The following is a 72,089-nucleotide window of genomic DNA, read 5'->3' on the forward strand; positions in this document are numbered from 1 at the left end:
ATGAGTCATGTGATATGGAACAGTAAAATAAAATAATCAATTTGTTTTTTTTTTATTTATGCATGATTTTATTCGTCATGGGTTTTCGCAACTTCCAAAATGGCCCGTTGGATGTCCATAATGCGACGGCGTTTTTTTTCCGGAAATGTACGAAACACCCAAATTCCTCCGGATCTGCACTGTCCGGTGTCGCGCTTTCTGGCGATTCACCGGGCATTTGCAGCCGATGGGGGAGGGCTTCACTCTCACTGTTTCCCTCGCGAACAGGGGCAGGAGTTGATGTAATGGGAAGGACCATGTTCCTGATGGGAGAAGAAGGTGTGGAGGAAACGGAAGTGTTGGATGGGGGAATAAAGGAAATTTCCACGAGGGAACGGGGAGTGAAGCCCTCATCTTCGTCACCAAGCTGAAAATAGATAAAAGTCGAATATGTATTTATATCTATATTATGCTTCTCCTCCTTCTCAACTAATATAATTATACATACTACATATAGTTAAAGCTTATTTTACATTCTCTTTTACTTTTTTAGTTACCCTCCACCCAAGAAGAATGGCTGGCAATTTCAAAGAAATTTGAAGAACGTTGGAATTTTCCCCATGCAATAGGTGCTATTGATGGAAAACATGTCAATATTGTTGCTCCCCGAGATAGCGGTTCAGAGTACTTTAACTACAAGCGGTTTTTCAGCATCGTACTCTTGGTAGTAGTCAATGCTGACTATAATTTTATATACGCAGACGCTGGGGGCAAGGGAGGGATATCCGACGGAGGAATATTTAAAAACACACGGCTGTACCAGAGATTGGAAAACAAACAGCTAAACATTCCACCTCCAGAACCGTTGCGGGTACGCTACCGAACCGCAGTTCCGTATTTTCTCCTCGGTGACAAGGCATTTGCCTTTACCGATTTCTGCATACGTCCGTATGGTGGCGTGCATAGTCCAGACTCCATTGAACGAACGTTCAATAAACGACACTCGAGAGCTCGTATGCCAGTGAAGAACTCCCTTGGCATATTAGCTAGTCGCTTCCGGGTGTTAAAAGGACCCATACATCTAGAGCCCGATGTAGCGAAAAATGTTGTTTTAACAACAATTTTTACATAATTTTTTGCGCAAGCGGGCCTCAAAGAATACATATACACCCTCATCTGCTTTCGATAGAGTCGTAGTTGGACGACTAGTGGAAGCCGAATGGAGGAGTGAAGAGCCTATGGACGGTCTCCAGCCTGTTTCGGTGAGAACTGCAAATGGTTTGTTGACCATACGTACGCTCATGGATCACGATTTGAAATTTAATAATGTAATTTGAGCTTATTATTTGAGTTCCAGCCATCCTCGCTAGTTAATGAGTAGTAATCGATAATCCTAAATATAAACATACTATCCAATCCAAATACATTAAATACATACACTTAAATTAACATTATTAGTTCAAAAAAATAACAAAACTCAAACTGACCGTGTCTACATGCTCGGCGTCTTGTGAAGCTTCACCGACGAATGCCATCGCATGATACCCAAACCACTTGGGGGTGTACACTTCGTCATGGGCTGAAAAATATATGGTTTCAACATTTATTCGAAATAAAGTAAAAATTTAATCACCTTAAAACATACCTGCTCCACTATGGAGGCTATTTCTTACTTTTGCCTTGGTGCTTCGATAGCAGCCAAGGAGTTTCTTCCACATTCCTTTTGCTTCCGCCATCGAAATGTTCTCGTTGGCTGCTATCTCAGCCCACGCGTCATTTTTTATAGCCAAATTTTTGTAGGCTTTGTGTTTTTTTGCCACAAAACGGGTCTCTGCTGAACTTCGTCAATTAGACGAAGGCTTTTCTCTACGTCCTGCAATGAAACAAAACATTTGTATATGAAACACACTATTTCAAACACCACGCAGAACTCCCGTATATGCACTGGATTTGGATACGATTTATTCACACGCGTGGCAAACGTTCGGATCCAGCTGTACTTACCAACTTTTCGTAGCTTCGTCGATTTTCGTGGGTCATTTTAAAAAAAAAACGCAACAAAAACACAACAAAATAGCTTGTACACGTTCAACACAATCGAAGCAAATGCTTTGTTTGTTTACGTGTTGATCTTATGTTTACAATCTGTCAAACAGATTACGCATGGTTGAGCGAAGATTGTAGCGAAATTTCGCCCCAACCAAGGTTATTAGTAAACCCTGATATGGCCACCTTTGCTGTTCCAACCTAACTTTTCACTGGTTTGTTTGTTTACGTTTCCGGCTACTAAGTGTGTTTACATTTTCAATTTAACACCGCATGATCCGGAGGACAGTGCGCTTCGCAACACTACTAGTTACACTAATTCTTCGCTAAAACCTACCCTGTGTGTACTTGCCTGTCACGTACTAAACTATCAACAAATCCCTTTAAATTATCAGCTTTCTTAGAATCACATAAAATCACTATTTTGCGCAGTTTTCACGTGCATCAATGACCGTCTTGGCATGCTCTCGACTAATGTTTTACATGTCTCTTTGCTTACAGCCAATTTTATGAATTGGTCTAGGGACTTAAAATTGTTTGGTCGTATAACAACCACAATCTTGCATCTATAGATTTGTGCTTTGGGTAATGTTTTGTATAGAAAATAAATCTATCTTCAAGTCCGAGCTTTGCGATGCTCGGTCTTCGTGGTGTCTTCATATTTATATAATACTAGCTCGAAGCCCCGGCGAAGCTCGGGGAGGAAAAATGTGACTAAAGTTTTTATTCTTGGTTCATTTTCTATGCTATATTCAGTTTGCCTACGTACATATTAGTAGCAGTGATATCACGCGGAAATTTTCTTTCATCAATAGTCTAGGGGGCTAAGTGCATGGGTGTTGTTCCGGAGGATCGGAGTTCGAATCTAGGCTGAGAAAAACTTTTTTGTTGACGGTTGTGAAATATTTTTTCATGATTTTTTTTAGATATTTAATGTAATTTTTCAAATCCGATAATAGTGCATGGGTGTTGTTCCGGAGGATCGGAGTTCAAATCTAGGCTAGGAAAAACTTTTTTGTTGACGGTTGTAAATTTTTTTTTCAGAATTGTTTTTAGATATTTAATGTACTTTTTCAAATCCGATCATATTTTAATACATATTTTTCAAATTATCATAACCATTATTAAATTTAAAGCTTGGTGGTTCAATTTATTCACATAGTCATATATACCTGTATTTTCCCTGTGCTATCCATTCGTACAACTGGTGTACTGGTAGTGGTGCTCGAGCCTTGTATCAGAGGTTTGGTTTTCGAATCTCGATTGGGAAAATCTTTTATAGTACGAAATAAAATTTTTCTTCAAAATCTACGTTTGCCATTCAAGTAGCGATTTTTCCTCGCTATTTCTAACTTGTGCTATGGTTCCTCGGCAAGACTACGGCTTCGCTCTTGGTAAACCCGTGTTCGAGTCCCGTTTCCACTTAGAGTCAGATTGTAAAAAGCATGCTTCACGTGCACTGTAAAAATGTAGGGTTTATTGCCACATCTCATCACGGGACTTTGAAACTGAGATTTATAAAGATAAAGATTCCTTATTCATAATGCCACGTATTATTTGAATTTCAACTCTTTATATTGAAGCGTTTAAATTAATGTAATATATCTGCAGAACATTAGATGGTAAAACAATGCTGAACCCTTCTTATGACTCTGGCAATGAAACTTTAAAAATAAATTGTTGCCAGAACAAACTGCAATACCAATAACAGCAAAAGTTTGGGTAGCAGTTATTTCACACTCTCATACTTCACTATATTGTGACCGTGTGTAAGAAATCAACAATTTTAAATTGTAGTTCTAATGTACATCATTTTGCAACAACGAAACGGCCTTTTGTTTTGATTTTTGGGTATGTCTTGATTATTTGAAATCTAGCTTTAATAATCTGACTCTGTTCAACCAATCTGCCTGCAACATGTTGAACGATTTTTGTACCGGATACGTAAACGTATCCAGTGGCCCTAATCTTTCAACTTCCATGGCTACGTGTTGTAAATTATGTTGATAATTCCAAAATCTCTTTTTATTGTTATTTATCTATTATTTATCAAAGTTAAAAATAGGTCTGGCCCAGTTGGCTTACATAACCAGAGTTTTGAAACTTAAATATAGCCTGAACGAAGTTGGGATAAATTGATTGAAACAGTACGTCGCTAACTGATGAACTTAAAACCAATTAGATCTCCCAAATCATTTTAGGCCCTTGTTAGTTACATGAACGCATCGTGACCTCCAAATACAGTTTCTCGGAAACCAATCCTAAACAAGGCTCTAGGCCTAAGCTCTCGCGTAGCAGCGGACACATATAACGTTCCCAGTAAATCTGGACAATCAATATCACCACACATTAATTTGTGAACAAATAGACCTTGAGTCGTGTAACGCCTGTTTGCCAAGGTCTCCAAACCTAAAAGAAGACATCGCGTCTGGCGAACTCCAGGATCGGACGTACCAGCGCATAATAAACGGATTTGAGATAAAATGGATCTCTCTTTTGTCTTTTGTGTTCTGGAAAGTCTTTTGTAACAAAGAGAACAAAACCTAAGGTACGACGAGCTTTGGCAATGGTTGCATCTAACTACTTTTTTAAATTGAGCTTGCTGTCCAAATTAATACCTAGGTCGCGTACTAATTCGATACGGGGAACAGGAATCTGTGTATTGAAACGAAATTTGACTGCGCTTTCTAGTCTAGGAGATAATACAGTACAACACACAGTAAACTTTATCAATGGGAACATACAGTAGAGTAAAATCCTGGCCCGGATGTGTTGAACAATGTCGTTGATAAAAATGTTAAAAAGTGAAGGGCCCAGAATACTGCCCTGCGGACCTCCAGAGTTGTTGGTAAAGGTAGGAGAAATGGCAGGTCCGATGATCACTTGAATGATCACCATGAAGGTTCATGGTTGATGGGAGTCCACTCGTTGCGCGTTTGTTTCTGACGAATCCCCAAAAGCACTTGGGATTACGCCTCACTCCGAGTTGTATAGGCCAGGCTAGTTGACTAAGTTGTATAGGCCAACCACTGCCGAGGCTTATAAAGAAGATTCATCCGCAAACATTCCAGCATAGTCTCAGATGAGTTCCTTACCGCAGTAAGGCACCGCGGCAAATTTGCCGAAGTGACTCAACTAAACACGCGTGAAATTTTTTGGAACCTCAAATTAACATACTTAATGAATTTTTAAAATTATAAAAGTTATACAATAATTTGGAAAACTCTCTCAAGTTTCTTCACTGAAAATTTCAAATCGATCCGACATCTCAATAAAAAGATACAGTCGACTCTCGATAATTCAAACGTTCGATAATTCGAAACTCTCGATAATTCGAAGTATATCAGTAGTCCCTTGGAAAACTCTCACTATTTCGAATAAAAACAATACGATTTGGTACACTCGATAAAGCGAAATAAAATTCGAAGCTAGGTTGCTCTCTTCACGCGATAATTCGAAGCTGTATCCACTCAACTCGTAACAATTCAAAGTTCTGTGCAAGTTGAAACGTAATAGAACGCGTCACATTGCGGGTGCCCTGTAACACTCTGTTGTACGGGGACGAAGATATTCGTCCGCATTAGATCACATGGTGTAGACGGGCGGACGGACATATTTGGGCCACAACTGCTTTGTAGGAAGATGCACAAAGAAAAGTGTAGAAAAAACAGTTAGCGAAAACGGTTGGTAAAACAATACAAGCATACTTATTTCCAGTTCATAACTCAACAACCGTTGCTGCTTATTTCCTACCACTCTTGATAATTCGAACTCTCGATAAATCGAACTTTTTTCTGGGTCCCTCCAACTTCGAATTATCAAGAGTAGACTGTATTTAGTCTTGAGTACAGGAAAACGGAATCTCCCATACTCCCGGTTAGTCCGGATGAACGTTTGAGGGGTATCAACCGTAAAACGCGAATAAAAATTATTTAAATTCCTTGGAAAACATTTTTTCTTTGGCAAAACGATACAAAATGAGTTTTTTGGGCATTCTAAAAGTTTCATGCCGATACGTCAATCCAATCAAAAGTTATTTGAAAACAAAACTCCAAAAACTACCCGGGTAGGCGGTTGAACGGGTAACGGTTAAACATCCGTAAAAAGAGTAAAACAAAGTATTAGATACAGGGTTTACCATTTGATAGGACAAAATAATCAGATGATACCACAAACGCAGTAGATGATTCCACAAACGTGACAGATGACAAGCCAAGTGAGGCATGTATACAACAATCGTGGAAGATGATATCACAATTGTGGGAGATGATGGCACAAGCCGGTACGATGGTGTCAGTGAAGTACAAAATTGCGCGTATAAACGAAAGTCAACGCGGGTCAACATGTTTGTCGTGAAAGATCAAACAATAACATGATTGAATTAGTTGTACTTAACTAAAATAACCAGAATCAAACAGAAGTCCGTTATTTGTTTTATTTTATTTTAAATTGTGTAATGTAACAGAAAAAAGTAAGCATTTCACTTACACCACTTTCGATGGCGATTAGTTTACACTTAACAGAGGAAACATTAATTTTGAAAATGTTTGACGATAAGTCTACTTTGTTGGCCTCAAAAACAAAGCAAATCTGCAGAGTTTTTGGGATAGCCAAAGTACGATCCATGGCGCGAAAATCTTAACGCATCTATGATAATTGAATTGCCCGAATTAGCTGATGTTACGAATTTACAACTTTCAAATCGTTTTGTTAAAAACCATTCATTATTTCCTCCTTCCTTCATAATAAACCCTGGTGTCATATGTACGATAGGTGATTTATGCTTCAGATTGAGGAGATGGTATATCGGAGGAGAGCGCAAACTATGAACATCAAAATCATTCAATTCCGTTATCCTACATGCTGCCTGCTCCAAGCATTTCCATTCACTGCGTAACATATCCTTCATCTTATGCAGCGAATCTTCAAAAGGATAGGTCGAGGTTTCTGGCAGAGGACCAAACTTACACACTTCTTCGTAAATGTGTTGTAGATTATGTACATTACTGGTAAGATGTTCTCGTCCATAGATTGTAGGGTATTCTACAATAAATTCTTCTATGAGTATGCGTGCATCTTTCCATTGGTTTTTTAAGGCATTGGAAGAAAACAAAGTTATTGCACAGAAATACTTAAGGAAATGCTACGCTTGTTTAACTGTGTTTTTAAAATAACTATTCCTCCATAGTGTAAGAAGGATTTGTACTCTGACCCTTTCGAACAATGAAGGCAAGCTAGAGTACGTGCCTTACGTATAATTTCAAGCAGCGGCATCGCTTCTAAAAATGCTGATATTTCTTTGAGCTGATCGTCATCCCACCTAAGGTCCTTTCCAAAAGTGTTCCAGCTGTCCATTATTACAGCAACTTTCGTGTCACTCCTAAGTCTATAAGATGGAGACGATCGCCCACGATGATATCATCTACAATGTCCAAGCCGACGACATCAAGCAGAGGTGTTCGCTCTCTATGGTGTGAACTGCAAGTCTCTGCGCGGAAAGAAGCATCTGCGCGTTTTGGGGCACGAACACCTTCAAAAATAACTTTTCGTCCACTTGCTATGATATGTTCCCACCTTAGTACACTTTAAACACCCCTCCTTCGCTTTGAAATATTTCACACATAAAAATAAAGATTGTGTTTTATTTTATAAAACTTAAATGTTATACAACAAATTGAGCTTACTACCTTTTGAAAAGACACGAGCTGGGGCGTCAGCCACCAGGTGGAACGGATAGTTCGTCTCGTGCAGCATCAACCCATTGGTAGCCAAATGGTTTAGTTCCATTATACATGGCCTCAAGTATTGTTCAAGATCCTGTGGCTTTGACGGTCCACAAAAAATTGCCACTACTTTTATGGGCATGTGAGGTATTCTTTCAAACTTCATTAATATTGGCCAGAATGTAGTTAGGGAACTTCCATGTAAGGGAAGACTGTCAACCGACAACTTAGCCGATATTTTATTAACGTTAGGCATCACATCTCTAAAAGAAAAGAGTATTTTAAAAAAACTTGTGTCCCGTAGAAGCTCAAGGAGCTCATTGGTGCGTCTGGGTATTATTCAGCACTAACTTTTTCAAACGCCTTGCGAAAGGAAGCGGCTTCTCTACGCCGGGTGCAGTGATATTTTCTACCGGTTCGTACATGTCGTCTATCCCATTGTCTTCAGGAAAAATGTCCCCTTCGTCCATTAATACCTCAATTGAGATATGCTCGATTACTGTTAACGATGTTCCAGCCTTTCGTCATAGTAGCACTGAATTTCCTGATTTACACGAAGACACTTTTCTTCAGCTGCTTTAAAGTCTTGCTTCGCATCGTAGATGGCGATCGAACTGAGAGCAATCTCGATGTAAGGCGAATAACGATAAAGACGACAAACTGATACATAAATCTTCTTCTTCTTCTTGGCGTAAACGACCTCTTGGTCATGCCTGCCCGTTAAGGGCTTACGAGACTTGTTTCCCTGTTGTACGTACGTGGATAGTCAGTCCTCTCGTACAGGGGAGGGTCCGGTCTCGGTTGGGATTCGAACCCACGCCGTCGAGGTGGTGAGCCCCGGCGCTCATGGGCCGCTTTTCTAACCAGCGCTACCGCTCGGCTGTCGCGGACCCCCCTAATACATAATAAATACATATGTTATTTAACATTCATTATTTTTTATTTTTTAGTATGTTTAAGGAAAAACTTTTGTTTCGAAAATTTATTTTTTCATAAGGAGTTGAAAAGTGAAAATGAACTTCTCAAAGCCGGAGCGTCGCTTGGGTAGTAATCCAAAATGATCTACACTGCTTCCCAAAATGATAGCCTCCCATAGTTTTTTCTGTGCAGGTCGAATACCGAGCATATATTTTTTTTCAAAAAATACACAACTATTTGTAAGTATACACTGACTACTATATCAGTGGGTCCTCCATTACGATTTATTGCTTGGAAAATTCTTGATGGAATGCTCTCCAATAATTTTTCTAACGTATTTACTGATAAGGAACGCCAAGCATTTCGGATAGCAAGTTTAAGGTCCTTTATGGTCTCGTAATGTCTCCCATCTACATAATTCTCTTGAACTAGCATTCCTTACACATTTTCTATTGCTGGGGAAACGGCTGGCTAAGACATTGTTTTGATACTCGATCGTGCAAGGTGTTTTGCTGAAAAACTAGTTGTTGAGTGTTGTGATTTTCCAGATAAGGCTTCAAATGATTGTCCACGATGTCAATGTCTGTTTCTCCATTAATTTTTCCATATCATACGTTCTGTAGCAAACTCAAACTTTTTGGTGAAGTTTTAGGGGAGAACTCTCTTAGGGGAATGCACTCTCTTACATTATCATGCATTCAAAGCTCGCTACACAGCATTTTTGTTTACATTTAACCCCAAATCGCTTTTTGTCCTGTGGCAACTTTTGGCTGAATTGAAAGCAACTTAAAAAATTATCCGATTATCAAGCGAGGAAAGATTTTGAAGACGACTAGGAGACTTCTGAAGCTCATATTAATCCCTTGCGCTCGGGAACGTTTTCGCCTGCGCGAACCAGCAACTCGAGCCGAAATTGATCAAATTGGTAAACGCAGTGGTTAATTCGAAAAAATCTTCGCCTTAGATTTTCCCTCTACCCCATCTCCACGCTCGTCTTTGCCCCTTTTCTCCACCAGTTCCTTTCAGTTTTTTGTTTTTGTATTAGTTAAGGTTAGTTAATAAGTCGCGAAGGATTGTTAAGCCTTTCAGGTGGACAATGTGCATTAATAAAAATAAAAAAAAAATTAAAATTGAACGGTGCGTGGACTGAGCGGCCGCGGTGGGTCCCGAGCTCACAAGGGGCCCTGAGCTTTCAAGAGTTTTCTTCATACTTAAACAAAAATTCTATAGACTTCATCAATTTTCTTCAATGATCGAAAAGTAATCATTTGTAACCGATCAATAAAGGATAATTTGACTGCATCCTATAAAAATTGTTGCTAAGAACCATGACGAAATATTCGAATGATGGTCCGGAGTATAATCAGAGTTGAAGAGTATGATATAACTTGTTTCCAAGTTACCATTTGCACACACAAAATTTTGGAATATATCAAGCATAGGCAGTTTCAATGCAAGCAATGCGTTTTTCTAAATGTCCTGTTAGATGTTGCCGTACGTTTGAAAAAGCTGCAAAACATTTTAAATAAAAATGGTTAGTCCTTGTTAAACGAGGTACATGTTTAAACGAATATTTTATGCGGATTTTAATGGGTGAAATAAAATTATATAATTTCTCTACTCTGACAATTGAATGAGAAATGTTGAACAATATTGATAAAATCAAGCTTCGAGACAGTGGCGCATTTAACGGAGCGCGGACTGAGCGACCGCGGGGGGCCCCGAACCTTCTAGGGCCTTATTCGTAAGACTAATACTCAAACAAATATTTTATCAAAACAACAAGATTTTGGATTATAACAAGCTTAAGACTAATATAACGCGTTGCAAAACATAAACAGTTTCATCTAACTGATGTCGAGCAATGCGATTTTGACACATTCTGTTAGATGTTGCCATACATTTGAAAGAGCTGTATATCATTCCTAATAAACTGTTTTTATTTCTTTTAAAACGAGGAACGTTTTCAAACGAAAACTTCAAATTAAAATTGTATAATTTTAAAACTCTATTCATTGATTCAGAGTTTTTAGACAAAATTGATAAAATTAAACTTCGAGGAGTCTTCCAAAAAACTTATTGATTATAGTTTAAAAGTAAAAGCTAACTTTGATTTTGTTGAAAAGCATATACACAAGACGATTACGGTTTTACGTAGGGGCCCCGTTCATATTACCGCTTAGGGCCCACATTAGTGTGAAACAGTCAATGTATAGATGCCTTTCCTGTGCACATTTTATTGTATCCAGGCCGGACCCGGGGTGAGTCTGACTTGTCAAATAAGAATTTAATTCACAGACATTGACTGGCCGCGGATATATTTATCGAGTAGATATTAACCGTCGTTGGTGAAGTAAATTTGGAAGAAATTAAATTAAAAGCTAACTTAAAAATGTCTATGCAGGCACGCTGGACTAGACTGGGCAGTACTGCTGGTGCACACAGTGTAGTATCAATCAAATTAAAAATTTGACAGACTGTTTTAGCGTATGCTAAAACTTACGTCTTTCGTCTCCGGTGGTTTGGTTTAGAAAGAACGTGGGTCCACTTTATTTTCTAAACGGTAGATAGTTACATGTATCGCCTTCTACTGGCAAACCTGGCGCTGACGTTTGAACCCGTTAAATTGTTTAAATTTTAAACACACAGTTTCATTAGAAGGATTTTTTTATTTATTATTTATTGTTATGCTATTGTTCTATTTAGCGTGAAATTACCAGTCAATTTGTAAATCAACATTGAGCATGACATTGTAGATGAGAAGTAGCAATTAAAGATTGCAGGGCAATCAACTCAACATCTTGAGAAAATGCGTTGTCGTGTTTGTATTCTGGTTCTAAGAAACCACGTTATATGGTTCACCTAAGTAGGTATTACTTTTATATAATGTTGAGGAATCCAGTCAAGTGACACTGCTGAAAAATTTATATTTATGAACATTCTCATAGCTAAATTACATATTATCCTAGTACAAACCTCTTCTTTGTTCCATTTGTAAAGATTTGGAACAATCTTCTCAAACAAACTTTTGTTGAGTTTAATCAACAAAATGTTCTCCAGCGTATCATTCATCTTGGTCCGTTTATAGGATAAAACCAACCCAAGTGAACTAAACGCGCGCTCCACTGAAACTTGGTTCGATGGAACTGCAAGAAGTATTGTTGCAACTTCATACAATTTAGGGTGAGTGGATTTTCGCGATATCCAATATTGGCAAAGATCAAATGTTGAATTTTGATGGGCCTCTTAGTCCACTGCGTTCAGCTGTCGAGCGGATCTGGTTGGGGATGTTTGCGCTGTTTCTACATTTGATTCAGGCAACAAACCTCCATACGTTTCTGTCAAAAATATATCAAAATCAGTAGACCTATTATTTGACGTATTAGAGTCAGGTGAAGAAGAAGGTGATGGTGAAGGGGATGCCTGGACCTTATTTTTGATTTGCTGCATACGTTGTGATGTAGCGGTGATGAAGCTCTAGAAATAAACAAAATAAGAATTTTTATAATTATTATTCAACAAGTAGCGTCGATATGGGATATGCATAAAACCCCAAATTTATAAACCCAAAGTGGAATACTCACGGGTATTTCATCCTTTTCATCCAGGCTGAAAAATCTAGAATTTAGGTAATTCAATCTCGGTGTTCTTTCGTCGCTTTCGCACGGGAGCGAGGGTTGCACGCAGCAAATGCAGCACGTACCAGGTTTGTTTCACTAACTGACTAAACTGACTGACTATCACTAAAACTGACAAACTTTCGCGTACTTGCTAAACGGTACTTTATTGATTCGATCGGTTTCGCGATAACAGCCGAAAGGTCCGGGAACGTAAACAGAAAGAGGCCCGTCGATCCGTTGATCGACGGTTTTATAGGCTTCTTCGCTCCCCTCCACTTCCCTATGCGTGGGAGAGTTGCCCGTAGCGAAAGCTCTCCCACGCGCTCTCTCCTGTGACGTACCAGCACGCGGTGATAAGCTGACATTCCAGCACGCGGTCTGGCACGTCACACGATCTTCCGGGTCATGGAAGGGATTTGCATATTGATGGTCGCACGGAGGACGTCATCAATATGCGCTTATCGCATGATCGCGCGGATGACATAATTGATATGCGCTCATCGCATGATCGCGCGGAGGACGTAATTATTGTCGATCAATTATTTCCCACAACCACTCGGGTTAATTAGAAATGCGGCCTTAAATGCGATATTTTTCTTCAGAACTGTTGGCCTTTGTTTAAGAGACTGTGTTAGCGGTTCAACAAATCGATTTCCTTGAACTAGCCTAACTTGCATAATAACCTTCATCCAGTTCAAGTAAAAATCGTTGTGCGAGGTATGTATAGCCTGCATACACTTCGTGGCTATGTAGACAGGTTCAAATGGTGCAACATATTCTTTTATAAACTCCCATAGTTCCGTCTTGTCTAAAAATGAAATTTAATCTTTTAAATGCTTTATCATCAATGCTTTCGAATGGTGTTGGCTTAGCCCGATGAACAGATCCTCGTGGTTATTAAAATGGTTTAGCATTGCATAGATGCCTCCCCACCTCGTTTTTGAGTACAGCGGTGGAAGAGACTCGTAAAATTAGGTCAATGTTTGCGCGAGTTATAGAAGAAAATCCAATGCTGACTGAATATAATTTGTCTTTGCTACATAACGTCCGTAAATACATTTTCCACATTTTACGCAGTTTGTTGACTTATTTTTACAGTTTTTTGTCAGGCAGTGTTTTCTTTTCAACCCTTGTTTGCCCTTGCGAATGAGTAACCGTGGGATTCTGGTTTTCCCTTGTTTATAAAGGTGGTAAACTACTCCTGAAATCAGTTGTGGCAAGTTCTTCTGCAAGTTTGAACATAAATTGTTTTGTAGAACCTGTAGTATTTTTATATAAAATCCAGGAATTGATTGTAGCTAGATTTGGTACATTATAAATAAAACCTTGAAGTTTTCATCTGCTCGATTGCGATTTTACAGAATATTCCTTTGCCACTTTATGTGTTACATCTTAACTATAAGCAATACGGCCAGGCCGTTCTTTCTGAAAAAATAAATAAAATGTGTTACATCAATTCCAGATTTTTTTTCGGTATAAGGCTTAGTTCATTTAGAAATGAGGAACATTGTTTGTATGATGGTCGCGAATCCCGTGGACAAAAAGGGAAACCTTTGACAGCGTTTAGTAACAATAGTTGTTGCAAACGCTACGTGGGTGTGAAATAAACGAATTTCTTAAGTGTTTCAAATGGAAGGAAAAACTAAAAAATTAGTCCTTAATTGGTCTATTTTTTCACACTGAGTGTGCCACGTCGGTAGCCCCCCTTTATATCCTTTTGCCCGTGAGTTCCACGGGCAAAAGTAATCTGTTGGTACTCAGCCCGTTACATTAAGCAGCTACCGTTGCAAGGTTTTTACAAACCATTTGTAACAATAGTAGACACTTAATTTAGTCAAATTTTAACGCAATGTAGTCATTCCTGGTCCAAGACATTCACTATGCCAGAGGAGAAGCAAAAACTGATTATGCACAACTATCTAAAGAATCCATAAGCGTCATGTCGGGTGCTGTCAAAACAATTAAGTTTGCCTAAGTCGACCGTCGCGCGAGTGATTGAAAAGTATAAGGACGAAACAGACGACTGTTCGTACGGTGCAAACCAAGCGACGTTGTGAAACCGTGAATCGTCAACTGCGATTGAGAGTCATTAGGAAAATCAAGGCTAACCCAAACATCTCGGACTATGATTTGACCAAAAATTTTTACGCCGAACGCTCTACTGTACGGCGAATCCGACCCCGAGAAGATTTGAAGTGTTTTCGAGCCAGCAAACCTCCAAATCGAAACTTGAGACAACAAACAATAGCCAGAAACAGGGCTCGGAAGCTGTACGATCAGGTGCTGACCAAATCGCTTGGTTGCATTTTGAAGGACGATGAATCCTACGTGAAAGCCGATTTTAAACAAATCCCGGGTGTAAAATTATATACGGCTTATGCTCGTGGCGACGTCCCCAAAAGGTTTAAATTTGTATTCGCCGATAAATTCGCAAAAAAAATTATGATCAGCAAGCAATCTGCTCATGTGGCCAAAAGACCACCGTGTTTGTGACGAACAAGAACATGAATTCGGACTTGTATAAGAAGGAGTGCCTTGTTTATTTATTTATTTATTTCCTTACAAAGTGTGTGGCCAACAACACGGCCTGGACACTGAGCTTAATACTAAGGACTAACTCTAGCATAAAGTAGCTGCAATTCATTTTTAAAACGTAACATAGAGGAGTTAAAGTCAAAGTATTCATAGTAATTATTAAAGTTTCGCATCATCACTAACAGAGGTTCGTTATGACTGTATAATCGCCTACGTAGTTGAGGTGCTAAAAATTGTCTATTTCTTATAATTCTTGCAGGAGCATATATGTTAATTCTAGCCAGCAAATCAGGGGCGTCAATCTCTCCTATCAAAAGCTTACAAATGAATACGCATTGCGCAACTTTACATATAGTCAAGTCGAAACGATACAGATCGAGAGAAAAGTTGTAACGCGACACAAGTAAGCCGACGCTGAACTGCCTCTATTCTATGTGTCCAGTAATCGGTAGACGGTAACCAAATGACGCTATTGAACTATAAAATTGAACGGACCAGACTGACATATAACGCTTTTACACATGTAGGATCTGTGAATTCCTGACACTGCTTGCAAACAAATCCTAGCATCTTCGTAGCTTTATCTATTATTTTCTTGTAGTGCACATTGAAAGTTAACTTACTGTCTAGGTAAACTCCGAGATCGCGGACCTCGGTTACGCGAGCAATATCGGTACCCATGATTTTGTAATTATGAACGACAGGTTTGTCTATTCTATGATAAGTTAACACACAACACTTTTCAGTTGAAATACTTAGGTCGTTTAGATGGCACCAATCACTAAAGTTATCACAGAATGTTTGCAAAGTATCGCAGTCCATTTCAGTCTCAATTGGCAGATGAATCCGCAGGTCATCCGCATACATTAAGCAAGCCTTTTCGGGAATCACAGAAGCCACGTCGTTAAAAAATATTGAAAACAGAAAAGGGCCAAAATTGCTCCCTTGTGGTACGCCAGAAGTACCTTCAAACACATTGGAGCACACATCACCTTTCTGCACGGAGTAGCGACGATCGTGGAGATATGAGCTGAACCACTCAACCAGCGATGGTGACACACCCAGCCTCTGCACTTTAGCCAGCAGTAATGAATGATTCACACGATAGAAGGCCGCTTTTAGGTCCGTGTATACAGCATCCAGTTGGAGTCCGTACGCGAAAGTTTCATGGCACACGGTGACAAATTCAAGTAGATTTGTTGTTACAGATCTACGCGGATAGAAACCATGTTGGCGCCTGCTGATGACATCCCGGCAGCAATTCAAAAGATCTCGATGGACAATGACCTCGAATACTTTTGAGCGTTATGCCTCTGCAGTTCTCTGAGAGAAGTTATGCCTCTGTAGTTCTCAGCATGTTTTTTGTCGCCTTTCTTGTGAATAGGAACCTTCCAAGAAAATTTCCACGCAAAAGGGGAACGTACCCTGTTCAAGCGACATGGAAAATATCTTGGACAGAGGCATTGCGAGAGAGTCACTACATTTTTTTTAATATCTTTGACGGTACACCATCAGGTCCTGGCCTCAATGATTGCTTTATCGTATTAATCGCTTTTTAACCGATTCGACCGACACATCAATATCAGATGGAGTAAAGTTGACTAATTCACACGGAACATTTGCAATTGCGGCATTCAAGCGTGGCATGTCGTAACTAACTCCACTTGAGAACTGATTTCTAAAACGGTCTGCAAAGTGATTACAGGACTCTTGGTCGTTAGCGGAAACTGAGCCATTGTACGTTATGAGCTGAGGTATTCGCGTATTAACGCGCCTCGAGTTTACGTAGCTCCAGAATTGGCGTGGGTTACTTCTCAGGTTCTCCTGAATCCTTCTCACATACTGATCATGCAATATTTTGTTCAGTCGTCGATACAGGTTATGTGCCATACAGCCGTTGCCACCTACAGCTCTAAAGGATAAAAATAAGGAAAAACCAAAGTAATTGTGGTTATGATACATTGTAAGACTCCAAGAACAATAAACATTATTATTTTGGTATACTTTAAAGCTATTCTTATGTATTTTTGAATAATTTTGCGTTTAATTTTTATACGTGCATGCATACGTATGACAACTAAGAAGCCGGCATTGTGGTGTTCAACTCGACGGCATAATACGATAGAAGTCGCACTAATTGTAACGTTGTTATAAGTAAACAAACTCTAGGTTTCCATGGTAATTTGACAGACGGAGAAACTACTCGATAGGTATTTTTATGGGTTGTTATAATTTTACCGACTGCTCAGTTGAATACATTCGCGATACCAATTCGAGTAGATAAATTTATCGGTCGATATAATCAAACGGGTTGGTAAATTTTATCGACTGCTTTCGCGATAGGTACCAATGTGTCTCATTTTTGCATAGTGGGTCATTTTTTTTCGATAGCTACGAAAGCAAGAAGCTTTCACACGCTTCAGTTCGTGAAGCTGGCGCGTAGACCACGGGGAACCACGCCTCCTGATTCTTTGGGGACATCAGCAAGTGAGATAACCCATCAATATGTTATTAAATTTATCAACAGCCAGGTTTACATCAGGTTCAGACTCAATTATAGTCCAGTCAGTACTCTCGAGAAGCTCCTTTAGTCGTGCGAAGTTGGTCTTTTTAAAATCAAATCGATGAGCATAGTCACGTGTGTCGTGGGGGAACTGGCGGCTCAGCTTCAGGCGAGGGGTAGTGTAGCAGTAGTTCAAGCGGTGGATGGTAGGTATCGGCGTCTACTACAGGAAAAGGTGATTCGGTCAATGACTAACCAAAGTTAACCACGTTATTGCATACAAAAGCAAGATCCAGCATGCTGTTGCTACTATTGCGGAGTTGATTTACACCTTTTACCACTGTTTAGCGCGATGGCCAAGGCGTTTAGTGACACCGTCCAAAACATTTATACGATCGCCAGAGCTATTAAGACAGCGCGAGCGCCGTTTAGCAATTCCATTCAAAGCATTAAGAAGATGACAGACCCTTCTAAGATAATGGGAGCACCCTTTGCGCGTTGACCGCACCTATTAGACCGTTCGCCGCACCTTTTAGCGGCAGTCATTTTTCCGAGCGTTTTGTGAGCGCTTTTGTTCAAAGAGTCGATTGTAGAGGTGGATGCTTCATTTCGTGGTTTGAATTTTCCGTTACGTATCAATTTTTTCGAATATTTTTTGTTTAGCTGGAAAGTTCTTTAAAATGTCTCGGGATTTTTTTTTCTAAAAATTGTAAATGGAAATATAAATTTCCATAAAGAGCTTTAATATTTATTTTCATAAAGGTCGCCTTTTCAAAAACATTCTTATTTACATTTGTGCATTGTGTTTGGTGCATATTTACTTCATAATTGCTTTCTTTCTGAGGCATTTTGTGATGTATGACCACATATTGCACATATAGCCTGCACAATCAGATGGAGTAATTAACGAAGCTGCTCCTGCGATAGCTCATCAGCTCCGCTTCGTTCTGTGGATTGGACCGTCGAGTAATTTGCTTACACTGACTGAACAAATTCTCAATCGGGTTGTGGAATGGCGAGTACGGAAAAGGGAATAACAGCTCATGTCCGCCTTGCTCTATGGCATTCTGCACGGCTTCACCCTTGTGGAATCTTACGTTGTCCATAATGATCACACTGTGGTTCAAGTTGTGGCTGCTCAGCTTTTTGTTCAGTTCTTCGATGAATTCGAGAAACAATTCTCGAACACAATGTACAAATGTAACATGCCGTTTCTCCTTCGGATAGCACCAATATGCCATCTGAACCACAAGAGCATCAAGGAGAGGGATCCATTCATTCCGAAGATCCAATATTAACGGATTATTTAGTATCGAGTCCTTTTAGTATGACAGGATGTCCTCTTATTATCTTTTATATGCACTCTGGCTGCAGAATGTTGCAGTTTCTTCATCAAAAAGTTAGCAACATGTTTGTCAGCTACTATTTTAATGCTCGTTACTGGCTATTTCCTTAAAAATACTCACCACCTCTTCAAAATTAATCAAACCTGTTGTTGCTTGCCCAGGTGTCCTACTTATACCTGACCAATTAAAACTGGCAAAAAATGGATTAGCAAAAATAATATCCATAGAATCGTGCATACGATTCGATGGTTCTGCGCGCGTGACTTGACTTTGCAACCAAGGCAACAGTTTTCTTTAGTATTGAACGGTGTTTAGGTCATCTTCAAGCTTCAAAAGTTCTTCTGTGCCAGATACAGGAGAAAATTCAAAATCCGTCTCCTTACGGATGAGGCCTTCTCTAGGCCGACTTACTGCCACCATCGTGTCCAAAGTGACATTCGTAGTCGCAGTGTTGCGCAGGACTAAATCCAGTTTGGCTTCGAGTCTCTCATTTCGAAGTCGAAGTTCTCTATTCTGATTTTCTACTTTAGTGAACTTCTCTTCAAATTTTTCAGACATACATTTGACAAGATTTATTAGAGTTTGCATTGTTGTATTGTTGTCCATTCTAATTGGATTTTGTGTAGGGCACAAGGTGTAGGTAGCTAAAGCAAATGAATTGTAATTCTGCTTAACAATAACATTCTGCTCATTAATTTACACGGCTGTAAAACAAACAAATATTAAAAAGAAACACAAATAACTCCATTGCTTTTGGATCCATTGCTTCAGGATAGCTTGATCGTGATGATGATGGAAATGAAGAGCAACGTTTGAATCTTTATTTTTATAAATCTCAGTTTCAATGTCCCGTTATGAGATGAGGCAATAAACCTTACATTTTAACAGTGCACGTGAAGCACGCTTTTTACAATTTTACTCGGAAACGGGACTCGAACACGGGTTTACCAAGAGCGAAGCCGTAGTCTTGCCGAGGAACCATAGCACAAATTAGAAATAGTGAGGAAATATCGCTATATGAATGGCAAACGTTGATTTTGAAGAACAATTTTATTTCGTACTCGAAAAAACTATCCCAACCTGAAATCGAACACCAAACCTCTGAGACAAGATTCGAGCACCACTACCAGTACACCAGTTGTACGAGTTGATGGCAAAGGGAAAATACAGGTACAAATGGCTATGTAAATAAATTGAACCACCAGCTTTTAATTTAATAATGGTTATGATAATTTGAAATCTATGTATCAAAATATGATCAGATTTGAAAAATTACATTAAACATCTAAAAAAATCATGAAAAATTTTTTTTACAACCGTCAACAAAAAAGTTTTTCCCAGCCCAGATCCGAATTCCGATCCTCCGGAACAACACCCATGCACTGCCCCCTAGACTATTGATGAAAGAATATTGCCGCGTGATATCACACCTACTGATATGTCTGTAGGCAAACTGAATATAGCATAGAAAATGAACCAAAAATAAAAACTTTAGTCGCAATTTCCCTCCCCGAGCTTCGCCGGGGCTTCGAGCTAGTAAATAAATAATAATGAAAACCTAATAATGTAACTTAATCGATCTTGGATGCTGCTTGATCGATCACGAACGGTTCGATGACAATTGACCAGTCGAACAAATTGCCGAGGGATACTCCTGATAAGGATGAGAGAGTTAGGAGCAGTCGTTCTCACTCTACTATCTGGTATCTATGCACTGGTAGGATTCACTGGTATCAGCTGATGCAAGTCAACGACCTGTGACAAATCCGAAATGATTGGTGGATTTGAGAACGACCGTTCTTTCGTTCTGTATAGCGAAAATTTTTAAACTTTGGCTCTAGTAAAATTATTGTCAATTTAAATGCGGAAAACTTTTTACACAAAGCGGAAAAGAAAGCACGAGTCGATGTAATAGCACTAGATTCAAAAAATTATTCGATATTAGATTGCATAGCACTTGAAGGTGTAAACTGAATTATGCTTACATTCAAACATTTCGTTATTTTTATTGAATCGCCAACTGGTCATGCAGAAGAGCAGCCGATAGCACAACTGGAAAACACTTCGTTCCATGGGTATAATGTAAACCATCAAATAACAACAATCAATTCTACTTGCCTTCTTTCAGGAACAATTTCACCGTAAAAAGTTGTTTCGTCTTCGTCGCACAGAAAACAAACTCGAGTTATCACTTTGCACTTTGCACATCAATTAGAGTAATATGGATATGACGCTTCCTTTCACGCCACCGCCACAGGACACAGGCCCACAGGCGCGACATACCCGCGCGTGTGAGAGCAAACGAGAAGCAGACTGCTGTCTAGACTCTCTGAGTCAGCACGGGGCACGGAGCTAAAGTACAAAGCAGGAGAAATAATCGAAGAGAGAGAGAACACGAGCAGAACAAATACGACATAGATTTTTTTTTTTATGCAACGCGTTTGTGACGTCATCAATCCGGCATCACCCTAAACAGACCGCAACACCGCAAAAATCGGGTGATGGCAACCCGACAAACAAAATTGCTCTGATCAGAGCTCTGATCATGGTATGAACAGATATCTGATGGAACCCATGACGAAGCATTTTCATAGCCCAGAACATACATAGTATTGGTGAACAGAGTGAACCGGCGATAATTCCCATACACGCACACTCTACACTCGCAGGTAGCAGCGCAACGTAGACCTTTTGCACGCGATTTTATGCACTGTTCATAGGTTCCATCAGATTGATGATCAGAGCTCTGTTCATAGAATTTCTGTTCGTAGGAAAGTGCTCATGTGTGTGTATAACGCGGCGCGCTTCAACCGCGACACCCAAAAATCTTGATTTAGGCGATTGTTTTGGGGCTCAATCGGATATCCAATTTTTCTATGTGTAATATCCTATTTAGTATCCAAAACCCGCGTGTTCAAGTGATTGGGATGTGTGTGTATAACGCGGCGCGCTTCAACCGCGACACCCAAAAATCTTGATTTTGGCGATTGTTTTGGGGCTCAATCGGATATCCAATTATTCTATGTATAATATCCAATTTAGTATCCAAAACCCGCGTGTTCAAGTGATTGGGTTGACGCTTCTCACTGTGATGGCCAATCATGACGCTGCCGCTGCTGCAGGGTGGCATTACATTACGGTGGCAACTCCTGGTGTTTAAACTTGCCGTTCCGGGTCAGAATTCTCCACAACTGAGCGATACACAATGTTACGTCTATATGACCCATTATCGTTCTTGTGCTGAGGATCGAGGACGAGGAGCTTGACGTTGCTGCGTCATTTAACACGCGACAGAGCTACATAAAGCTGGCCTTGAACAAAGACGGGTCGCGGAAGATAAGTACTGGGGTGGTTCAAGGATTGCCCCTGGGACTTGTTGATAGTCATCCCGAAGCAAAGCTGCACTGGGAATTGCTTCCGTCGGACCTGGAACGGCAAGGACCTATTGTTACTGTCACAATAAATGCGTAGCAAAACGACATGATCTCCTCGCTGCCGGCCGGTCATGATCCGCGCCAAAATGCAGTGCTCCTTCACAGAGAGAATTTGTAACCTTGTCCCATTGCACAATCCTCGCTCGGTATGTAGGTTTCGCATAAGAAGAATTGGTGCATTTTCCATCAGTCGCAGCGGGTGCATCGGAATACCGCTTAAATTCATTGAGTGTAGAAACTCTGGTGGTAACTCATGGTTGGTCAAATCGTCATCCTTCACCTTATCCACCGATAGATACTCGCGAACAGTAAGCGGCATTCGGTCCAGGATCATGTTTTTGATGGCATCAACATCAATGTTGAGCGGTGCCGAAATTGCTCGATCGCTGAAATAGCCTGCTTCCTGGTGGCAGCGATTAAGGTCCGCGTAAACCGTGTCACACAGTAGGCGCAGACTTTCGCGTCACCGTCCACTTCTAACAGCAAATCTCGTGGTATCCTTAAACAATAAACAGCGGCCCTCGGGTAGCGCGTCGAACGAGGTTCCAGCCTCCAACTCGGAGAAGGAAATCGTCAAAGTGGTGCAGTTCGTCAGCTACCTGTACTACACATACAGAGTATACTACACCTGGCTACATTACAGGGTTTACCATTTGATAGGACAAGATCAGATCAGATCAGATGATACCACAAACGTGACAGATGACAAGCCAAGTGAGGCATGTATACAACAATCGTGGCAGATTGGAACGGAAAGGACCACGCAGAAGCGGGAAACTTATTGAATCTTCTAAAGTTCCGTCCGAGCCGTGACTTGCCGACGTCGGAGAGAAGCCTTCAGAATTTTTGCTAAGTTCGGGAAGGGTCTTACGTGAATCCGGTCTGCAGTGTGACGTGCCGCTGAAAAGAGAAAATTCAAGCGTAAGGTGGAAAGGTAGTTCGAGAACTAGTTTCGGATGAACTGGAGCAAAAGAATTTTGGGTATTTTTACTCACTAGTGTCCTGGTGAAAATATCTAGTTTATTCAAGGTTTAGATTGCTTATATACTGAATTGATTACATGTAATTAACGAACGCAAGCAAGATAGAAGATCTCGCTCTAATTCCAGATCGCCCCCTGCTGCTGGAGAACGTTACACGGTTTTCGTTCTCGTCACTCGTTCTATTTCCCTAAACACCCCGTCGATCACATTGATCGCGCTAAGATTAACCCTATATGGCGTGGGGCGTCTGGTTATCGTCACGCTGACGTGGCGAACCGGGGTATAAAATTTTCCATCGATGGAAACAATTGAGGGTATTTTAATTGGGAGGACGGAAACGATAAGAACTGTCAGATTTTTCGTCGCGGTCCCATACAAAAGGTAAACATCATCTTTGAAAAAAGCGAAAAAATGGCTTGCCGCGTCGTTTCGTTTCCGCGCATCGTCTCGACACGTAGGTTTGGATTCGTTGTTTGGATTCGTCGTTTTGGATCGTCGAGACGGCCAGCCATTTTTTTCGCTATATAACACATTTTGTACTGCTGTAATAGTCAACGAGAGAAGCTGGGATGCTACACATTCTTCATCCCTCGGACAACTTTTGTTCCTCAATGATTCCATGTCCTATTTTGTTCCTCAATGATTCTGCTGTAATTCAATAAAAATTAAGTATACTAGTCGAAAAAAAACGCTATAGTAAGGTATATAAATTTGGCAAGGTAAGTTACATATAACAGATGTTAAACACTAGACATACATACAATTTCAATCACCGACAGCATTTCAGTCACTCTAACTTGCAAACCAAATGGATTTATTTTATTTGTTTTATTCATTGATTCGACAGACTGTGTAGCCCCATCGAATTTTGGTCCTCGGTTGATAACAATTACAGTATATTTAATTATACGTTTCACGTCAGAGATAAGGAATTATTAATGGCTGCGGAAGTTGCGGAGACGGTTGACAAACTGAACACGTGTGATGCCCGGCTCGAAGAGATCACATATATAGTTAAATTGGCGACACATAGTGATAAGCGGGGACAAACCTCCAAAACGTGTACGATGATCAGCTAAGGAGATCATTTCGCGTGAACGAAGTGCTCTGGTGGGGGCGTATAAGTTGATAGCAGAAAGTAAATCGAAGAAAAAGTTAGCTTTTAATGAACTAGAAACTTATGGTTCGACGTTAAGCTGCGGATAGACGGATGCAATATTTCACTGCAATGAAATAAAATTTGACATTTCTACCAAAAATGACAGTGAATGCAATATTTCGATGCTTAACCTCCCCGTTTGGATCTATGCAATGTTGCAATGAAATACGCATAGAAATATTGCAATGACTGTCATTTTGGGTAGAAATGTCAAATTTTATTTCATTGCATTGAAATATTGCATCCGTCTATCCGCAGCTTTAGATTGATATCGTTTCAACATACGATGGAAGGTCCAGAACATATGCATGACTATTGTGCAAAAATGTTTGTAAATCTCCAAAAACGCTTCTTTTGACGGTTTTACTAAAAATAGAGCATCGATGATTCAACTCCGCGTCATCATCGCCAAGGAAATCAAACTGTGGTCTACTGCCACTTTCGGGAAGGAATGAATGTAGTCTTTTTTACGAATTTCTTTCGCGCCAAAAGAAGTCATTTGAAATGCTTAATTGTAGCTTCTAACGCTGTTTAAAAATGTTTGGATTCATCTGAAGCCCCACTCATAAGTGACTGTAACGGTTCTGGTGGCGCTGTCAATGGCAAAAGTTTCACTTTGCCGTTATAACAGCACATACCTGGTGTTTCTCCTGACCACTTCAATGCGTTACAAAAACGGCAAACTACATCCATTTTTGCGAGCAACACTTTTGGATAGGCATTATATCCAACCGTCGGAACGTAATTAAAAGCAGCAAGATTTAACACTGGCATGCTACGCACTTCTGCATTCGATGCTCGCCATTTTCTATTTGCTGTCGTATGAGAAGCTGCAAAAAACAATGTTTATGTAAGTTTCATAGCCTTATTTCAACATTAATATTGTGCGCCGTATGGCATAATACCTACCCATTCTAAGCAGTATCGTTAGACAGAAGGTGTAAGTTAAGTTCGCTTAGCCAACTAATGGAATTTGGTGCTAAAACACAAAGATACAACTACATTCTAACAGTTTGCACTTTTTGACGTTATGTTTTGACACTGAAGGCATAGCTATGGCATCTTCATAGAGAGTTTAGGAAATGGGATAAATTTGGTCGCTAATAACTCTTACCTAAATGACGTACAGTATGTCCCATAAAAAATGCGAAAATTTTCAATGCTTATTTTTGGGTAGCTTTAAACGTTATTTTTACCGTGATCATGTGTGTGTGTAATCATCTGGTAGTACACTATGAGACGATGTAATCAAAAGAGTTATTCTCGAGTAATAAAGTTGAGAAAAATGTGTGTTAATATATTGTGACTAGTTCATTGCTCGCCCAAAAGCTCGTAAAACAAATTGTATCGATCGCGGGATGCCACCTGGCTACTGTTTACCGTATCCAATGATCACTCCTTGATGGATCACATCCCATGAAGCCAGGAAGTGGCCATCCACGGTCCACTCACACGCCGAAGGTCATCAGATCAATGAGAGGTTGAGTGAGACAAAATCGTAGCAGATCGATCCTGAAATTGGCTAAGAAAGCCGATATTTCAAAATCTACCATGCATTGGTTGATCAAACATGACTTGAAATGTTCGACCAGGGTCAGAGTAAATAGTCATCTTGCACCAGACCGAATCACACAACTACGGCTGGAATTCTCGACACATTTGGTGTCACCATAAAATAAAAGAATACCGTCATCTTCTTCTTCTTCTTCTTGGCGTACGACCTCTTGGTCATGCCTGCCAGTTAAGGGCTTACGAGACTTGTTTCCCTGTTGTACGTGGATAGTCAGTCCTCTCGTACAAGGGAGGGTCCAGTCTCGGTTGGGATTCGAACCCACGCCGTCGAGGTGGTGAGCCCCGGCGCTCATGGGCCGATTTTCTAACCGGCGCTGAAAATTTATTTTACAACCAAACATAGCTGGAGTCACATATTTGGGACAGTTGGGGCCAATAGCTTTAAAAAGCCTCCAGCATTGATCAGAGCTGAATTAAAATTTTATACCGAGGTTAGTATGAACATTTTGAAGGACCACGTCCTGCCATGAATAAAAGCCAGCTTTGAAGCACAAAAACATGTCATTTTTCCATAGGACAGAGCCCCGTGATGTACCTCAAAAGGACTCAAGCGTGGCTGAAGAAAAATATGGAATTTTGAGCAATTACATTTGACCTCCCACCAGCCCGAACTTGAATCCTTTGGATTAAACAACATGGGCACCTGTTCAGGTTAAGGCCTGTGAACGTTCTAGCACCATTGTTGGATCCCTGACAGCCTTAATTGCCAAGGCATGGATCTCAAAAACTGACTCATACATCGAGGTGCTCTAAGGTATGCTCTCGGATCTATCTACGTCTGGAGAAGGTGATCGAGAAAAATGGTATAGCTATTAATTAAGGTAATAATTAAATGCTTAAAAAACGTTTCGCTAACTAAAATGACAATTTGTTTTATTATTTTGTTTTAAAAAAAATATTTGAATCTTGAGTTTTTATTAACTGGATTTTCAGCGAAGAACCTCAGGTACAGAACAAATAGAAAAAATATCAGCTCTCCGTTTTGCACTCCTCGAGCATCATTGATCATTGCAAAATGGTCTTTTAATAATTCATACAGAGAAAAATACCCAAATTAAACCATAATTTTCTTTTCAAATTAACACGCATGATTACATTAGATACTGAAGAAATATTTACCTTTCCGACAACTGAAATGATACCTTTTTTATCGGCAACACCGCCATCTTAGAAGCAACAACATCATGCTTTCGCTTTAGAATCGATTTCGGCTGCTTTCTTTCAGCCGGAATCAGTGGCGGAGTTTCACCCTCTGGCGAAAGTGGATCTCCTGAGGCCGAGAAGGCGAGGTCTTCTTCAGCGGTAATTTTATTTGCAATGAGTGCGTGGTCCACGAAATCTTCATGAGGTGATGGTGATGCTTCTTCTTGAATCAGTGTAGCTCCATCAGTCCTAAAATTATTTAAAATTAAAACGATTATGAGAATTTTTAAATTGTTTTTCTATCGAATTTGATAATGAAAATAGAAAACAGTAAAGACCAATTTACAAACCTTTTGTTCATGAAACCTTTCACTGAGCAAAACTGTCGGTCAGCTTCAGGTTTTTCAGTTTGAAACTCAATTGGCTCCTTAGCCTTTAGCTTCAGGTATCGTAGGTACACCTTCACCTTCTGCTTTGGGAGAATATCCAAAAAAAATTTAAGTTCGGCGAAATAATGTTGTTGGATTTCCTTCGTTTTCTTTCGGATCGGTACGACTTACGAAGACTGATAGCGTTCCCAGTGTAAATGAATCTGGCGTAAAATTCAAGCGATGTTTTGTTGAAATACAATTTTGAGAATGATTAAGTCTCGCACTTGTCGACAAATCAGAGTAAACTTTGTTGTTTGCATTCTTACCTTGGTGGAAGGGTGGGTTCCCGCAAACTTGCGCTGTCTAGAGTTCTTCTGCCCATAAAAGTCGCGCCAGTCCTGTCCAGAATGAGTAAGTAAAAAGAAGTGTTTTTTTTCAAATCAAATATTTCATATATTCACGTCTTGAATGATATGGAAGGCTGTCCATGAATTGCTCCACCTCCTGCAGGAATATCTTTTGGGCATAATCCTTTACTGTCTGTTGCGCTTACTTCTGATCGACAGCATCTCAAAGGTGGTTTCGCAGTCAACTGAATTACCAAAAAATAAGAACTGGTAGTAAAACTGAAGCGAATTGCTGTTGGGAATAGGCAGAAACAGTAAAGTATCGTGTAACAGACCATTTTTGACGCAAAATAGGGTTTTTTAAAGAAATACCTTGGTGGTGGCTCAAGCCAATTTGATGGGATTATCTTGTGTGCTGAACCGGTAGCCCTAAAAATATTTTTAAAAAAATGTTTTCGCTGAACGCCTGCATTGTTTTCATTGTAGAACCATTTCTATCTTTAGTGATCCAACTTGGCTTTGAATGAGAAAACACATAGCAAAGAAAGCCTCACATGTATAAAATGAAAAACTTACGTTTCTGCTTGCCTGTCACTTTGCAGTTTGTTGGACATCGCTACTGGCGCTAGCCAGAGTTTGACCAATCGAATGTGTGATACCAAGCAAGCATTTGTTGGTGGCCAGGCTTTTCCTTTAACGGCAGCAAGTCGATGTACGCAGCAAATTTCGATACAAACGCAGCTTGTTTTTCGCCGAGTTCCTTTTCCAACGCTTGTTTTTGCGCGATCGTCAATGTTTTATATTGCTTCATTGCTGCCTTGTGCCAAGCAACCGCCGGAATTGTTACATTATTTTTTGGCATACTCGTGCAAATAATATTCGCTAAATAGAAGAGGCACGTATGCAGGCTTTTCTGCCACCTTGTTTTAAATTTTTTTATTAGTTCAGGTCTCGTCTGTCGTCGTTCTGAAAAAAAAAAAAAAACAATTATACTACAAAACAAAACCACATCATATTTAATATAAATAGCCTATACAGTCAGTATCCGACTTACGCGGATAATGGGGACCAGAGAAATCCGCGTATCTCGAATATTGCTTGACACATAGTTTATACTAGGAGTTAAGAGATCGAGCTCTTGTGTACATGTATCATAGAATATTCTAAATTTTTCTTTGTCCATTATTATGAATGCAATGCAAGCGTATTCAAACAACATAAATTGCAACAAACGAAATAAAAGGGTAAGTTATGCAAATGTGTAATTTACATATTTATTCGTGTGGTTGTACATCTCAGGAATTTAAATCGGTGTAGTAAACCCAATCTACTGTCAAATTTTGAAAACCGCTTAAGTCTTTCGTAAGACTTTCTCGAGCAGTCGCTGTGTTGGTTGGGTGAGTCGATCCGGAAAAACCCTAAGTGTTAAAAGTTTTTTACTCGCCACACTTGTGTATTTCTCTGCGATCTACCTTAAAAAGGCATGAAATTTTTTTCCCACTTTTTCTATAAACTCTTCCCTTAGCGTGTAGCGTGTGTTCATTTTCAAAAATTTAGCTAAGCTATCATCACCGACTACACACAGGGGTGTCGATCCTATTGCTTTGAATAAATTAAGTACGTTACAAAATGTAGTTAGGGTACTTTAGGATGTGGCCTTCCACCTCAGCTGCATTCAGAAAAAAATGCTGGTTCAAATAACAAATCTTGCGCTTGATGCATCCTATTGTTGCAGTCTGCTGCACTAACTGCTCCACACAGCCACTTTCATACGTCGTTTGCATAACTTTGTTCTGTCAGCCCTATATTGAAGTTACACAGGCCGTTTGCATTGGAGAGACGGTCAAATTCAAAGGAATAGCGCCTTTTTCCATATGTCATGCAGACCGTCTCTCCAATACGTGCAACCTAAACTTCAATAACAGCCAGCCTTTTCCTCGTATCGTTGAAGCCACGGTCGATAATGTGTTTTAATTCGTCCTCGCTGGCCTCAGAAATGACCCCTGTGGCTATTATACTTGGGATTATAGTGTCCTCGCTGGCCTCAGAAATTGCACTAGTAATCGGGATTATAGTGCCCTGGCTTGCCGATCTTGTCCACTGGCGATATAGTCACGTAAGGGAACTCTTTCCTGATCTTTTTTGATTTACTTCGGGTGTCACGATGATGGTTATTTTCCAATTTGATTCTTTTCCATGTGTTTCAAGTGTTTCTATTATCTTCACAATTAAAAATGTATCTGGCTGGCTGGCAAAAACTGGCTGGGTATTTTGAAACTGAACTTCACTGAACCACTGTGAACAACGTAAGCTTGAAGAATCTGACTCTGGCACTAAACCAGTATCGACCACCAACTGACTAATTCTAATAATTATCACACGTACATGCAGGTAATGCATACACTGGGCCCAAAGTTAATCCGGACGCTCAAAAAATGAGCATGCGTCCGACTTTGTGGTCGATTTTAGAGTACTTAGAATTGATAACAATGATTTTTGTTCATTGCATCTTCTTGGTGCACCATCCTAAGAAGTACGTGCAAAAAGAACGGTGAAAAAAAATCACACCCAAGCGGCGCAATAAACAATAGAGTGGAAAAAGTCAGAATTTTGACGGCCTAACGCAAAGTCAGACAGTTATATTTCATCGTATTTTTGTTAGCTAAAGTGGTGTGCAAGTTAGTTTCGACACTTGATATTTGTTATTACCGATGCAGACGACTCTTGGGCATCGTTAGAAGCACTCCGATGATTCGATTTATTATATTATTGATGTTTTTATTGCAATATTCCTCACACTACTTTGTTGGAACGAAACATCATCATTTATCCATCATAATGATGGAAAAAGATTTCAAAACACATGAAATTAGACTTATATTAGAAAACTAACAAATTCAGACATCATTAAAAAGTATAAAACTTCAAAAAGTATTGTAAAATCACCAAAGAACTGCTCTTTGCAGCAAACAATTCTGGAAAGGGGAGGAAGAACCAATCGATTCAACCCTTTTACTACTGCCGTAGATCTAAAAGAAACTTTACTAAAAGTGTTTGTTAAGTGCTATTTACACTAGAATGGGCTGCATGCCAGAACCCCGGGAAATTGCCTGTTTCATGTTCTACAGACAAATCGCATTCGGCGTTGGCCCGCAGCGTAAGCCAAAAACACAAAAAAACCATTGCAGCCGGTGCGAACTAACGCTTACGGCAAAGCGAAAGCCTATGTATATTAAATCAAATCAAAGGGGTGTGCGACGGAAGGCATGTGTGTGGTCAACGAAAGTATGAATGAAGTGGACGATAAAACTGACCAGCGTTTGATTGGAGATACTGTACGAACAAAATACGGTCTGGTTGTGCTGTGCCCGATAACGTTCATGATTACTCTAACTGTTCATCTCCACATAGCGAACTCATAGGAAACTCTGGTGAAACTCCTGTCAAACTTGTATGGAGTTTCGAGTTTCCCGAGTTCGCTAAGTGGACACGCATTTGTTTCGGTCTTCTTCTCTTCTTTTTCGCATTGTCTTAATTCGTCGGTTGTTAAACGTCAAAACGAGTGGCGAATAAACGCGCGATAATATCGTGAACAGTGTTTAAATAAAGTTTACGATATAAAGTTAAATACACTGGAGGAAACAAGAATAGCACCACCCTATTTTTTGCCAATATTTTTTATATTTCCATAAAATTGGAGCTTTTTCGAGTTTGGCACGTTATTACAATCAGTTTCACAACTTTCCAGTGGATTACGGTGGCTTTAATGTGGGCTAATAACGTTAAAACCGAATAATTCATCAAAACGGGGAGGAAATAAAAATAGCACCACTTTGGTTTTCTGTTCAGCAATTGAAGATATTTAAAAACTATTAATTTTAAATGGGTTTTTTAAGATATTAGTAGTTAGTATGGAACCCAAACTATAGAAATTAAATATTATTAGTCGTGTGTTATTTGATTTTCCAAGCCATTTATGAGACATGGGTCAGGAACAGCATCGCTTCGTTAAAACCGAGCTAAACATCAAAACTGATCATGGTAGCAGAGGGCTGTTCCCTGAAAATCGGTCTAAAAACCTTCAGATTACACATAATAGCAGTAGGGTTGTTGTAACATTCCGGTAACGACGGCCACAAGGACCAACGCGAGAATTAAACCCAAGTTACGGAGAAGGAAATGCGAATAATTTATAAATAAGGAGGAAACCAGCTACGAATAATGATTCTAAATCATGCAGAATTCAACTTAAGATGCCAATAAGACATTTAGAGCGAATTACGTTGAGCGGGGAAAACTACAAGTAGCCACAAAGATTCCGCTAGCTCAACATGACAGAGCGTAATGCATTGAAACGGTTGAAATTTGCTGTTAATTATATTTATTGTTGCGAAGCATAAAAAAAAGTTTTTTTCAGGCGAAATAAAGTTCATTCTTTGTTTTCTACATGTTTGGCAATACTTTCAGCTAGATTTTCAACAAGAACCTGGTGTTAAAATGAGCCGCAACGTTAGTGGTGTTAAACCATCGATATGGGGAGCTCTCTCACTGCAGCGAAAGCTTACCTTGCCATGCATCTGACTGAGAATGAAGTTTGATGTACTAGAAACAAGATTAATTGAACAAAATTAATCTTGGATGAGCTTAGACTTCGTTTACCAATAAAAATATACCGGATTACATGAGTTGGTGTTGACTACAGGTTGGATTGCTGACATAAGAATGGAGCTATCAAGGTGGACAGCAGGCTCTCTGTATCCTAATCTCATAAAAAACCTTTGGCCTATTCATGGTCATCGTGGTTGACTTCAAATGTCAAACAATGAAGCAACAATTATGTGCTAATTCGTATTCGTGCATGCTGGGAGCGCCATGAGCAGAACTCTCTAAAAAAATGTGTTTTGTACCTCTAAATCACCGCGTATTGAAGGGATTAGATACATATACTCTTTAAATTACTAATAAAATCATTAAACTATATTTTAATTGAGGTTCTGTTAGAATATTTTCAATTGCTGAACAGAAAACCAAAATGGTGCTATTTTTATTTCCTCCCCGTTTTCATGAATTATTCGGTTTTAACGTTATTAGCCCACATTCATGCGACCGTAATCCACTGGAAAGTTGTGAAACTGATTGTAATAACGTATCGAACTCGAAAAAGCTCCAATTTTATGGAAATATAAAAAATATTGGCAAAAAATAGGGTGGTGCTATTCTTGTTTCCTCCAGTGTATATTGGTAAAACAAGGAGGTTAGACCTTATTATAAATCATAATCAATAAGACATATGTGACACACATATTTGCAGTGGATAATAAATATTTTTTTCTTAACTGACTATAAATGGAACTACAGCTCTTGTGCCGAGCAAGAATAGCTTTGCTGCAACTGCACTGCTTGACCCGAAATTCGCGACAGTTTTGGGTACGGCCAATGCTGTACAAAAGGGCTGAGGATGGTAACCGGTTGTTGGCGGACATTGCAGAAGAGGCTGCAGACGAAACAATAACGAAATTTTTGCGCATGACGGTGGAAGAATTTGAACTACTTCTCAAAATTCTAACGCCGCACATAGTTAAAAAAGATACTTTAGCAGAATACGTAAAAGTAAGTAAATATTCAAACTATTTTTAAGCTTATTCGTTTATTTGTCTATTTAATAGAAAATAATTGATTACACAAACACTTCATGCACAATATATTGCATTACATACAATTATAAATTGATGTAAATATTTTTTATTAGAGTTTTATCGGCCAGGTTGTTTTCAAAGCCTTCAAAGTATTTTTGGATTATCAAATTACAACTCTTTGAATTGTATCCATGTCACAACCAACTGGATTGTATACTTTTTGTTAGTAACAGTACAAGGTTACTGTATTATCACAAACTGTTAAGCCCTACAAACCTATTGCAGTATTACACTACTATACAAGTGCTTGATCTTTTGGTTTCAATGTGGTTTGGTTGCTATCACAGTGCATGGCTACTTTACTATCACAAACTGTTTTAATTCTAAGCCCTACAAACCTATTGCAGTATTACCGTATCCCGGCTTTATTGGCGGCTTCGTCTACGCCATCCTTCCACCTCAATTTAGGCCTACCACGCCTCCTCTGTCCTTGTGGACAGCCTAAAAGGACTTTACGGGCTGGGTCGTCCGGTGCCATTCGCATGACATGACCAGCCCACCGGAGCCTGGCGAGTCTAATTCGCTGTACGACAGTGAGGTCACCGTACAGCTCGTAGAGCTCGTCGTTATAACGGCTCCTCCATTGTCCCTCCTCACATACGGAGCCAAAAATCCTCCTGAGCATCTTCCTCTCGAACACGGCTAAGAGGGTTTCGTCAGATTTGGACAGAGTCCATGTCTCGGATGCGTATGTGAGCACTGGTACTATGTATGTTCGGTATAGTCCCAGCTTTGACTGTCTTGACAGGTATCGTAAGTGGAACAGATTTCTCAGACTGTAATATGACCGGTTGGCTGCCTGCACCCTAGCGCGAATTTCATGTTGTTGTCGGTGCTGACCTTCCACCCAAGATTAGTGAAAGGCTGTTCTAGCCAACATAAAAAAATAGTGGGACTGAATTATTGCGACTCTTCCAATTCCTCAGCATCTTCGAAGCTGTCAACAACCGTTTCTATTACATTTTGGATTTGTAACAGTTGCTCCGGCTTCTATTTTTGCAAGCGGTATGCCAGCGATTCTAAAAACCCAGAAATTGGAAGGCACTGCTCGATTTTAAGGCACACATTCTCCATTGTGTCGAGCACATTCATTATCCGGTTTTCCAACCGAGTTTGCCGAGTTTGCCTTGACTGCTGGCAATTACAATTTCCTCGCCGTAGCAAGCCCGATGAGCCTGGGACAGGAGATTGCTCGGCCGATGCAGGTAGGGCTGGGGATCGTCGTTCGCCCGATGCGGCTAGTGATGGAGATTGCCGTGCACCTGATCGTCGATCGCCCGATGTGGCTAGGGCTGGGGATTGCCGTGCCCTCGATGGGCCTGCGACCGGGGATGTGATGCCTGATGCAGCTAGAGTCGGAGAATGTTGCTCAACCGATGAGCCTGGAACCGGTAATCGTCGCTCGGCTCGGGAAGCACTCTGGTGGATTGGTGACCGCCGTGGTATTAAAGATTGCTTCCGGCCCTGGCTTGGTCTCATCTACAAAAGAGAATGACATGTAACATTATAAAATAAACTTGATTTAGAATGATAAGCATAATAGTATTTTAATATGGATTTTTTATTTATGTTTAAAATAGTTTGTAGTACACCATAGCTGCAGTTATTAATAAAAATTATTTTTTCCTTTTCTGTTACCGGATACCCAAAATAGATAGAAACAAGTATCGGATCGATTTGACGAAAAGTGGCAATTTCCCCATGCTATTGGTGCTATCGATGGAAAGCATGTCAGAATTAAAAAACCGAAAAAATCCAGTAGCGTTTATTACAATTATAAATTTTTTTTTAGTATTGTTCTGCTCGGTATTGTAGATGCAGACTATAACTTTTTATACGTTGATATTGGAGGCAAAGGAGGGAACTCAGGAATTTTTCGGAACAGTAAAATTCCTCAAAAATTCGAAAGGAACGAATTAAACATTCCAGAACCAACGCCTTTACGCGAGCAAGACTCAATCAATGTGCCGTACATGTTGTTGGGAGACAAGGCGTTTGCGTTCACTAAATATTGCATACGACCATATGGAGGTAGTCATTCTGCAGGATCTCCGGAAACTGTATTTAATTACTGACTGTCACGAGCACGAATGACTTCTGAAGTTGCTTTCGGAATTTTAAGTAACCGCTTCAGAGTACTCCATACACCTTTTTACCTAGAGCCAGACGTGGCCAGAAAAATTGTTATGGCGACAGTGCACCTTCACAACTTTCTGCGAAAAAGAAACCCACACCGGGTACCAGATCATACCGAAGAAAACGGCGACCAAGTTAACGCAAATCACACAACTTTTGTAAATTTGCAACGCGTACCAATCAGACCATCAGCTGAGTTGATGCAGATGCTAAATTATTTAAGCGAATTTTTTGTAAGTAATCCATTGTGAATTCTTTTTTGTCAATTTTGTTAATTTCAACATAATAATAAGAAATAATAAAAAATCTATGCACAACACACCTTGACGCACATTCTTTCACCATTGTAACAAAGAAACCTTTACTGTTGCCTAAAGGTCAAGATGAACGAAAAATGTTCAGTCGTCTGCCGAGAATCAAACTAGAAACAAGTGTTTTCTTATTGTTTTACGCTACAGAAGAATTCATAGCAACACAACGACCGTCCCACCAACCAACGATCCGGTCACTTGCAGGAACATCATTCCATAGAAACTCTCAGCATATCACACAACAACACCACGAGAAAAATAAAACAAATCAGCTTACCGAATCGATCGTTTCTCCAGCATCTATTGACTCTGCCACAAAACTCATTGCATCAAATGCAAACCAAGATGGCTTATATATTTGGCTTGCGGCTAAACATAATGTTTTGAAAACAACGGTCCGATCGGGCAGTTAAAAGTTTACCGGTTGGGTAGTAGTAGTGGTGATAAGCCGCGTTCGCTAGCTGGTCAAGGACCGTAGGGTCGATCCAAGAAAGAGACGACCAGCTGACGCACGCGGCTGAAAAGAAGATAAAAGGGACTCCAGCTCGGGAAAACGGGACTCTTTTTCGGTTCAGAACAGAAGCAAACACATGTAAATTTTTTAACATTCATTGTCACCACTCATTTTCGCTTGAAATAAAATAAATTAGAGTAGAGAATAAGTGTTTAAAAAACGTGTGAGAGAAAGAAAGTAGGAATCGAACCGAAAACTGTTGCAGGACGCAACACATACAAATTCAAATAAACGTAAGCAAAGTAATACTAACATTTTAAGAATGTATTATATCACAATCGTTTTCCTACCTGCTCCAGTTTGGCGAGATTCAATAACCTTCTTTCTGTTATTGCGATATTGGGCACGTAGATGTTTCTATTTGGTTTTAAGCATGGAAACATCTAGTCCCATATCCTCGCCAATCGAGCGCCAAGCATGGTCCTGTTTTGTACTATTTTTATAGTTTTCGTCCTGTTTACTCCATAGTACAGGACGCCTATGGATCTGCTCAATAAGATTAAGCGTCCCTTCTTCGGAGAAAACATTCTAAAAAGAAACATAATTTAGAAAAAGTTTCAATGATACCACAAACGACCAGCAAGTTGTATCGAGTACAATTATCCAGCTAAACTGCAAACTACAACTAGCCGAACAACACCTTCGAGTTGAGCGAAGGTCCACACTTGTTCTTTCTCTGGTTTTATAAAAAAAAAACTTGTCCGACCCGTGCAACGCCGAGCACCTTCGTTTCCTGGGGAAGCGCCTTCAGCGATAAAAAAAGAACTAATCTTGGATATCCAGGAAAAAGCCTGTCCGATCCGAGTTAATCTGAAGACGCAGCACCAAGTTTAAGTTTGGCGGAAGTTTCTGGGTTGACCAATCTTTGCGTGGTCAAATCAACCAACGGCGGATCCCACATCCCATTTGTTCCACAACAGTTGGGTTTGTAAATATGATACTCACGCTCAGGGTTGGCTCCTTCTTCCGCGGAGTAAGCATTCGGTTGTTTTCCATCTGAACACATTGTAAAGTAAAATGTTAGTATTTTATTTTCATATTTCATAGGTGAAACTTACTTTTAATAATAATCGACACAATCTGTTAATCACCTAAACACGAATAAACAAAAACATGCCGATGTCAACAGTCGATTTGACATTAGTGCTTGTCAAGAGTTTCCTACCACCCACTAGTCAATTTAGCCGTTACCATATAAGTTTTCCCACCCCCGATCCCTCTTGGCCCATACTTCGGTCTTTGCACACAAGATGTCGAGTATGCCATCTCTTTTCAGTATGTAGCTTGTCATCGTCTGTCTCGCTCATCTGCATAAATCAACGTTCTGTTCGATCCAACCCGGGGGGTATAAACGTAACTTCCCGTGTCTGGATACAGCGATTCAAAAATTTGTCTGTATTAGTGGAACCGTGCGTGGAAAGAAAGGCAGTGAGCAAATGACAAGTTCGAGAAGCCGGATCAGTATCACAACAAGAAGTGAGTTGAACACACGCGAAAGCAAAGCTAATCGTGGTATTTGTTTTAGTTTCTGCGGATCTGTAATTTCTTTTAGTGATTCCAGAACATTGTTATCTTCAGTTCGATGGAGACACTCAACTGTAAAATGTAAGGAAAGCAGCATCTCAGGAAGCCGACAAAGTGACCGGGGAATCTACATCCGAGGCAGCTAAGTCGGAGTCGGAAGTTCCGACGCAATCAGTGTCGCCAATCCTGAACCTTGTTAAAAAGGGTAAGCAGTAGCATTTCTGTGAGTGCATCCGCTAGTCTTTGAGATTTTTTTCAATGTAACGGTTTTAATTTTTTCGGCGATTTTGTGAGATGGCCAAGTGGAACTGAGGCCAACCTCGTTCTGGGCGCCCCCCAACTTCAAAAACGGACGAAAATGTTCCAAAAATCAACAATATTCTGCCTGAATGTTATTATCCCTTGCGAAATTTTTCACTGTCTCAGTTTTATGGAATGCAACATTGTCCATTATGATCAAAGGTTGCGTGATGTCATTCAATGGAAATCCTGCTTCTAGCCTTTCTAGAAATTCTAAGAAGATTGATTCATTGAATGCACCATCAGTAGCTCCAAATGCAACGATGCCATTCCTTGTCTACCCACAACATGCGGATATGTTTCGCGTTCTTAATCCAGCAATTACATGAGTAGCCGGTTTTCCGACTACGGCACGTCCCCGTTTGGCACGCATGGAAACGTTAAACCCAACTTCATCTAGGAACATGAAGTTGGATTCGTTCAGTTCCTCTTGCCATTCGCAAAACCTATGTGTAAAATCTTTTCTTCCTTCGATATTTGTAGGAACATTTCGTCGTGCTGCTCTGCATTCAGTTTCTTTGGGTGGTCCCCTCCTCGTTTTGCTATGTTGTCTATTACCTCACCTTGTTTAAGGTACTGGTGCACAATTCTACTAACGGTTTGTGCATTCAGAGACATGATATTGCCTATCTCGGTGACTCTGTATTGCTCGTTGTAAAGTTTAACTAGATGTTTTTTTTTCCTCCAAAGAAATTACTCTCCGTCCGAGCATGTTTATTTTATGTTATTTGTTCCTAGAATGCTGAAAGTAATAGTGAAAGATTTAGCAATAACTAAAGTTGCAAAGAGACACCCGCATGCTGTTGTTGTTTTGAAGGTATTTGTGAAAGTTTCTTACACTTCGAAAATAATCCTCTGATCCACCGCTGTTGCTGGCTTCTGGTCCACTGGTACTGCTGACTATAAATTATTTAAAAATGCAATTTGTTGACTTCTGGTAAACTGATGTTGCTGACTCCAAATGTTTTAAACATGTAATATTCTAACCGTCGCTCCAGAATGTTCGAGTAAACAAAATAGATTGTCATTTGACATCATAGTTTTGGCAAGGTTGCCAGACGTCAATAAATTTGCGTGCCATTGACGGTTGATACAAAGTGCTCGCGCGATTCCCCTCAGCTACCGCGGTTTGCAATTATATGCCCGCGGATATCCCTCTACCGGTTCAGGCAATCCCCCTAGCACGTTCATGAATCCCTGTACCGATTGGGTCCTGCCATTGTATGGCTGCAGACCCTGTAAATTGTTTATGGATTTGCTCGGGTTTTGGCCACTGTATCATGGCAAATAATTTTTGATTGACGAAAATTAGAATAAGCTTTTCGAAGTAAATACATTAAGTTAGTAAATACAATACGCTCCATCCTTTCTTTCCTTTCTATCCATACATATTTTTGAGCCCTTTAAATGTTACCGTTGCCCATTACCCAAATAAAAAATGTTGTTGTAGTTTACTATAATTAAATTAAATTGTATTTCGTTGAAATTTCACTAGAATGTTTAATTTGGTTTGTTTTTAACTTATTTGTTTTTGCTTGCATCTTTTCTTCTCTTTTTGCAAGTTTTTTCGCTTCCCTGAGTACTTTTGCTTTTTGGCGTTTCCAGCCTTTAGCCAGCCGACAATACTGGGAAATTCCGCATTTTAAAATGTATATGCTTATTGCTTCTGCTAGGTGCGGGAGGCAATATAACATCTTTCAGAGAAATATTTTCCTTGTTTTGCTCCGTTAAAAAATCCTCGCCGATCCGTTCAACCCGTAGCTGATCCTCTTCCCAAGCTCTTCGTAAGCTGGGGCTGGTCACTGCATTGCTGAATCACCTCTTTGATTCGACCAATTACATAAAAGTCCTCTTCTGGATCTTCTGTCCCAGGATTCCTCGATTTTTCAATAAACCTGGTTGTATTCCTGGCATAGTTAATTGAAGCATTTACATATGGTTCAATCAATTCCTTGTAGAAAAACTTGATGCACCTTTCATTAAGCGATAACGTGGTAACATCTCCTTTGATTTTCCGCAGAGTTTCTTCTCCAATTATGTCCAACGTGTGTACCAGTTTTGAAAATGGGATGGAAATGGTATCAACAGGTATGTTATTTTAAGAATCCGACATCAAATTATGAGAAAGTGAATGTTGGGACCTTCCAGTGAGTGGGTCACACAAGTGTTACAACGGAGGCTGGCTTGATCGTATGCCGTTTTTAATAGCTTCCTTTAAACTTGCAACAAAATATTTGAGGGTAAAATTTACACTAGGGTGGTAGTAATGCCAGTTTTCTAAAGCAGTTCGCCAAGCATCTTTCAAAGGTTTGAAAACGGCTGCGTCAGCAGGTTGTGTAATGTGGGTAGTATTTGGATACAAGGATATTAATATTATGCCCAACGATTAGCAAAGAACAGCAACTTCTACAGACTTGTGGGAGACGTGACCATCAACAAACAAAATTATCGGAAATTTCACACTTCGCTTAACTATAGAAGGGTAGAACACTTTTTTAATGTATTCTCGAAAATTAGGCGAGTCCATCCAGCCACGTTCACTTTGGCCAATACACCATGAGGACGGAAATCCTTGAATTACGTCTTTCCGTGTTTCCGGATGGCAGAATTACACGGGGATCTACAACAAATCCACCAGCAGCAAAGGAAAACAAACGAAACACTGCGTGATCCTTTCATAGCAAGCACTTCTTTCGTTTTCGGATGTATGAAAAAGGAAGTTTCGTCACCATTGAAAACTCTTGTTGGATCATTCAAAATATATACTAAATTACTATCGGTCAACCATTTCTTCAATTATATAAACCATCCTCTGCTTCTCTCACACGGGCACTTGTAGATGAAACCGCTTCTGGTTTTCGAAATGAAATCTTGGGGTTACTTCTCAAAAACGCTGGCAGCCATGCTCATCCTAAAAACTAAATAATAGTTGCTGTTGCAATATGAACATTGTATACAAAATATCCATGTACCCACCTGGACGATCATTTTAAAATGGAGTCGCCCTCGTATTTGCGCCTTAATATTCGGCAACCTTATTTAAAAGAAGGCTCCGTATGGCCGGAAACCGTCACTGCTGCATCTGGACTATCCAGTTTGCTATGTTGTTCTCTTCTTCTTGGGTCAGTATAGATTTCGGTCCCTGAATTCTTCCTAACTGCCACTGAGAACTCAAACGATACCGACAAGTCGACCGCGGTATTTTGAAACGCTGGCAGGCGTCGCGCAAACTAATTTCTTTACTTTCTACGACCTTAATACAGGCCATTAAGGCTTTCTCGTCGTAGCGTTTTCTTTTGGAATAGTTCATTGCAATTGTTTTCAAAATAACGATCAGGTGTTTCAATAACGTTCTCTTTCGCTTCTCGATTTGCTACTGCCTGCATTTGGCAATTTGACCATAGTCAGTTTATATATTGTGGTTTGTTACCAGGATTACTTAACACTAGACAGGTTGCGACAAGTAGAACATTTTTACCGGTTGACGATAAAAAAATGAAAGAAAAATTTGACAAACAAGTTGGAATGGTTTGTTGCGCTGCTATTTTCAATGAAAGAAGGCTTTAACCAGGTTATTAAAGTTAGCAGAACTCGAAATCTATTGAACACTATCTTTGAGTACCGGTGTGCCTGTAGCCGGGCTAAATCCTCGATAAACTTCGTAAACGATTTTTAATGGGGACGTAGAAATGGATGAAGTTCATATCATTCTTCAAGATCAACTCATTGTACATATTGGGTCCTTCCTCCGATTCTACGATTTAGAGCAATGTTGTTTCTCACATCTTACGCTTATCACAACCTATATTTCGGTCTGAAACTGCCTCATGATGGATGGCTTAAGTGATATTATCTTTAATATTGTTTCAGTTAACCTGAATGCAATATCAAATCAAACCAAACTTGACGCACTGACCAACTTTACTCGGACAGCCGACGTGGATATTATATTTCTACAAGAAGTATATAATCCTGACATGACAATCCCTGGTTTCAACGTACTGACAAACGTTGATGAAGCCAGGAGGGGGACAGCGATCGCTTTGCGCGAGCGCCTAAAATTTTCTCACGTCGAACGCAGTTTAGACTCACGTTTGATCTGCGTTCGGCTTGAGAATACCGCCACCCTATGCAATGTTTACGCTCCATCCGGAAGCCAGCGCAGGGCAGAGCGGGAGGATTTTTTCACTCGAACATTGCCTTTCTATCTGCGGAATGCACGGGAACCCGTCATTCTAGCAGGAGATTTCAACTGTGTGCTGAAATCGAAAGATGCGACGGGCGTTGGAAACTTCAGCCCCGCGCTTCAAAATGCCGTAGATACCATAGGTTTGTGTGATAGTTGGGAAGCTCTCAAAGGCAACAATGTTGAGTTTTCATACATCACATGTGGTTCGGGCTCGCGCATCGATCGCTGCTACGTGTCTGCGTCTGTACAGACACAACTCAAGACAACAGCGATGCACGTACTCTCCTTCTCAGACCACAAGGCATTGACGGTGAGGATTATTCTTCCGTCTCTCCCGGTGCCGCGAGGAAATGGATACTGTCAAATACGGCCACACATTTTATCTGATGAGGTTATGGCCGAGTTTGAATGTAGATGGACTCGTGGGTTCCTCAGCGCAGGGGCTACGACTCCTGGATGACCTGGTGGATGGAGTGGGTCAAACCCAGGATCGTTTCGTTTTTTCGTTGGAAGACCAACGAGAAGTACAAGGACTTCCGTCTGCACCACTCCATTCTATATGCTCAGCTTAAAACCTCATATGATCGATACCTAAGCGCCCTGACGAGCTGGCAACCATTAAGCTGGTGAAGGGAAGAATGCTCTCCTTGCAGAGGCGTTTTTCCCAACACTTCACCAAAATAAATGAGACCCTCGTCGATGGTGAACGAGTTTCCACCTTCCAATTGGGAGAACGGAAGAAGAAACAAACCGTCATTGACAAATTACAGACTGACAACGGAACCACACTCACCGTGAAGGAAGAGATCGCCGAGTATTTGTACACACAGTACAAAGACTTATACTCGGCCGACAGTACAAGTAACAGACAAATGGACGACTTAAATCCCTCCTTTTCTCCACAACGGACGATCCCGGAAGACTGTGACGCCAACAATGACTGCATGGCTGCACGCTCAGTGAAATCTTCGATGCAGTCAAAAAATCGGCACCTCGGAAGTCGCCAGGCCCGGACGGAATTCCCAGGGAGTTCTATCTCCGCGCGTTTCACATAGTGGGATGGGAGCTAGGGTACGTCCTCAACGAGGCCCTTCACGGGGAATTTCCTCGAAGCTTCGTCGACGGCGTCATAGTGCTTGGGAGAAAGAAGGAAACTGGGAGAGCAATGCCCTCTTTTCGTCCGCTTTCTCTCTTTAACACAGATTACAAGCTGCTGGCGAGAATTTTGAAGTTACGGGTCGGTGGAATCATCGACAAGTGGCAGATAATTTCCCCAGCTCAAAAATGCAGCAACAAGCCGCAAAACATATTTCAAGCTGTTCTCTCGGTTAAGGAGAGAATTATGGATCTGAAGAGGAGGAAGAAAAGTGGCAAGCTCGTTTCCTTTGACCTCTCGCAGGCGTTTGATCGCGTCGACCGAGGCTTCCTGTGGACGACCATGACCTCCCTGGGATTCAATCCCCGGCTGGTTGGACTTCTCAGGTCTATTGGAGAGCGGTCTTTTTCCCGTCTGCTGGTAAATGGCCAGCTGTCCTCTTCCTTCCCCATCCAACGTTCCGTCAGACCGGTCGACCCTCTTTCCATGCATCTGTTTGTCCTCTACCTTCATCCCCTTATCACTGAGCTCGAAAGCATTTGCTGCGATCAGGATGACCTGATCAATGCATATGCTGACGATGTCTCAGTGATCACTTCTTCCTCATCCAACATCGAGCGGGTCAGAGACGCGTTCGAGGGGTTCGGACTATGCTCAGGGGCCAGACTGAACGTGGGGAAGACCATCGCGATCGACATCGGACACGTGACGCCAGCAACCAGGATCCACGTCCCATGGTTACACACCGTGGAGCGTCTCCGACTCCTAGGGATCCTGTTCTCGAACAACATCCGCGAGGCCATGGCGCACAACTGGGACGTGGTGATCCAAAAGTTCCGGCAGTTGGTCTGGCTTCATCGTGTGAGAGACCTGAACCTGGCCCAAAAGGTGCTACTGCTCAACACCTTTCTGCTCCCCAGGCTGTGGTTTGTCGCGTCGGTATGTGGCGCTCGGCAGCAAGACGTGGCAAAGGTCTCTCACATGATTGGATCACTGCTGTGGAACGGCTCTGGAGGCATCCGCGTACCTCTTCACCAGCTGGCATTACCACGAGACCGCGGTGGTCTAAACCTCCACATCCCCTCAATCACTACACAAGCACTACTTACAAACCGGTACCTTGCGGAGCAGGGTTGCTTGGTGATCGGGTCCGAGCACATCGCCAATGCTGGGAACCCACCCGACACCAACTCCGTCCCGTCGTCCTACCCTTGCCTCCGCAAGGTTATCCAGCATCTGGCGTACGTACCAGAAACTCTGCGACGAGCGCCAACAACACGTGGTCTGCGACGCGCAGCAACAAACGCCCTTCCGGACCCAAGGGTGGCTGGAGCTTCCCCACATACGCTGTGGAGAAGAGTGTGGGGAAACATAAGCTCGATGAGGCTGACGTCAGCACAACGCTCCGCCCTATATCTGCTGTCAAACGGGAAGTTGCGACACCGGGAGCATCTATTCCGTACCGGCAGAGCCGACACACCATCATGCCCGTTTTGTCCTGCTGTTGAGACCCTGGAACACAAGTTTGCAGCATGGCCTCGCGTTGCTTTTGCGTGGGACATCCTGCAGACGCGACTGCAACAAGTTGCTCCAGGGTACCAGTTTAGTTTCGTTGATTTGCACTGGCCCGCTCTAAACAGAATAAGAGCGGGTACACGTAGTGCAATACTCTCTGTCTTTGCAAACTACATCATCCACATCACTGGAAACAATGATGCTGCGATTGATGTAGATGTCCTTACATGTTCCCTGTAAAAGCTTTCTGTATGTAAAATCATGCTTTTGTTTCTCATCATGCTGCTTGTCCAACAAGTAAAATTGTTAAACAGTACGTAAGGAAAAACTGTTGTACTAGCGTAAATAAATACCATTTTATAAAAAAAAAAAAAGTGATCCGAGCAAACCAAAAGAATATTAAAAGACAAGCATTTTTATGCGAGCCACTAAATAATCTCCATCGTTCGTGCAAACCACAACAACACCACCGTTATTTTGACAGACAAATTGTAAACAAGATATTCAAAATGGGTCCGAGCAAAACTGCTCTGTCGGAACCTATCTAGTGTTTAGTAACCTTGTTTGTTACAATGACACTTTCTGTCCGCCATTTTGTTCACCTACCCCTTTAACTATAAAGCAAGCCGTAGACGTTGCGAACTTGTACGCGCGAACAATTTGACAACCAGGCATTGCCTATGATAAGGAAAGGAAAGGAAGATGTAAGAGGATATCTTCCTTTCCTTTCCTTATCATAGGCAATGCCTGGTTGTCAAATTGTTCGCGCGTACAAGTTCGCAACGTCTACGGCTTGCTTTAACATAGGCAATGCCTGCTTGCCAAATTGTTCGCGCGTACAAGTTCGCAACGTCTACGGCTTGCTTAACTCGGGGTCCACACTACAGCGCGACGTCGCCTGACAGGAGCTGAACTCCATATAAAAAAAAACCTTACGCGATGTCGCGCGAATCGCGCTAGATTCTTTTTGCACGGAGTTCAGCGCCTGTCAGGCGACGTCGCCTTACGCGACGGTGCAGTCTGGAAAGCGTGTAACACGTGGTCCACACTACTGCGCGACGTCGCCTGACAGGAGCTGAACTCCATATAAAAAAAACCTTGCGCTATGTCGCGCGAATCGCGCTAGATTTTTTTTGCATGGAGTTCAGCGCCTGTCAGGCGACGCGACGGTGCAGTCTGGAAAGCGTGTAAGACAAAAAATAAAAGCATAGAAACTTGTTTTATAACTTTTCCTATAGACAGGCGTTAAAAGATAAAATATCCTTAATTTTGTGCGTGAAAAAAATGTCCTACAAGTATAAATCACCTGCTTGTATAGTTTTTTAAAGTGAGATATTCGTCACGGGACACTGTTCTTGGTCTACATGGTGTCTGACAATCATCTGTCAAAATAATAAGTCACAGCAATTTCCTGTCAGTTTGAAACCAGATTTCCTTGCATCTATTTTGGCCCACTTTTGTATCGAAATTAAAATTATTTCTCGTGCTCAAAAAGTTCAAGTAACGATTTGATAATTCCTAAAAACACTCAAAGCATTGAAGCGATAGCTTCGTAGTATTAAGCGATTTTCTCGAAAAATATTGACCCTCAAATTTAACAAGAATAAATTGACCTAAACACTAAAAAATATGTTAGGCCGCAATTTTATTTGAAATCATTGTAATAATTGATCCGGGCACGACCGGTTCCGATTTTCTTTCGACTAGTATTTTTAAAGTGAGGATTTGAATTTTTGTTTGTTTTTGATCAGCTAGTATAAAATATTTTTAAAATATGGAATTAGAAGATGATTTGTTGCTAATGACAGTGGCGGCTTTGTTTGCAACTGAGCCGCAAAGAAAAAGACGATCGATGTGGTCGAAAAGTATGTTTATAAAGCACAGTGTGCTTTCGCATACAAATATGATGGAGGAGCTTAGATTGGAACCAAATGATTGGTTGAATTTTGCCCGTATGGACCAAGATTCATACCTTTGGCTGCAGCAGGAGGTTACACCGTATATTGTTAAACTAGATACGGTAATGAGGTCAGCGGTAACACCTCACGAGCGGCTCAGTGCAACATTGCGATACTTAATAAGCGGTAGTTCGTATCAATGTTTAAGATTTCAAACGGCGATTTCGCAACCACTATTATTATCAATTATTCCGGAAACATACACGATGATAGCCGTGAGCCAAGGTTTTGAAAGGTTATATGAAGGTAATTTGTAATGGTTTGCGGTTTTTTATTGCATTTCAAAGCTCAAACAATATAATTTTTCAGCTTCCGTCGAACCAAACTGAATGGAAACGTATTGGGCAGGCGTTCAACGATAAGTGGCAGTTTCCAAATTGTCTTGGGGCTGTAGATGGTAAACATGTAAGAATAATTCCTCCAGCAGGAAGTGGGTCGAATTATTTTAACTATAAGAAATACCATAGTGTTGTGTTGAAGGCTGTGGCAGATGCCGAATACAATATTGCTATGTGTGACGTAGGAGTCCCAGGAAGCAATCCGGACGCCGGTTGCATGCAACAGACAAAATTTTATCAACTGTTGCTGTCGCATAAGTTAAATTTGCCTGATGACGAAAACCCTCCCAATAGTGCAACATCACTTCCTTTTGTTTTTATTGGCGATGAAGCATTCAGTTTAAGAAATAATAGGTGGAATCGCATACGAATTTGTTTAATTTTTAACCATGGCTTAAATCAAGCGATGGTCTATTTTAGCCGCTCGAATTTGGTATCGCGTACTGTTTCAATTGACCATGGTTAAATGTTAAATTGTTTGTAATCAAAGCGCAAAGTAGGCTTTGTATCAAAATTGCATCCAATGGTTTAAAATGTTATTCTGAACGTTTTCAAATCAATTTTTAATAAAAAAACAACTTCTTTGTTTTTCTTTATTGTTTAAAATTTTCTCTAGTTGTTTTCTTGGCATTGGTACATTTTAATTAACTACAAATGAAAAAATAACAACACGATATGGAATACCTGTGAAATCTTTTACCTTGTGTAATTCGAATAAACATTGGCCATTCTGCCATTTGCTTCGGTTTGTGTACAAGTGGTGGGAAATTTTACAACGGGAATTAATGCAAAATAAATCATCTGCCACTAATTCATGCCACAGAAACTATTCTAGTGGATTTCCATATCGTAGAAAATTATATCGACTGATTCGTATCGAAGCAAGGCATTTGGCTCAACTGAAAACTGCATTCAAATTATAAGAAAATGCTAAAATATATTACGTACATATCTCTCAAATTTCCGTTTCCTCTTTTTTTCAGAAAAATTAGATGGAATACGCCATTTTTTGCCTTCGTTCATACAACCGGATATGGTCCGGTTCGCTGAAGACTGGGAATACCCAATTTGGTTTAGCCCCATAATCCATCCAACTGTTTAAAAAAAAAACTCACGTGCTTTCGATTAGCTAATAAATATGTAAAAGATGCACGTTGACTAGTCCTAACCATAGTAACTTAGGTGTTAAATTGCCGAATGTTCTTTAAACACTCGTTTGTAACCGGTATTTATTTGTATTTTTACTTTTTTATTAAACCTTTTTCATCCATTCCAATGTTAAGAATGTATATTATTGTGCCTAGTTTCACAAAAATATCGACTTCCTTATTGATATTTTGCAATAAAATATCTTGCGCGGAAGATTTGTTTATTGAACAACTACCCTAGACACATCGTATAATAAACCATCGTCAACGCTGAAGTCAGAGCGTATGCGATGCCAGAAACCATGGTTTATTATACTGCTCGAAACTTTTACCCGCAGAACCCTAGGGTGCGTGACAATCGTTTGTTTAGTTTTAAACCATGGTTTAATTTGACACAAATGAATGACAAATGAACGCGTTTCATCCAAAATGAACGCTAGACGGCAGATTAAACCATGGTTAAATAAACAAATCCGTATGCGATTCCACCTAATGTTTTAAAGCCATTTAACCGTAAACAACTAGACAGTGATAAAAAAGTGTTTAACAACCGGCTGCCTCGAGACCGTAGGGTTGTAGAAAATGTTTTTGGAATCCTTTGTTTGCGATTCCAATTATTTCAATCTCCAATTCAAATTAAAAAAGTAGAAAATATCAATATAGTAATTATAACATGTTGTTATAGGGGGTCTGCGACAGCCGAGCGGTAGCGCCGGTTAGAAAATCGGCCCATGAGCGCCGTGGCTCACCATCTCGACGGCGTGGGTTCGAATCCCAACCGAGACCGGACCCCTCCCCTGTACGAGAGGACTGACTATCCACGTACAACAGGGAAATAAGTCTCGTAAGCCCTTAACGGGCAGGTATGACCAAGAGGTCGTTACGCCAAGAAGAAGAAGAAGAACATGTTGTTATTTACATAATTTTCTTAGAAGTAGGTCTAATTATTATGTACAGTTGGTCTCCGCAGTACGCGAATGTTTGGGACCGAACGCAATGGCATATATCGAATTTTCGCATATTGCGGATTTCCTCTGCCATATCGTGTATACCTCATATTGAAGAGTTGACACTGAGGGGAACCGCTTATTTAACATATCTTCTATCCAAGTCACTATTAATTGTTCCATTTCTCCTATTGTTTCATTATATCTCTGTTAGAAAGTGCATATTAAAAACTTCATTCTACCAAAACAAAGTAAAATCGACTAATCAGAACTCAAGCAATGCTATCAGCTGTCAGTTGTAAAAAATCGCGTTTTGCGAATTCGCGTATATCGAGTATAGCGTACTGCTGGGACCAACAGTAGGGCAGTAGAGGTTAGAAAGCCACGAGTAGTTAGGAACTTCTGATGCTACAACAGCAACAGATTTAGGAAGATTGCAAAATAGCAATAGTACCAATTCACTATCAGAAGCGAAGGCAGTTCGCATGAAATATGTACAATATTTCAACACTGATGGTCAAGTAGAATGGCTGGACGAAGCCGTTCAAAGGGTTTTCTACGGATGAGTGTTTTGTATGATTAGTTAATTATAAGTGTTAAGTTAAGTGTTATGTTAAGTTCAGTCATGTTAGTTAAGTACATTATATTTACCTTTTCTTATGTTATGCAAATGGTTTACTAATTACAGTTACTCTTCTTCCAACATAAGCTCCATAAATAAAATGAATTAAATTGGTTGAAAACTTGAATTCTAATAGACATCATTTTTACCGACGAACGTCCATTAGCAGTTTCTTTGCATACGGGAGCATGTTCGTTGGAACTAGTGTTGGGTCAAGTATAGCTTTTCAGTGAGCGGAGCGAAGGCTCACGCTCACCGTGGTGAGCGATGAGCGAGGGGTAGCTCCATAGTGAGCGAATTGCGATTCGACGAGCGCGCGAGCGTAAGGAGCCCGCGAGCCTCTTGCACACCTGAGCAATGCCTGCCAAGGTAATACCAAAGCAATACTTGACAACCTCTGTTTTTCTGTCAGAATAGCTTGCCTTGGCATTGCTCATGTGTGAAGTATCACCGCAAGCTGTCGACAAGTTGGCGACGACAACATTGTTTACAACAAGCAATAAACTTGGAAAGTGTTTTGATATTACTAACGCTAATTCGTCGTGTACAGTATGATGGAAGCAAAAAACTTGGAAAGTATTACTAACGCTAATTCGTCGTGTACGAAATCAACGAAAACCTCGACGTGTGTGGGTACGAAACTATTTCCTCGAGCGCCGAGAGTTTGGAAACCGTATGCTCGAGGAAATGTTCCAAGAGGGTCTGCAACATGATATGCGTGCCAATTTTTTGCGCATGAATGAAATTGATTTCGAATATTTTTGCTCGATAATTGAACCGCGAATTGAAAGACAAAATACATTTATGCGCCAAGCGATCACCAGCAAAGAAAGATTGGCCATAACGATGAGATTTCTTGCCACTGGGGAATCCTACACAAGCCTAGCAGCATTATTCAGGGTATGTAATGAATCAAAGGAATTATTGAGTGCAGTATTAAGCGTGTATCAAACAGTACATGTTCGCAAATTGATTCCAGTTTTCGTTACAAACATGTGCATCTTTCACATGAATGCTTGTTTTGTTTTCATCACGTATGCATATATTTTTCAATCGCTTAATATACTGATGTTCATTCGGCCAATGTTCGTTTTATTGAGCACGCTAGAAGAACAGCCACATTCAATACGTTTTCACACTCAATTGGCCAGCGTGTACTGTAGTGATATATGGAGAAAAGATATTAATGGACTTAAACGTGCAGGTGGCGCCGTCGACAATATCAGGAATTGTGCCGGAAGTCTGCGATAACATAATAAAAATGTTGAAAAATTATATTAAGGTATGTTTGCATTAACTAAGTAAAAGAAACCCAACACTCGTTTCGAACGGAAATTTAATTCATCTTTTATTTGGTGGCATATAGTTCATTTTTTAGCCCCCTGGATAAATAACATTGAGATCAAAAAGTAATATATATTGCTGTTTTATCACATGCTATCACATGGAAGTTGGAAGTTATAAAAAATGTAAAAAAAAGGTATTAGAATTATGATTATAATAAATATGTACATTTTATCACGGTTCAGAAGCTTCAGCTTCTTCTTCGATCACTTCGAAAATTCTTCTTATAAAAAATTTAAAAACGACACCCGTCCTCCTTATAGAAAATGTAAAAAATAGGTATTAGGATTATAATGATATGTACATATTATCACGGATCGCAAGCTTCGGCCTCTTCTTCGATCACTTCAAAAATTCTTCTTATTACCCTCGTCCGGTGACGACCGCTGAACTGCTCCAATTCTTTTGCGATATGCCTGCCAATGTTGCTGCAGGAACTTTCCTCCTCTTTATTGCTTGCATCAATTTTTTTTCCAATTTGTCTAGTAACGTCACAAGCAGATTGTCTACTTCGGACACAATGGAAGCTTTTCTTCTTTTTGGTGGGCGTTGCGTTTGGGGTTCTGGCTCAATAATCGGTGTGCTAGGTGATTCAGTTATGACTGAATCACAAGCCATAAAAGATTCACCTTCGATTATTTCTGCCACCGGTTCCATGTAGTGGAGATCATTTTCTGGAAGCTAAAAAATGAACAAACATTATTTTTTTGGTTTTTAATAAGTGATTTAACTAATATGTCTACTATTTCCAGTTTCCCAACACTGCAACAGAGTGGCGTGAAATTGCACGAGGTTTCGAAACCATATGGAACTTTCCACATGCCATCGGAGCCATAGACGGAAAACATGTACAAATAATAGCTCCGCGAAACAGTGGCACCGAATACTACAATTATAAAGGAACATACAGCATAGTGCTGCTAGCAATAGTGGATGCAAATTATAATTTTTTATTTGCTGATGTTGGCTGCCAAGGAAAAGTGTCTGATGGTGGCGTTTTTGCAAACAGCATTATCAAAAGGAAATTCGAAGCTCGTTCTTTGAATGTTCCGGAAGCAGAAGTATTACGACCACCGTATTCCATGAGAGTTCCATACTTCCTTCTTGGAGACAAGGCATTCGCTCTCACGGAGTATTGTCTCCGGCCATTCGGTGGATTTCCACCAGAAGGATCTCCTGAACGGACTTTTAATTATAGACATTCCAGAGCTCGTCGCACCGTGGAGAACGTATTTGGAATTCTCAGCAATCGATTCAGAGTGCTGAGAAAACCGATGGAACTAGCCCCAGAAAAGGCTGAAAAAGTGGTACTGGCAGCTGTTTGTTTACACAACTTTCTAAGGGCACGATCTTCGCGTTCCATATACTCCCCTGCAAGCCTGACGGACCGCATAGCAAATGAAGATGTTATACCGGGCTCGTGGCGATCAGATAATACCTCATCTACTATACTTCCACTTCAAGACGTTCGAATTAGGCCCACAAGATACATGCAAGATGTGAGGCTACATCTGGCAAGAGATTTCTCAATGAACAATCATTTGAGATAGCGAAATTTTTATGAATATAATACTCACCGTGTTTACTGTCCTTCGCGGTTTATTTATAGACTTCATAAATTGCATTGCCTCGAATGCAAACCATGTTGGCTGCAGGACATCATAAGTAGCTATAAATGGATACCCAAAAATACATACAATATAATACGTTGTAGAATGTTTTTACAATCGCCAAGAAGAATGAACTATTACCTGATCCGGTTACCATTGTTTTATCCACGTCGTCTCGTAATTTTCTGTAATATGTTTTCAATGATTTCCATTTTTTCATTGCTACGTCAGCAGTGGTATCGAATTCCCTGGCAATTTGGTCCCAACGATCCTTTTTCATCAAAGTATTTTTGAAAGAGGTGTGCCTTTCGTTCCACAGGCATTGGTTCTCACAAACAAGGCTTATGAACAATAATACTTGCTCGTCATCATCAATCGGCTGAAATTAGATAGTAGTATTGTAAAAAAATGTCGATGCAACGCATAAGTAGTCAAAAAACCGGAATTTTTCTTATACCTCGTACAAGACCGAAATTAATAATACTTACTTTATTCCTATTCTGTTGGGTACTCATTTTTTCACTAAAAACAAACAACACATACAGAAATATAAACTTGAGAATATATTATACTGTTACTAATCGCTCACCGTTTATTTTGATCCGCACACGTAAAATTGTGGTTTGAATATGAACGGTAGACTGGTTTGTTTACCTTTTTCGTACTAGATGGTCATGAAATGTCAAATGTTGGCGAGGTTGCAACCAAAATTTTTTGGTTGAGCAAGATTTGGTTCCAAATTTTTCCGACAGGTGGCGATACCATAGAATCTGCATATTGGCAGTGAAAGTTGGCGCCAACATTGGCAATATGTGCAAGAACTTTTACAAACTGGCGAAGTATGCGTGTATTGAGTTACTCAAGTCTTTTGTCCACCGTGTGCGCATGTATCGATCTACGCTTGGTTGTTTTTTTCGTGTAACGGTAACGACGAAACAATCGAGAAAAGGAAATGCTAAAATAATGCAATGGTATTCGTGGTGATCGGTGATGAAAATGTATTTGCCCATCGCTTCGTGTACTTCATGTGCTCGTGCGCTCTTTACGCTCGCGGGCTCCTTGGGCTCGCGGGCTCGCGGGCTCCTTGCGCTCGCGGGCTCGTTTCGCTAGCGCGAATCGCTCGCTGCGGAGCTGCCTGATTTTAAGTAAGGAGCGCACTGAGCGTGCTCAGTAAGGTGAGCGGAACGATTAAGGTAGCTCTTTCGCTCGCGACCCAACACTAGTTGGAACCATGTTTAACTCCGTATGCAAAGCTTGGATAAAACCTGATGTGTCTGTTCTGAGCGTTTGTGTTGGCGGATTTTCAAGACGGTCAGCGACTAGCTTCAACACTTTTCATCTCAATGATCTATCATCCTCTACCGACTTTCGCTTCCGCGATGGTCCTGGTTTGTTATTGGTCAATTCAACACTGTTGTCGAGGTTCTCGTCGAGGTTCTCGTCGAGATACTCCTCGAGGTACTCTTCTTCAGTTGCTTCTATACCGGCTAGCCAAAATCAAACAAAGACATGTTCGTTTATCAAAAATCGTTCAACTTCAAGCAATCTTACTAAGTACCAATGGTACCAATAGTACTAAAAGCAACAATTACCAATATATTTCATAAATACTAAAATTTGTGCTCACCTCCACTTCGTCATCACTTTCAATATTAGATACACGAGGGGCGTCGCAGCTATCTCCTAGAAAAACCATTTGGTCATAGTACCAAAGTTTTGGTACATGCACCTCGCTGCTCCCTGCCCCACTGCGTTTGCTTTGCAAAACCTTTGCATGGGCTGTTGAAAATGCTTTGCGAAGAGTTGTTATTTTGTTTTTGACTGACTCTATTGTGCAATCAGTTTTATATTGTTTCAATACAACTAGGGTAAGTGCACCCATAGTGGAGCTAGTACCAATAGTGGTTGTAGTGGAATAAAATCCTAGCTCTACGCCGATATATATACAATGGAGTTATTTGTTCTTCTATGAAATGTTCTTTGATCTTCTGTGGAGTGTTTAAAAGATGAACCATCTCATTCCGTAATATAGAAGCTCCAAAATTCATATTTTCAAAACAGGTTGTCCCAACATGCTGCATTCCTTAAGAATCTATAACGAATATCATGATTTCCTTAAGGCTATAAATCACTGTAAAATCATTAAAACCATATGATTTCGCTACTGACATACCCCAATATAATTGATTTATACGAACTTAGTGCATTTTAGCATAATTTTATTATATTTTCATAGTTTTTACCATAGTGCCACTATAGGCACAAAAACCAGAGCTGTTCCTATAGTAGCCATAGATTTTTAGTATAAGTATATTTTAGTTTTATTCCGGTTTTGGCCAATATAATCAGGTAAATTTAGTGATTTTATTCTGTTTCTACAAAATAAACAAAGCGGAACTGGAGAGAAGGCTCAGCAGAAGAAGCAGAGGAAAGAAAAAAGAAAGCGGACGAAGGATACGCTATAAAGCATATATGTACTATAGTTTGAGCTGTAATATTCAGAGCATTTTTTTTGAATTAAAATTGGACATATTTCGGTAAAACAATACAGTCTTTTCAATGACAACGCATTGGTCAAGGAGTATTTTACCGTTCTGTTTGAAATATGCTTCAAAAATAAGTAATAGTCAAAATATATTCAAGTTTTTCGTACTACAACCACTATAGGAACACGATACCACAACTATAGGAACCATACCACCATAATAGGAGCAATCGACTAGGAAGAAAAATACGCTTTTTTTCGTGTATTTTGAATAGTTTACGGTGAAAATAGATGTTTTTCAGAAGAAAAGGCATGTTTCGATCATAATTGATTCAAATATGTAGAATATTGTGTTCTTAACACTCGTAAATTACACCTAATTGGTATTTACATTACTAAGTGCACCACTATTGGTACAGTTACCCTAGTAGGTCTTCATAAGCCGCCTGCTTAATATGTGTATTTTTATAGGGTAAGTGCACCCATAGTGGAGCTAGTACCAATAGTGGTGTTAGTGGAATAAAATCCTAGCTCTACGCCGATATATATACAATGGAGTTATTTGTTCTTCTATGAAATGTTCTTTGATCTTCTGCGGATTGTTCAAAAGGTGAACCATTTCATTCCGTAATATAGAAGCTCCAAAATTCATATTTTCAAAACAGGTTTTCCCAACATGCTGCATTCCTTAAGAATCTATAACGAATATCATGATTTCCCTAAGGCTATAAATCACTGCAAAATCATCAAAACTATATGATTTCGCTACTTACATACTCCAATATAATTGATTTACACGAACTTAGTGCATTTTAGCATAATTTTATTATATTTTCATAGTTTTTACCATAGTGCCACTATAGGCAAAAAAACCAGAGTTGTTCCTATAGTAGCCATAGATTTTTTCACAAGTATATTTTAGTTTTATTCCGGTTTTTGACCAATATAATCAGGTAAATTTAGTGATTTTATTCTGTTTCTACAAAATAAACAATGAGGAACTGGAGAGAAGGCTCAGCAGAAGAAGCAGAGGAAAGAAAAAAGAAAGCGGATGAAGGATACGCTATAAAGCATATACTATAGTTTTAGCTGTAATATTCTGAGCATTTTTTAATGAATTCAAATTGGACATATTTCGGTAAAACAATACAGTCCTTTCAATGACAACGCATTGATCAAGGAGTATTTTACCGTTCTGTTTGAAATATGCTTCAAAAATAAGTAATAGTCAAAATATATTCAAGTTTTTCGTACTACCACCACTATAGGAACACAATACCACAACTATAGGAACCATACCATCATAATAGGAACAACCGACTAGGAAGAAAAATACGCTTTTTTTTCGTGTATTTTGTATGTTTTACGGTGAAAATAGATGTTTATCAGAAGAAAAGTCATGTTTCGATCATAATTGATTTAAATATGTAGAACTAGCTTGACGCCCCGGCGTTGCTCGGTGACGAAGGGATTGAGAAAAGAATTATGGTTTTACTCTTTACTTGAAAGTTTGAATTAATTTATTAGTTACAATAACGGCAAATTTAAATGTATGAAATCTCATGAATTTCCCCGTGATGTATAAACCTTAGGGTAACTATGTTAGATACACCTTGACATTTGTTTACATGCTTGTTTTGTTAGTGTTAGTAAAACTGAGTTTAAATTGTAAAATTTAGATAATTTTATCAAAAAATAGTGATCAAGCAAACCTTCAACAACATCTGCAGTACTTAAACTTAATGTGTGAAAAGATTCAGAAGCGACTGTTCAGTATTGGTCGAGTTTTTAGTGTACACAGAACTCCATACATAAAAAAAAGCTAAAATATGTAGTAGATATTGTGTTCTTAACACTCATTAATAACACCTAATTGGTATTTACATTACTAAGTGCACCACTATTGGTACAGTTACCCTAGTTAGCTAAATTTCAAAGTTTCAAAAAAAGTTAAAAGTTAAATCATAATCTTTCGGCGTTATTGATTTTCAGATACGATTTTACAGAGATACACAGAATTGATACGTTTATGTGTTAACATAAACACGTTAAGCACTGCTTGCCTTCTGCCGGCGATTCGTAGCAGACCATCGACGGCGAGCTAGCAGTGCTTGCACGTTCAATCATGTCCGAAAAAACCGTTGAAAAGAGGCAAGTTTTAAACATGGAACAGATCAAATGACAGAAAGCAAGGACACTTTGAACTGCCTGGAACTGGAAGGCAGTTTGAACTGCCGTCCCTGGTCCATGGTGATGAATGCCGGTACTCCGAAGCGGGCTGAAGAGGCCGGAGGCGGCAATTGATGCCGTTATGTCCGCCTACGGGATGGCTTCATGCCGACAGGTGTAGCGGTTGATGACGGTGAGTTTTATAAGGCACGAGAGCATCGCCATCGGCCTATATGACTTGTGGTTTGATGCCGGTTTACCAGACTTCTCCCCCCCCCTCCCCCCCCCCCCCCCCCCACCCCCCGGGTCTGGCAAGTTACGAAGCAGCTTGCTTCCAACCTTGTCCAAACCGGGTGAGGAATTTTTGCTCGAAAAGAGAGCCATCGGGTCTTCTGCCAGCACAGTATAAATGTTTGCAGTACACCGGGCACACTGCAACCTCATGCCACTCGTCGTTGCAATGCGAGCATTTTTGAGTTTGAGCTATGCAATCCGTGGGCCGGTGCGCAAACAGAAAAAGTATACACCAATTGCCACGTCAAATAACAAAATACCGCCACAGATAACAGATCAATGTGCAAGATTGTCCCAAGGAGCTTTGACCTCGACCGTCCACTACTAGAAAAGACGCTCTCAAATGAGACACGTCTGCTCTCGTCCGAGGCTTGTGGCAGACTGAGAATCCATTAATATGTTAATGTTGGCAAGTAAACACATGCTGACAAGTAAACAGCATACATGCTGACACACAAGGTGGGTTCTAAGGGAGGTAAGCTCAAAGGCCTGGTCGTGGCAGCCATTTTGAAATTAATTTTTGACGATCGTTTCTGGTTTAACGGATAACGACACGTTAGCGAGCTGCCAGTTGATACGGTTTTCGGAAGACTCTGCCCTCATTAGCCACAGCTTTACTGAGGCACAGTTCCATCTACGATATATTGCAAAGTCATCTAGTAAATGAGGTTGAACGAGATGGGAAAAGCGGTTTGCTTGTCTAAAGGCACATATGTTAACACTTTGTTGCTACATTTTTATACGAAACGTGTTTGTTTGGGGGTCCGCGACAGCCGAGCGGTAGCGCCGGTTAGAAAAATCGGCCCATGAGCGCCGAGGCTCAGCACCTCGACAGCGTGGGTTCGAATCCCACCCGAGACCGGACCCTCCCCTGTACGAGAGGACTGACTATCCACGTACAACAGGGAAACAAGTCTCGTAAGCCCTTAACGGGCAGGCATGACCAAGAGGTCGTTACGCCAAGAAGAAGAAGAAGAAGTGTTTGTTAAAACGACAGTATCTTCTTCATATCGCATTTTTCTCATTCCATAAGTTATTTTTGCAAAACACAGCTGAACAGGATAAATACGGCATTTTTACGCTTTCGGAAAGAACTTTAGAAACAAAAACTGGCAAATTGTAAACATAAACAAAACCCGGAACGATTGTCAAATTTTTCCTTTATTTTTCTAAAAAAATCAAGGCGATTTGTTCGGGATGAACCCACCTGGATACGGGTTCAAAGTACTAACGGTCACGGGGTCAGCCCTGCGATGAGTACTGAACCTGTGGTCACAGCTTTCCGCATGCGGTTGCGTTTTAGATCTGTCAAACGAGCACAGCTTTTGTGCCAAAAATAATACTTTAATGTTTGTGGTTGGTGTACCACTTATATGAGCATACAATCTCATTAAAGTCTACTAGGAACAATATTTACTGTTGACATATAAAAACGCATACCCACGCTCCACCACACAGACATCCTGGCATTTAAAATTAAATTCGCTTGGATGTTTGTTTATTTATTTAATATTGTTTTCCTCAAGGGCTTTACAATAGATTGCTTACACGGAACGGATAGGGATAGGTGAGAGGATAACGTAAGGAGGAAGAGTCACAGGCACAGGTGAGGGACGGTCACATGGGATGGGACAAGAGGCGAGAACGGAAACTGGCGATGGACATGCTATGGTCGAACAGATCACTTACAGCATTGAAGGCACGCAGGGCTCGCAACCATGGGTCGCACTGAGCGAACAATGAACGTCGGGTGGGGATGAACAGGGGAGGGCGCTCGCGAAGTTGGTAATAAGGAGCATAGAGAGGGATTTCCGCAAGCAGGGAAGGGGAGTCGATAAAAGGATATTGGCAATAAACAAAGCGCGGGCCCTACGATGACGGTCTCCAAGCAAATCTAGCCCCAGAAGTAGGCACCGCACTGGGTAGGGAGGAATGGCAGCACTGGGGTCATTCAAAAGACGCCTCACGGCGAGCCGAGTGAACTTCCTCTGCACCCTCTCCAACCTATCCAGCGCCGAGACACCAGCGGGAGACCAGATGACAACCGTAATCCAGGATGGGACGCACCCAGCAGCAATATAGTGCCCGTAGGCACAGGGGATCACGGATCTCGGAGGCCATACGACTAATCAGGCCTAGAATCCTGTTCGCGCGCTCTATCACCGAGTCGAGGTGTGGCGCAAAAGACAAGCGGTAAGCAAGCCACACCCCCAGATCTTTAACAACCGATACAGGCGGAAGCGACGAGCCATTCAGGGAATAGTTGTGTATCAGAGTGTTCTGTGAGCAGCTGAACGAGATTACACAACATTTCGGGACACAGAGAACAAGGCCAGTGGAAATGCACCAAGTTGAAAAATCATCAGCGAAACGTTGCAAGGAGAGGAGATCATTTGACGAGGATACAGGAAGATATAGCTTGATATCATCCGCATACATGAGGCAACCACCAGGTGGAAGAACTCTAGCACAGTCGGCGATGAAAAGCGAGAAAAGGAGAGGGCTCAGGACGCTTCCCTCAGGTACACCCGACAGCCCAATGAATGGATCGGAGAGGGCTCCTAACTCTGTAGGTCCTATTTGCTAAAAAGGATCGGAGCCAGAGAAGGAGAGACCCCCCAAAACCCATCCGTTCGAGCTTGGCAAGGAGCAGCCTGTGCCACAAGCAGTCAAAGGCTGCCTTGAAGTCGGTGTAAATAACATCAACCTGTTTCCCGGCAGCAACGTGCGGATACAGGTCGAGCATAAGGAACATAAGGTTCGAAACAGTGGAGCGTTTGGGCATGAAACCATGCTGGGCCGGAGGGATCAGAGAGTAAACAGAGGGGAGAACGGAGGAATGGACGATAGATTCGAGGTCTTTAGAGACAGCACAAATGAGGGAGATGCCTCGATAATTGGAAGGAGTGGAAAGGCAGTTACTCTTGTGAATCGGAGTCATCCAGGCAGACTGCCACATGGTGGGAAAAACCCCGTCCCTGATCGACCTAGAGTATAGGCGAGTAAGAACCGGGGCCAAGGCCCGACCACCATGGATGAGAACCAAAGAGGGAATACCGTCAGGACCGGGAGAGAAGGAGCATTTCAGCTGGTTGATGGCAGTGAGAACCGAGGCCTCGCTGATCTCAATAGTGCACAAGTTGACTGCGTCACAAGGAGTGAAAGCTAGTCCATCGGTGAGAGACGCGGAAGAGCTGGCGGTGACAACAAAGAGTCCGGCAAAATGTCTAGATATACCTACCCCCCGATGGCAACTGTCAAAAATTGACAGCTGGCGAGACAAGTGGCAGTAGAGGTTAGAAAGCCACGAGGAACGCACGCGCCATCAAGACGAAGTACAATAAAGTTTTGCATTCATTATTAAAACCGCCCTTATCCCATTTCTTACATGGGGGATCGTCCGGGATAGGGCAAAACAATACAGTGAACGCGGAATAACTAGTGAAAAGAAAATAAATGACGACAATCGAAGAATTGTGTGAGGACTTCAGTAAGGTCGGGCTCATGCGTAAGTGTGAGCAGCTAGGAGTGCCGACGACTGGTGGAAAACGTGAGATGGCTCAGCGGATCCTGATTCATCAATCGGAAGCTGAAATTCTTGCAAATGACGGCGAACAGAATCAGATGCGGCATCACGACGACGGTGTGAGCGAGAACGACGCCTCGCACACACATAACGACGACGGTGCGAATGAGAACGACGCCTCATACACTCATGGCGACGATGGCGGTGCACGCGCGAAGCGGTCACGCAAGCGCAACGACCAAAAAAGCGAACATGCGGATGATGGTAGTGACCACGACGACGACGATGATGACGACGATGATGACGACGATGACGACGACTATGAGGATGACGATGAGGACGAAGAACTGTTCCAGACGGCGATTCGAGTTTCAACCCCAAAGGCGACGAAGAAACGGAATGTCCAACGAACATCGATGGTGTATTCTTTTCGCGATATGGAAGAAAGTATCGACAATTTTGGTGCTGATGACGGTGAAGACGTACGGTCATGGCTTCATCGGGCATGGAGTTCATCGGGCCAAGTCGCAGACCAACCTCTTCCCGCCCTGCAGTAAAATTTGCAAGGTGCCCCTAGAGTTTTAATTTTGATTTTTCTTGGGAAAAGAACAGCGAAAGGCCGGGACAGGTGCATCAACAAGCAAGCTACATACAGACACAAAATTTTCTAGGGGCCCCGATTGAATTTTGATTCGAATTTTCGCGTGAAAACAGCACCGTAAGTCGATAAATGGACCCCCGCTTAAAACTTCACTTTTGGTTTCAAAGCACAGGTAAGCCCTGCTGTCGGGAGCCCCGAGTGTGAAAAATATTTTTTCGCATGAAAACAGTACAGCTGTATGAGAACAAGCTGCGCAAACCGATAGAGCCAGGCTGATAGTTTTGAGGAAATGGTCGGTGCCTACAGTGGCTGGTGGGCCAGCTTTATGAGAAATTCATGCTTAGCACCACCAGGTGCGAGACAGGTTCACAGCAATAAGTACAGACCATGTGCACGAAGTCGGAAGGTGTTGCCCACCAGACAAACAGTTACGGAGAAAATGTTTGACAAATAACTTGTACAGTCTGTGGCAAATTTTTCCGGAAAATCAAAATTTTTGGGGGACAAACGAACAATTGAAGAAACTTGGTATATAAAGGGGGCTTCTGAGCGAGCTGGTGTTTAGTATACTACCAAAGTCCGAGCGTGGATGATCATTTTCTTATCAGCTTCCTAATACCCTTGGGAGACCAAAACTCGCGCAATACTACGATTAATTGTGAACTTATGAAACGTTCAAGTGCAGTGGATAATTAGTGCGTGAAAGCTAAAAGATCTTATGAAAATAGAAGAAAATGAGGAAATAAGATTAAAAAATTGTGTTTATAGAGGATTGTTTATATAAACTTTCAAGTGCAGTGGAAGATTAGTAGCAGCTTCAATACCAAGACAACACTTTTCGGAGAGACTTAAGTTGTGAACCCGCAACAAAAATTAAAATAAAAGGTAAGAGAAATTTGCCAATATTTATCGATTTAGTGAATGTTTATTTGCTTTGAAAAAATAAATAAACGTGAAACAGTGCATAAATATTACTTTTGCTTATGCTTTTTCTGTAGATCAGCGTACCCAACCTCACAATGTCACAAACAACAAGCGACATATGGCAACATTTTACAAAAACCGAAAGTGGAGTAAAGTGCCGTTACAGCCACCAAATCCTGTCGCACAACAGAGGTTCCACTTCAAACATGAAGAGACATCTGGAACGGAAGCACCCTACAGTACCGCTGTATAGAAATATGCCATCTACAATCGGTACTCAACCAAATCCAGATACGCCAATTGTTGCAGATAGTGACCAAGCAGCCAACAGTCAAGGTAAAATAGGACACTATTTTTCTTCAAATAAGCCCTTATCATCAGAAGCAAAAAAACAAATCGATTCGTTATTACTTTTAATGATATGTAAGGAATATCGTCCGTTCTCAATAGTAGAAGATGAATACTTTGCGCGCTTTGTAAAGTCATTAAACCCTAAATACGTACTACCCACTAGGAAAACTTTATCAAACGCATCATTGCCAGCACTGTATAATGAAACATTCGAATTTGTGTAATCTAATTTAAAAAATCAGTTTCTCTAACTGCAGATTGCTGGACAAATATTAACCAACTTAGTTTTTGTGCAGTTACTGCTCACTTTATGAATTATAACAACGAATTATGCTCACACTTACTAGAATGTTCGGAGTTTTCCGTTAGCCACACAGGAAAGAATATTGCAGATTGTCTAAACATAATCATAAACATCACTAATAAGTTTAATATTACTGATAAAATATTTGCATTGGTTACTGATAATGCTTCTAATATGAAGGCAGCTGCGTCAGAGTTATACATTGTGCATCTATCTTGTGGGGCACATACATTGAATTTAGTCGTACAACAGGCACTCGAAAAATCTATTAAAAGTACTGTAGATAATGCTAAAAATGTGGTAATGCTTTTCAAAAAAAGTTCTAAAGCAGCTCAGATGCTGCTTGAAATACAAACTTATTTAAATTGTCCTATTTTGAAATTAAAACAAGATTGTCCCACGCGCTGGAATTCTACATTTGACATGCTTGACCGTTTAAATAAAAATAGAGTTCCACTAGTTTCATGCTTAGCATCCATGAAGATAAATGAAAAATTAGAAGAACAGGATTGGATTATCATAGAGCAATCTACAAAAATTTTAAAATTGTTGAATACAGTTACAATAGAAATAATGGGAGAGAAAACTGTAACCCTCTCAAAAATGGGGTACTTAACCAGGTCTCTTTTGGAAAAACTAAAAGAAAAAAAAACAAACAAAACTTAGTGGACAAGGTTACTAAATTAGTAGATTGGCTCATTCTTGGACTCGAACAAAGATTTGAAGTCACTAATTACTCAGAAGTAATGTCATACGCAATTTTATTAGATCCCAGGTTCAAAAAAGATGGTTTTTTGGGAAACATTGAGGAATTCGAAAGTACCTATGACAGATTAATAGAGAAGATGATTCCACTTCATCCTCAGTCAGAAAACACAATTGTAGAAGAAATCTAATTATCAGATAGCGATGATGATATTTGGGAACCTTTAATACGAAAAGGAAAAACAGGAACCCCAAGCTGTAGTACTAGGATTCTTGCAGCTAATGAATTAGATCGATACATAGCAGAAAATAATTTAAAATTAAAAGAAGATGCCCTTCATTGGTGGAATGAACGAAAATCAACGTATCCCATTTTGTACACTTTCGCCAAACAGTATATAAGCATTCCAGCAACATCGGTTCCATGCGAACGCATTTTTTCAAAATCCGGTAACATAATGACTGAAAAACGAAACAGGCTTACGTCTAAAAAATTGAACGAAATTTTATTCGCGCAACACAATCACACTTAACACAGTAACACATGTTACAATATGACACAAAGTTTTTTTTTAATTGTATGTAGTATAAGTGTTTGAAATAAAAATTGAATTTATAATAAGAAAAAAATGTCATGATTTTTTATACATTTTCAACATTACGTCTAAGAAATTGAAAGAAATTTTATTCGTGCAATACAATCACACTTAACTCTGTAATACATGTTACAATATGACCGAAGTTTTTCTTTAATTGTATGTAGTATAGGTGTTTGAAATAAAAATTGAATTTATAATAAAGAAAAAATGAAATAATTTTATGCATTTTCAACATTACGTTTAAGAAATGGGAAGAAATTTTATTCGTGCAACACAATCACACTTAACTAACACATGTTACAATATGACCGAAGTTTTTTTTTTAAATGAAATGTATTATTAATATTTGAAATAAAAATTGATTTTATAATAAGGAAAAAATGTGATGAATTTTTATTTATTTCTAACACTACATTTTCACTATTTTTCGTTATTTTTTACACTTGATAGAAAGTAACACTTCAAAAGTATTAAAATGTAAGTTAGTATAAAAAATATGCAATACATGTTGATTGAAGCATACTTGATAAAGTATAGTAACCAGCATATAATAAAGTATTTATTTTAAGAACTGTACCTAGACATGGATAACGTTTTCGCAAAGAAGTGTTTTTTCTAGTTTTCAAATTCACAAATTATTTTCTCCTTTTATTGAAAACTTTCTATGAGGCAAATGAACCGTTAGGGGATTTCAATTCAGTTTTGCCCCAACAATTCCGACGGTCAGCCGGTTTCGACGGTTCTGGACGGTTTCGACGGCTCCGACGGCTCCGGACGGTGCAATACTCCGAGCTCGGAACCGCCCGGAGCCGTCCGGAGCCGTCCGGAGCCGTCCGGAACCGTCCGGAGCCGCTAGTCGGCAGCCGGAACCGTCCGGAGCCGTCGGAACCGTCGGAGTCGTCCGGAGCCGTCCGGAGTCGTTCGGAGCCGCCCGGAGCCGTCTGGAGTCGCTAGTCGGCAGCCGGAACCGTCCGGAGCCGTCGGAATCGTCGGAACCGTCGGAGCCGTCCGGAGCCGTCCGGAGCCGTCCGGAGCCGTGACTCCGGACGGAACCGTGTGTTTTACTAAGCCGGAATCGGAGCCGGTTTATAGATGCTCGGAAGCGGTTCCGAGTGGTGGGTGAGGTTCCGAGAACCCATCACTTATCTGCAATGTTCAGTTTAGATGCTATCCATCTCCGATCTGTAGTCTTGGTGAACTCCCATACTTCGCCAACCCGAAAAGCAAAAATTGCACGAATCTGTTATCTCTGAGTTAATCCAACTAAGCACAGTTTTCGAGTCTGTCTAGAACATTTTTTTGTTCTAGTTCAGTTTTTGAATTCTCAAAGAATGTGTTGTTATTACAGTACGACTGATACGAGCTCCTATCACCGCTTCCAGTCGCGGAATTGTTTGCCGTTTTAGAGGTGCTACTTTACTACGAGACATGACTAGCTTGCAATGCACTCCATGCTCCCTTTCTATTCGAAAGTATGCTACACATCCATATGCATTTTAGCTGACGTCAGTGAAGATGTGTAACTCGATCGATCGTACGTCGTTTGAATGTGTTTGATTTAGGTAGCTTCGAGGTATTTATATAGCTTTTACCTGTTCTAGAAGCTCTACCCATCTGTGCCATAGGGCTTTTCCTTTTTCGTCTATGGCTTCGTCCCATTCACATTTTATTTGCCATAGTTTCTGTATAAGGATTTTGTCATGGATTGTAAACGGTGAAATCAAACCTAACGGATCGTACAGTCCCATGACACAACTGGCAACAATTCTTTACGTTGGCATCACTTCTTCGTTGATGTACGGCATCAAGTCGGCTCGCATCGATGTTGAGAAAGAAAATACATCCTCTTTTGGATCCCAAACGATGCCTAAAACTCTTGCGTTAGCCGTTTCTTTATCCACGTTAAAATGGATCAGTGTAATTACCTTCTTTTCTCCAAGACTTTCAAGGACTTCTTGTGAGTTTGAAATCCAATTGCGAATTTCAAAACCTCCTTTACGATGCACTAGTTTGACTTCTTCCGCCAATTCTACTGTGTCAGTACTATCAAAGTAGTCATCTACGTAGTGCCTTCTGATGATCGCTTCTGCCGCTTCTGGATAAATTTCTTCATATTCGACAGCGTTTTTGTTTTTTACGTGTTGTGCTAAGCAAGGTGAACACGTTGCTCCGAAAGTTGCCACATCCATCACGTATATTCCTATCGGCTCGTTGGGACTTTTTCGAAACACGAATCGCTGTGATTGTTGGTCTTCTGCTCTAATCTTGATCTGGTGAAACATTTCTCGTATGTCACCACCAAATGCGATTCTTTTTTCACAATTCAATGATCACTTGAATAAGAGGTACAAGTAGGTCAGTATTGAGACAGACTCCATTGTCAGTAGCAGCAGCGTCCCACACAATTCTCACTTTACCGGGTTTCTTAGGATTCACGACCACGTTGATCGGCAAATACCAAGCGTTGTTCGGCGGCGGTTTTTTGCAGTTCTTCTTGCGTGATCATATGCGCGTAGCCCTTTTTCTGGTAGTCTTCGATTTGTTGGCATAGGTTGTTCATCAATTCAGGTCTTTTCTTCAATTTCGATTCAAGTTGTCTGAATCTCTTCGTTGCCATGGAGTAGCTCTCAGGAAACTTTCTTTCGTTTTCTTTCCACAAAAGCCCTGTTTCGAACCGATCGCCTACTCGTTTCGTAGTTTCTTCCATAATTCTTTTAGCTCTTTTATTTTCAGTTGATTCATTGGGAATCGAGATGACGGACTCTTTTATCTGGTATTGTTCTTTAATGAGTTCGTGCAGATCTTCGTTGGTCACTCGTTGATGAAACCCTATATGGTTGGTATTTGTGGTGCCGGATTTTGTGTAGCCATTAACTGCCCAACCAATTTTTGTCTTGACGGCTATTGGATCATTTTCTTCTCCAGAAACTACATCTAATGGAGTGAACATGTCGATGTTGTTCAATCCTACCAACATTTCGGGTCGTCCTTTGTAGGATTCTAAAGGAATATTTTTAAGATAGTCGTACCGTTCCTTTAATTTTCTAGGATTCAGGCGTTGATGCGGCAGCTCTAACTTTTCTACGGTATGAACATTTTTCAATAGCTGTCGGTCTTTAGAGCCCTTTGATGATATGGTGAGACTCAGTTTCTGAGACCCTTTTTCTACACGTTCGATCCCAGCAGTCCATGTTTATGCCAGTTTCTCTGGTACTCCGGTTACCCCGAGACGATCCGCTAATTGACGTTCGACTAACGTTATAGCTGCACCTTCATCCAGAAAAGCTAGTACCGTTAGTTTTCGACCATCATGATAAATATCCACAGCTACAACGCGAAATAACATACTATCTATCGCCCGTACCAACATGAGCACTAAATACGTTCACTGCTGCATATTGTGCATGTTCGTGTAGCAGAGGATGATTATTTATAATACAACCGTCGACGTTGCATTTTGTGGGTCTTAAGCTGCGGATAGACGGATGCAATATTTCAATGCAATGAAATAAAATTTGACATTTCTACCCAAAATGACAGTCATTGCAATATTTCTATGCGTATTTCATTGCAACATTGCAAAGATCCAAACGGGGAGGTTAAGCATCGAAATACATTTTTTTTGCCGCCGCTCAATAACAATGCTGCAATGCCACTTGACGCAGCAGCAAGTGCAATCTTCGACTGTTTACGCGTGTATGCCAATACCTTCTCTAGACGGAACGGCTTTCCAGTTCTGCCAGGCCCATCGAGAAAGAAAAATCGGCAAGTAGAAAAATTCGTAGGTGAACGATCGACTGCTGCAGTGATGATTTCATAAACTGCACGTTGTTCTGAATTCAGAAGTCCCACTGTCAGGAGTATCTCCTCCAGAGCGCTAATACTGTAGGAGCGTTCCGCGAATAAGAACGTTTACGTTCTCCTCAGCCATAAGGTGTTCCCGCACGTGCGCAAAGTCAGCAAGCTGGGGCAGGTCTTTGAAGCTGGACAAATGTTTTGGCGGTGTCGTACCGCGCAAGTAGTCTTCTATGGCCTGCAATGTTCGCAGCTGCTCTATATCTCGCAAGATACGGTTTTCGTCAGAGTCTTCGGCCGTATACCTCGCTCGATGATTGTGACGAAAATCTTCGCAAAGATGGTCCGCGAATGCATCCCATAGACGCCTCGGATTTTGCGGTACTCCTTCCGAAAGGATTAAAGCGAATAAATGGCGAAGCTGGACCGGCATTTGGAACGTGACTGCTTCCCGCAAGGTTCGCTCCCATTCAGTGTCGTCGTGCAAGAGCCCTCTAAGTGTTGCCGCCTGATGGTATGTGGCACATAGCGTTCCGTCCACTGTGCGAAGGTCTTCGAACGACGTTGGCCCTTTTCAGTAGCACAAAAGCAGTCGAATACAATACCGTTCCATGAGCGTCATCGAGCAAGAAACCATGCGTCCAATTACTGTACCGTCATTTCGACTACGACGGATCCAATGCTTTCCTGAACCATGCTACGAAAGTTTTTGCCTTGCCGTCGGTATTGCAAATCGATAATACATAGGTACATCTTGATATGCTAGTGTTGCAGCAAAAGCGTCATTTGCGGCCAGTTCAAAGAAACGGGTAAGCATTGTGTCATGACCGCGATTGAGCACTGACTTGACGGTATAGTGCTCTCGGAATATGACTCTTTGCGCGTTTTTCATGTGTATGGGAAGTTGAATAATAGTGTGAGATTTGGGTTGCAGCTCAAAACGCATGATACGCCAACAGCTCTCAGATGCAGAGATATAGCGTGCATCGAGGTACTGTTGTATCTCATCCACCGTTTCGTTCGACGATACAGCCAGACGGTCGTGTCCTTTGTAAACATGCTTGTAAAGATACTTTACGCTAGTTATCGTCGTGCATACCTCAACATTTATGTGGGCCGTTATACTTGTGGCACAACCATGGGTTATATGGTACCACGTAGCGGTTGTCTAACTCCACGTTACTTTTTACATTGACTGTGCGTCCGTTGTTGCAACGACGATATAAAGGATAATCGTTTTCGGCCTGGCGGGTCTGCTCACAAAACGCCTTCGGATAGTGCTTAGAGCATGCGCCGTCTTACATGCACGGAGCATGTGGATAGGATCGACCACACGGACCATGAATCATGCACTTCCTTATGGTCTCGTAAAGCTGGACATTTTCTGGATCCGGTAACTCTGCCGACACCAGCCTGTCGTAATCCTCAGGAGTCCTTGGTTTGTCGTCATCAGCCAGAATCACCAAACAATGGGAATGAGGCAGACCGCGCTTTTGAAACTTTATGACATGTATTCTCGCAACCTGTAGACCCAGCACTCCCGCTGAAAGATCCTCCAGGATCGCTTTTAGTTTCAGACGAAAAACACGGGCTGTTAGATCTGGTCTATCAGCAGCCTGTTGTCGTGGCAGCAAAGCCTCCGTAATTTCTGTCCATAACGGATTGCATGTCACCGTGATGAAAAGATCGGGCTTGCCCATTGTTCGAACCATGGCCATGGCGTCCTGGTATTGAGCCCGCATATACCGATCACTTCCAACAAACGATGGTGCCAGGATAATACGCGTGCCCGATCGACCCAGTGTGCCAGTTGCGTTAGGTTGGCGAGTAGCTGCCTGTGTTGCGTTGACTGCTGCTGCTGGTGCTGCTGCTGTAGATCATTAGCCTCGTGGTCGACCCCGGCTAGATCCATAACGCCAGCATAAACATCGGCACGTAAATTTTCCTGATGCTCACGTTGGTATTTGAGCCTCTGTGCCTCCATCTTACAGTACTGATCCACGCAGTACTGCTGCATCAAACGACCGGCGTAATGGATCAGCCAATGGTCTCCTTCTCGCCAACAAAGACGATATGCAGCGTACTCGTGAGGACTAATCTGTCGTGATGAGGTTCGCTCCTGGGGATCATCATCACCACTGTTTGGGTTCTCTAAGCCTCTCACCGATGATGCATTGTTTTGCCTAGGTGTCTTAGGCATTCCAAATGTCCACGCTCCCCGAAGGGGTGCTACAGAGGATACTGCAAAGCATCGTTGTGATCGAAAACTTTTCTTAAGGCGCCAGTAGCACGATTTTCAAGCACGATGTCGCGAGGCTCTGAATGGTCTGTGCTTACTAAAATACCACCAATTTCGTCCACAGTTGGTCGATTGTAACGCCGCCGATCGACACCCGGCAATCGCGCATGAATATGTAGTTGTAAATTATTATCACTCATCATACGTTCATAGGCATGGCGGAATATTTTTGCGAGAGGATTTATTTCCTCAAACATGGTCTGCAACGTCTGAATAATCTGTCTGCTCAGGCCACCGCTCTGTTCAGTACGCGCGTCAATAATGGCAGTACGCTGTTGTTCTGAGGTCGAGTCATAAAAATACAACTGCGCAAAGATTGGATCACGTCCTGGAAGGGATGCCAGTCCACCGATGCGGTGACATAGTGCACCTTGAATGCGGTAATTGTAGACACTACCTCTAGCAGCCACGCTCTGATCCTGGCGAACAGGATCAGCCGTACGAACTGAAGCGCCCATCGAAGTGAACGCGAAGGCGTTGTTGTAACACCGTATGCGTTGTAAAAACTGTCGATTTGCGAAACGGTCACGCAGTGCAGCTGCGAGATGGAATAACGATTTGTCCACTGTTACAACACATCGAAGGTGTTTCTCCAGGCCATTTCTGTGCGGCACAGTACAGGCACGGCTGCCGAGGTCCCAGTAAATGCCGTTCAGGTCTATTATAATTGTTGTGATAGCCAAGTCCCGTCCTAAGTGTTCGTTGCCCATACCGTCTTATCAATCGATTTCGTTGTTGTGCTTGGTATTCCCGCCGATTTTGATGTGGCAAGACATTTGCAGGAACAACTGCACTCGAAATGTTTGGCAGTGATGCGGACGGATTTTGGAGGCTGGGTGCATTTGTCTCTGATATGCTAACGGTGCCGATACGTCGGCGACATCGAAGCTCGAACTGACGCTTGCGGCTTAGGCGTGCATTCCGCGCTGATTGTGTCTCTGCCGGTGGTTCGGGGTATCTCACTGCAATGTCACGCTCAAGAACATCTTCTCTAAGGGGGTTAAGATTTACAGTGACCGAAGATGTTGACGGGTGCTCTGCTGAGCTCTGCTGTACCGAAATGCTAACGGTGGCGGTTCGTCGGCGACGTTGATACACAAACTGGCGCCT

At 41.0% G+C, this 72,089-nt stretch overlaps 3 pseudogenes; 1 reads left to right on the forward strand and 2 right to left on the reverse strand.

Annotated features, from left to right (window-relative positions):
* The window catches only part of LOC131264895 (uncharacterized), a 3,058-nt pseudogene extending 520 nt beyond the window's left edge, over positions 1-2,538 (forward strand).
* A 4,060-nt stretch (positions 2,539-6,598) lies between these two features.
* LOC131264906 (uncharacterized) lies at positions 6,599-53,152 on the reverse strand (annotated as a pseudogene).
* A 963-nt stretch (positions 53,153-54,115) lies between these two features.
* LOC131264917 (uncharacterized) lies at positions 54,116-54,809 on the reverse strand (annotated as a pseudogene).
* Between the last annotated feature and the right edge of the window lie 17,280 nt (positions 54,810-72,089).

Source organism: Anopheles coustani, chromosome 3, assembly GCF_943734705.1.
Source record: "Anopheles coustani chromosome 3, idAnoCousDA_361_x.2, whole genome shotgun sequence".
Lineage (NCBI taxonomy): Eukaryota > Metazoa > Arthropoda > Insecta > Diptera > Culicidae > Anopheles > Anopheles coustani.